This window comes from Culex pipiens, chromosome 2 (genome assembly GCF_016801865.2).
Source record: "Culex pipiens pallens isolate TS chromosome 2, TS_CPP_V2, whole genome shotgun sequence".
Taxonomy (NCBI): Eukaryota; Metazoa; Arthropoda; class Insecta; order Diptera; family Culicidae; genus Culex; species Culex pipiens.
The window spans coordinates 145,826,383-145,889,628 of record NC_068938.1 but is presented as its reverse complement, the minus strand read 5'-3'; the positions used below and the strand labels follow the sequence as shown (position 1 = coordinate 145,889,628).

The following is a 63,246-nucleotide window of genomic DNA, read 5'->3' as shown; positions in this document are numbered from 1 at the left end:
AATTGAATTATACAATGCTAAGCTTATAATATTATAATGGCTTACAGAAATTGTAAAATAAGTACAGGATACAATTTACGATGTCCCGTTCCACTATAAAAATCAGCCAAATTTACACACACCCCGAGTAAGTGTTCGGGCTCGCTGAGCATGTCCTCGTTGAGCTTGAGTTATCACGGCTTCATTATCGCGAAAGATGTCAACCTGTGCCATTCCGCGGGGGATCACAACCCGACTAAAGGCACCACACATTTTCTGTCCTACCAGCGGGGAGCGACGAAAAAAAATACAGAACAGAAGTCGGTGGAGAAAAAACATGCCACAAAATACCAAGTTTGACAGGCTGCTGTGCGACAAAAAAAACTGCTCCAGCAAATCGCGTTTCGACCTCTGAAAAAACGCGAAAAAGGTATAAAAGAAATAAAAACTTTGACACTTATTAATGTTTATATCGGGCTCATGCATAAAACATAGCGCAGAAGCATAGAGGTAGCAGCAGCATAAAAGAAGGTAGCATAATTTCCACACGCCACCGCCGCCGACTTCCGATGTTTTCTGGGGGGATTATTGGGGACTGCTAAACATATAAAAATTGAATCGAAAGTCACCAAAGAGCCGAGAATCAAGCAGGAGAAAAAAGATTCTTGATTTTTTTTTGTTCGGTGCTCCACATAGATACAGTGCAGGGGAACGATTTATTGGCTTCGATTTTGGGTTACCAGCTGGATTCACAAGTTAAAGGGTAATCGGCATTTTCGGAGATTGTCACTCTGTCGGTTTAGAATTTTCCGAGAATTATGCAACCAGTGATGCTAGTACTCCAACATAATCAAACATTTTTTGATACTCTTGAAACACTAGATAGAAGAAATCTTAAAAAAACGTAACTGAAGAATATGAAAAACACAAAATAAGCATAAAATGAAACGAGACTAAAGCATTTTTCCACAAAAAAAAAGAAATATGTAAGACAATAAAAATACATTTCGAAGAACAAAAACTTCTCGTAATAGTCCCCTAAACATGGTCAAAATAAAAAAAAAGTCGAAAGAATGGAACTAACTAACCACATACTATCCATAGAATTTAAGAAAGGGCGAAATTAATTTTCTTATTTCGTCAGTTTCTTTCGGAAATAAAATATCCAGCAAACTGGCACCTCCGGAAAATCCTACATTCAGCAGAAGATTTGCAATTTAAAAGCAACCGAAAACATTGCTGCCAAAACTGTCAGAATGAATTTTCGTAAAATTGAATTTCAATGCAAAAAAGCTAAGCAATCTTCTTGATAAAAAAAAGAACCCAAAAACCGTACGATCTGCATATTTACAGTGAAATAGCCCCAAAACAGAGAGGAAGAGCCGATTGAGCCGCTATCAAAAAATATAATCCTTTGCCCGGGTAAGCATAAGAGTTGAAATGAAAATCAAGAAATCGTGGCGGTCATGGTTTCTCGTTGCATTTGGGAAATTTCGATTTATTACAATTATAACGATGATTTCAAATATTCCAAATTGGTTCTTTGAATTTGATAACATTTTTAATTAAAACTTAAAAATTACCTAAGATGTCAAAACATGGTCTAAAATTACCAGCAGTATAAAAATCGGCGAAGAGAAAAATAAGGAAAAACACCCCGAGATGTCACATATCGATGCCGGTATGCTCTTTTGTACTAAGCTTGTTGGGATTCCTATCTAGATAGAACAAGAGAGCACACGGGCATCGATATAGTACGCGAGCGGCTTCTTTAGCATAACGAACGACCGCGTGGAATGCTCCCAGGAATCTGAACGGAGCTTTTTGATGCTGCTGCAGCGAGAGAACGAAACTCACAAGAAATTGGATCAGAACCGATATTTCAGGCGGGTTTCCTTTGAGAAAGTTTCGTGCTTGGTTATAGGATTGTTTATGGTTAGGTGACAGTTTGGTTAAGGTTGAATGAAATTTCATGTTGTTTATTAAGTTATATTCAATAATTGATTGAAACATTTATTAAAACTGATATAATCAAACATCGATTTTTTTATATTTTTTAGTTGGAAAAACAAACACTTTTTGTAACATTTTTTAACGCATTTTTAACTTTTCTTTAGACTTTTATCAGAGTCTACTTGTCTACTTTTACTTAACTTGGACCAAAATCGATGAGCGGCTGTTCATAACTTGTTTTAAAACACTTTCTTTAAACTAACATAGTGTCCCTGTTTGTCGATTTCTAAAAATAACTTAATAACTTAATAAACTATTTTTTATACAATAATGGCACATTTACAAATAGCCTACGTAGCTGTCATTTATAACCCTGTTAACTTTATTTTCAGAAATGGACAAAAACGACACCTATTTAAAAAATCAAAAATATTGCTATTTTTAGCATGATTAAGGTTAAAAATTGCAACAACTTCAAAATTCAGAGCCGTACTTTGGGTCGAAGCATCAATTTGACGCCCCTCCCAAATTAACTAGCAAACCGAGCAAAATTTACAAATACTGCCTCTAAAAATTACACTTTCCAAAAAAAAAATTACCTTTTTTTAAAGTGCGTTAAAAAAAATGGCGTAATTGAAATACGCAACTTTTGGTACCCAAAAATGTATAGGTTATCACTTAAATTATCAAGATATCGCAGTTTTAGAAAAAAAAAGATTTTTACGCGTTTTTGTCAATTTCCAGTTTTGCGCGCAATGCATCGAAAAACCCAGTGCCACAGTGTTCGGGATGGCAAAATTAAGTGGAATAAATTGATACAGTGGAGTGGACTCTCTGGCTGTCGATCTTCTCGATATCAATATTGCTCCAGCTGTCAATAACATTTTCAGTCCTTTCAAGAAGATTGCTTTGATTTTTCGTTCTATAATTTGATAACTCCCTCTCTCGACGGTCCCTTCAATATCGACAACGAGAGAGTCCACTGTAACTCCTTTATTTGACGTCCTAGCGAAGTGGTGTCTTGGGAAGAGTTGTTGTACTTGATAAGGGCTATCTTTTGAAGTTATTGACATACAGGGTGACAACCTTCCAGAGTGTCAACCAAAAACTAACTTTGTTGGATGACGTCGTAGGGCTTTAGTGTCTTGGGCAAAGTTGTAAAGGAGAAAATTTCATGAAAGTTTGTCAAAGGCGCTAAATTTGTAGCTCTTAATCTACTCGAGATATACGCCATTTTTGCAAAAATGGTCAAAAAATCACTTTTTTTGTGATAACTTAAAATGTCAGCATTTTAGCGGCCTACTATGTTCGGAAGAGTTGTTTATTACATAAAGTTACACATCTTTGCCGAAGACAGCATAATGTTTTGAGCCTTTATTGAGGAATTATAACCATTTTAAGTGATTTGAACCTATTTACTAGTTGCTATGTTTTCAAAATGGCGCATTTTGGCGCAAAACCAAACAATGCACCTGAAAGTACACACTTTCAACTACATTTCCTGAAAATATCTCCGTGTCTATCGGTGTCTATTTTTAGATATCTCAATTTGAATTTGACGGTTTTTACTCAATTTATTTATAATTTTTAAGCGGAATCATAATGAATACAAGGTAAAAATCGGTAAATTGAAGGGTAAGTTGATCAATTTTTATGGAAATTACTTACACAGAAAAAAAAATCAAGGAAATATTACATCTGGGAAGGAGTACATCTTTTATGTCAGAAAAAAGGTGTAATTTTACCTCTGGAAATGTGTAATTTTACCACTTTTCTGGTGTAATGCCACTTTTTCAGTCTAAATTGAGGTAAAATTATATCATAAAAGAGGTAATATTCAACATTCCAAAATTAAAGCTTCCAAATTTACATTATTTTTTTCTGTGTAGTCTATGAAAAAATACGACAACCTTTTTAAAGTGACCAAATATAAAAGGAAAAACTTAATTTTAAATACGAACAATTATTTAAAATGTTCACTTACATTATTTTTGGGCTAACATGTTTTTATTCATAATTTTAGAATGTGTGTCATAAATTTTAAGCATAAACATTGTATTTTCCATAAAAAATCGATCAATTTACCCTTCAATTTACAGATTATTTTTCAATAAGATTCCGCTTAAAAATTATAAATAAATTGAGTAAAAACCGTCAAATTCAAATTGAGATATCTTAAAATAGACACCTATAGACACGAAGATATTTTCAGGAAATGTAGTTGAAAGTGTGTACTTTCAGGTGCATTGTTCGGTTTTGCGCCAAAATGCGCAACTTTGAAAACATAGCAACTTAAAAATAGGTTCAAAATCACTTAAAACTGGTTGTAACTCCTCAATAAAAGCTCAAAACATTATGCTGTCTTCAGCAAAGATGTGTAACTTTATGTAATAAACAACTCTTCCGAACATAGTTGGCCGCTAAAATGCTGACATTTTAAGTTATCACCAAAAAAGTGATATTTTGACCATTTTTGTAAAAATGGCGTATATATCGAGGAGATTAAAAGCTACAAATTTGGCGCCTTCGACAAACTTTCATGAAATTTTCTCTTCTACAACTTTGCCCAAGACACCAAAGCCCTACAACGTCATCCAACAAAGTCAGTTTTTGGTTGACACTTTAAATAACTTTAAAAAATAGCCCTTATCAAGTACAACAACTCTTCCGAAGACACCATTTGGCTAGGACGTCAAATAAAGGATTTATCAATTTATTCCACTTAATTTTGCCATTCCGAACACTGTGCAGTGGGCGTGGGCGACATAAACTTTGAAAAATACTTGCAACGACCTAAATCTACAACATCAACAAAATTGTATATAAAACCTAATTATCAAAATGTCTTAGATTTAGGCATAATTTTCTTTCATAAATTTTGTACTTGGGCTTTTGTACTGGCATGGACATTTTGTTCAATCATCGATTTCGGCGCCCTTGGTGGTCGCAAACTGCGCCAACCCCTAGGTACGGTGTTGGCTGCATTGTATCAAAACATAAAAAAATTAAAATGCATTTCGATTGCAAATTTCATTTTACGTTAAAAACTGAAGTTAACATTTTTTGGGTAAACTTTCTATTTAAAAAACACTTTTTTTCAAAAAATCTCAATCTAGCGCCAACATTTTTGTTCGTACTCAAATAATTGGGGGTTTTGTCCCCGGTTTTGTGTCGAAAAAAAAAGATTTTAGGAATTGTAATTTTGCACAAAACACCAGCTCATTCCAGAAATTTGAGGAGATTTGCGCATTAGGATAGATGAACAATTATAAATAACACAATAATCAAATGTTAAAAAAAATCGTCAAAAACAATCAAACCATCCACATTCACGACCCCCAGGTTTTTTGTGGTCTCTATTGCAAGTTTCTGCTCGATCCTAGGAGTCCGAAGGCTTGAATGAGGAGGGCACCCAAACCTCTTTCTACTGCAAGGAACCTTCCACCCCAGTGTTTGAACTGACGATGTTTGGATTGCGAGTCCAACCGCCGCCAGCGATTCCACCGGAGCAGGTGAGTTACTTGTACTTATAGCAGGGAGACGACTCCCATACCTGGAATGACTTAACGGCCTAACAACAACCAAGGCCGGGATCGACGTTTTCCTTCCCCATCCGATGGAAGGTTGGAGCAGATGGGGAAAAAATTGTAAGATTTTTGACAGAACAAAACCAAACAAACAGAATTCGTTGTTACGGAGTTTCCAAAAAAATTTAAAACTTCGCCACTCTCTCCAAAATCTTAAGAAAGATTTCTGAACATAATTTCCTTCAAAAAGCTCTCTGCCACTTCAAACCAGTTCTGGTCATCAGGTTAAAAAAAAGTGCACGTGTTGATTAGCGCCACTTTTACTCCGAAACATCAACCGGCAACGACGGACCGGCGCTTGTGCATCAACGACACTGTCCCTCTGCCCTCTGGGACCTTCGCCCAAGGAGGTCCCCGGTAAGTACATAAGCTTGTAGCAGATTACCAGCGGGGCGCGTACACGTGTTATCGGTCTTTGGCGCGTTGATGCCGCCTCAAGCTCAAGCTGGACTTTCAAGTTTTGGCGCTCACTCAACCGGGCTTCCAAACAGCTTCCAGATTCCAAATTAAGAATTCCTCTTATCAATGAAGCTGCGCGCGTTCAACTCGCTTGGGGGGATGTTGACTTTACGCGGGATTTTTACTGTTGGTTGGTGGAGTTTTGGAACTTTTGGTTGGTATTGTTTGTGGCGATCGCCATTATGGCAAACTTGAAAATTTGGTTTTATAGCACCGCCATTATGGCATTTTTACAGTGGTCAACGTTGCCATTTTAAAACCTTCTTCACTTCAGTTAACACCACGTTACAGTTTCATTAAACTCACCCAATATGAAGCCATTATCAGTGGTTTACATCCCGTTTTCTTAAGGTTCGCACCACTCCAGTGCGTTCAAGGAAGAGCTAAACGAGACAAACATTCCGGCTGCTCACTCCCGAGATTCGATAAGCATACTTTCAATTAAAATTTCTGAACTCCACACCGTTAAGCTTTCATTTTTACACTTTTAGTTACTCGCAGTTGCTACAATTGATGCAAAATATCGAGATTTTCCACACCACGTTGACAGCCTGATCTATCTGCAGTGCAGAACGTGTATCAATCTGCATCAACCGCGGAGAAGGAGGAGAGAGATCAATCAAGATGGGAATAAATTAATCCCTCCATTCGTCGAGGGACAAATTAATCGAGCAGCATTCGCCGGTACGAGATCTGATGGCTGATCCATCCGATTGACGACGACGACGATGGTTGTAATTGTCTTGAATCTCGTTGTTGACTTCGTAGGTCTTCAAGAGATTGTAGCTTTAGCTAGTTTGTAGTTTATTAGGTATCGAGAGTCTCGTTGGTTGGTGCAGTTTAGCGAAGAATCGATGGCAATCGTAGTCCATGCCGGTCGATACCGAATGACAGCTATCAATCGTCGGTTTGTCAACACTGGCACCAAGTTGGATCAGGTCGATGCAAGTTGATCCACGACTGGATTGATGGTGTTGTTGTTGTGATTTCTTCAATTACTCCACATTTTAATCTTTTTGATTGAAAATCATTCCCCGCTATCCGCCATGCCGCTGGTTTTCCATAAAACAAAACCTCGCGCGCGACATTTGTCAAACCGCCATAATGGCCGCTAAGCCGATCGTTACTTATGGGTTTCGCCACCACCCCCAATTCCTCTCTGAGTGGACCATTTCCGACACCGCGAAAATAGAAACTCAACACGGCGTAACGAACTCTTCGGGCGGCGGGAGAACAATCGCTGCCATTTTTTAAACCATAGCCCAATTCACACGGATTTATTATTTTTTATTGCCTTATACCCAACCACGGCGGGCGGCCGAGAAGCGGAGCTAAAGAGCCGGCGGATGCAGTGCAGTGTGGTGGAGCGATATCTTTGGCGGTGCTTTTGCACCATCTACCTTATACTACAACGAGTACCGGTGTTGTTGTTGTTGTGGGGTGGTAGTTAGTAGCAGCTATGGCTTAAGCCTAAAACGGTCACTAAACGGATGTAGTGCGTTATGCATGGGACAGTTGGCGTGCAAGCTTTTTATCAACCAAAATATCTTAACTTGATCTGAACATTTGACTAGTCTGAACTTTTTTTCTACAACAATTGTCTATGGAAGTAAATAGTTTGAAGAAACATTTTTAATTTTTTAATAAAAACTAAATTAACGTGAAGACTTTCATCATTACCATGATTTTTCGTTCCAAGAAATAAATTTTGCGCCGCTATCAATATTTTGACAAAATTTCTTCTACAAGTTGTTTAGAATAGTGCCCTACACATGCTGATTCCTTTTGGTAACGATTATCCCATTCCTTGCAAAGTTATAGAAATCATCATTAATCAATGATTGCCAACTAGGACGTCAATGATTGTACCACACAATTATATAAATTTTGAAACACGTTTCATTTAGACCAAAAATTCTTTCAGTGGCTTCAAGAAGGCAACAACCGACACAAGCTGATTCATTTTGGTGCAGAAATTCGTTAAGAGCGAGTTTTTCACCAATGTGTAACAGGTCGTATCGAGGTGCTCCGATTTGGATGAAACTTTCAGCGTTTGTTTGTCTATACATGAGATGAACTCATGCCAAATATGAGCCCTCTACGACAAAAGGAAGTGGGGTAAAACGGGCTTGGAAGTTTGAGGTCGAAAAAACATTAAAAATCTTAAAACAGCTCGCATTTCCGTAAAACTTCATCAATTCCAACTCTCTTAGATGCATTCGAAAGGTCTTTTGAAGCACTTCAAAATGTGCCATAGACATCCAGGATTGGTTTGATTTTTTCTCATAGCTTTTGCAAATTACTGTTAAAAATGGATTTTTTTAAAACCTCAATATCTTTTTCTAACAGCCTCCAACACCCATACTCCCATAGGTCAAAAGATAGGTAATTTTATGGACTATAAGCCTTCGGAAATAACTTTTTGGCCAATCGCAGTTTTTCTCATAGTTTTTCGATTTTTCTATAACAAACATTTTACAACGTTAGTTTTTGCCCTGTAGGCCGCCATAGCGGCATTTTTTGGTCTCAATTTTGTCATATTCGGAATCCTCGGACAATTTCACGTAAGTTAGAAGTATTGGAGTTGTAAATTTGATTGGAAAAAATGCCATTTAAAATGAATTAAAACATTTTGTCGGATTAGGGGTAAAACAGATATTCGCCTGCTTAATACGGCATTTGACGTTTTGATCACAAGGTAAATAAGATCTATTTCTTTTTTTTTTTTTTTTTTTTTCGACCTCAAACTTCAAAGCCCGTTTTACCCCACTTCCCTTTGTCGTAGAGGGCTCATATTTGGCATGAGTTCATCTCATGTATAGACAAACAAACGCTGAAAGTTTCATCCAAATCGGAGCACCTCGATACGACCTCTAGAACAAACCGAGCAATATTTACAAATACTGCCTCTTAACTTGAGTTCAATACAGAGCATTTTGGAGTGATGATCAATTTTCTTCGAACATGATCATCGGCTTCACCTTAAGGGGTTACATACATGTAGAAAATCACAAAATTTCGTATCACAGAAAATTTATTAAATCTACTAATATATGATTTTCATTCACTCCTAAAGGTTTCATTAAGATACTTCATGATTAAAGCTCTGAAAGGCATCATTCCCGAGCGGCCATTTGGCGGCCATCTTTGTTTATAGAAAAACATTAAAATCTGGATTCTGAATGTTTCAATCAAAAAATGACTTTCGTTGTGTTGTTTGTTAAAGCATTTTTCAAATAGTGATTATTTTTTTCATTTCAATCTACTGTTTCTTGACCCTGAATTCAGAACCACCATTGACAGTCATTGCCCCTAGAGTAAGAGACACCTTCTACGACCATAAACTGAGTAAGAAACGATTTAAGGATCCACAGCAACGAACGAAGTCTTCTTATTCCAAAATTGTCAAACTTACGGACCCAATCCTGCAACAACGGGGTTGTAAAATTAGTCAAACTTTGTTGTAAATTACTTTGTGAACAGTACTTTATGGGATAGATAAAAAAAATATTTCGGTAGTACCCGTAATTTTAAAGATAATAAAATGTCTGAAATAAAAATCTGAATGCAAAAGCTCTAGTTCTGTTTTTTTAAATTTTGAAATTAAATATGTCTTTATTGAACATTCTTATAATAATTACATTTCTTTTACATGCTAAGTGATATGGCCTAATGCTCTTCATCTTTGTTGTACTTTTCGTTTAATTATTAACTGATCACATTTATTTTATTTACTTCAAATTGTTTTACATTATTGCATTGAAGCGAATACATTTGGGTAAAAAAGAAAAAAAAACACTTTAACAACTAATCCTAACTTACAACTAAAAAATAAAAAAAATCATTGAAATATTCAAAATCACTAGAACGAGTAAACTACGAACTGTATGCTCCAAGAGTTCTTACTTGTTCTTGGCGAGTTTTGCAACCGCGCAGTGTTGTTGTCAAAAGTTCTTGTGGTGAAAGCAGGTCACTACTGCCTTCATCCGTTGATGATGGTTGGTTTTCCCTCGGTTGCTGACTGAAGCCTGGAGGTGTTGTATTCTCTGCAACTCTTTGCCGCTGATTCAACGGCAATGGCTGCAGATTTGGTACCACTGGTGACGCCAAAGTAGGAAAATCCACGTCCGTGAATGCTGGTGGTGTTCTGCGACGATTTGGTTGGTGGCTCGTCGTCGCTTGCTGCCGATTTTTTACAAACTCAGCACGTTTTGGGCAGCTTCGATTCTTGGTTGAATGGTCACCGCCGCAATTGAAGCATTTGGCTTTAATGTTCTCGTTGATTGTATTGCAAGCTTGAGTTTTGTGCTCACCTCCGCAGGTTGCACAACGACACTTGATGACACAGTTCCTTCCACCACAGTTGATCACGATACTCGATGTCCTTGTTGTGTCTCGTCATCTTGAAGACTTCGATCACGTTCAACTTAAGAGTTTTGAGCTCTTCTTTCAGCACACTCACATCCATGTCGTACAGGCCTCGGAGGACCTGTTTCATGGGGCGTTTACCTGGATCGTCATGGCTGTAGTATTCAATCTTTGTGTTGTTCAGGAAATCCTGAACGTAGTTGTAATCCTTTCTGGTAGGTAGCAGAATTTTGAGTCCATCAGCACACAAGCGAATGGAAGCTCGTAAAGCACCAGATTTGATAAACCCGGTCAGCCACTTGCGCACCGAATCCGAAGACGATGTTTTCACATGGCGAACTGGTTTCCAGACGAATTTTGAGCGTCCTTGCTCAAACTGCCTGTCTTTGCAGGTAGCGCTTCGGCATTCTTTAGCTTCTTCAAATCTGCCGATCCTGCTGGTGAGGACCGCCTCTTTTTCTTGCCGTGAGGCATTTTTGCACTTTTTAAGCACTCCTCAGGAGCTAATATCCAGGAGTACCACACTGATTGGTGGTCCACAAAGGAATGATCTAGTTCTGTTTGTTTAAAGCATAAGCATAAGCATAAGCATAGGTGCCCACCCGCAGTTGCTACTCCGTTATTGACCAGGACCTCCAGAAGTTACATCCACGAGCCGTGGAAGATAAGTGGGTGCTATCTTTCCTCGCTTCGCAACTTCTCAAAGGCCCCTATCATGCTGATCAATACCGGCGCCGGCCACGACCAGTGGTAGGGTCACGGGGAAGTGGATGGGAATGTTAGTCCGATACTTGAGTGATAGAGACCGCCCAATCGACTGCTTCTCCGACAAAGTATCACATGAGTTTTGAGGGGGTTAGTAGATGGGTATGAGGTCAGGATTCACGAGTGGCAGTGATGTGACCATGAGCATTTTGTTTATCGGTTGAAATTTTTAAATCTTAGGCAGCCGGCTGCGGAAAGATAAATAATTGATTATTTAAAAAGTTTGTTTTAATCGAACGCGTGCCAACCGAGCGGTAGTGCTGGACTTATCAGTATATTTTTACTGTTGGTACAATTAAGATAACGCGAGCAAATGTCAAAAATAGTAGATGAGTTAATACTAAAGCTGCCAGTTGAAATAAATTATTACGATCAACGAATATAAACGAAAAGAAAACAGGACACCACGTAACCGATTGTAATGAAATTAAAACAATAACTTAAACGAACTTAACCGGCGGCGTGCCTTCCTATCAACGATGATAAAAGAAGGACTTATAAATTTAAAATATAAAAAGACTCCAAAAAACACGTTGCATAGTAACCGCGAAGTCCCGCTACTCACAATCGAATCCGAAAGATAGCTATCTAGAATTTTAAATATAGTATTAATTCGACCGCGATCCTCCAGAAATTCTTCGTCGGCGTGCCTTCCGATCAACGGTGATGTAAGAAGGGCTTTATTCATTAAAATGATTTTATATCATAAGCCTTAAAACATATTCGTCGGCGTGCCTTCCGATCATCGATGATATAGAAAGGACTTAATCCAGCAATACGACTTGCTTGTCTCGAAAAAAAAAAAGAATTCGGATCGTTTCTATCGAAAACTATGTAAAGAGAACAAAAATAAACTCATTGGCCAACGAACGCGCGAACTAAAAATAAAGAAAAAAGAAGAAGAAGAAGACCAATCACCCCATGCACACAAACAGCGACACAAAAGAGATGAAAACAACACGAATCAGAAGAAATCCAATCACCCCATGTACACAAATAGCGACACAAAAGAGATGGAAAATAACACGAAAAAAAAACAGGACTGCGCGTCCACACAGGCACCGCACTACTGATGCCATTATTTAATTATAATGACCAATCACCCCATGCACTCGAACAGCGACATAAAAGAGACGGAAAATAACACGAAAAAACAGGACTGAGCGTCCACACAGGCACCGCACTACTGATGCCATTATTTATTTATAATGACCAATCACCCCATGCACTCGAACAGCGACACATAAGAGACGGAAAATAACACGAAAAAACAGGACTGAGCGTCCACACAGGCACCGCACTACTGATGCCATTATTTAATTATAATGACCAATCACCCCATGCACTCGAACAGCGACACATAAGAGACGGAAAATAACACGAAAAAACAGGACTGAGCGTCCACACAGGCACCGCACTACTGATCAATGATCTAGTTCTGTTTGTTTTTCTCTAAACACCTAGTTGATTTACAGGTGCCAAGATATCTCGAGATGGGGTGGACCAAATAGGCTAAAATTCGGGGTTAACACAGTCAAGACATATCCCGTGTGCAGGACCGATTTTTAAATTGAGCTTTTTAAAAAAATGCAAACATCAAAAACTGACGATTTTTTTTATGAAAACACAACAATATTTTTTATCTCTTTTTTTAAATAAACTGTTTGAAAACGAACGGTTTAAGAAGCAGTATTTTTAGATTCTGCTCACTTTGTTCTAGAGGTCGTATCGAGGTGCTCCGATTTGGATGAAACTTTCAGCGTTTGTTTGTCTATACATGAGATGAACTCATGCCAAATATGAGCCTTCTACTACAAATGGAAGTGGGGTTAAAACGGGCATTGAAGTTTGAGGTCAATAAAACATATTTTTATATGTACATCCACGATTGGTTTGACTTTTTCTCATAGCTTTTGCAAATTACTGTTAAAAAATGAATTTATTAGTTTTTAACTTTTTATGAAATTATGCTATGGGAGTGTGAAATGTGATTGAAATTAAATAAAACGTCATAATACTTATGTGTCATGAATTCCATAATTTATTTAAATCATATCTTTGGAAACATTGTCCAAATTATAAGTAATCGTTAGTATTGACGGTCGAGATCGGTATGATTGTATAGAATAAATACAATTTTACACGGTTCAAAAAATTAAAACAAGAAAAAAAACAGATCAAAATTAAAGTCAAGTAAGGATAAAACCAATCCACATTTACAGAAATTTACTGTAGTCAAGTCTAAACCCGAGCCACGCCTTGTTCTCGTCAAAGCACCCGTACGGATCCTCCTCGCGCAACTCCTTGTTCACCTCCATCATCACCGTGTCGAAAAGCTTCCGCTTGGTCTGCAAACGTCCCCCTCCGGAGGCCGTCGTCACCACCGTTTCCGGGTGATTCTGCTTCTTGCCCGTCTTTTTAGTCGAGGTTGTCGCCGTTTCCGCCTCCTGGTCCGGGTTGGTGCTGTTGTTGTTGGGGGTGTTTTTGTTGGCGAAGAACTGAGTCCCGCCAGGTTTGGAGCGTTGCAGAAGCTGCTGCTGCTCGAGATCCCCCACCGATTTGTGGCGCTGGCGTTGGCGGTTGGCCGATTGGTTGCCCCCTGTGGTAGCGGCGTTGCTCGGTTTGTCAAAGTATTTGCCGTTGCTTGGCTTGCCGGCTGATCCGGGGACGGGGGAGTTGGCGTTGTTGGCGGTGCCCTTGTGTTTGTTCTTTTGCATCTTTTCCAGCCACTTTTTGAGCCGCTTGACGAAGGGGAGAATCATGAAGAACGAGTTACCGGTCATGCTGAGGTTGTCTTTGACAAAGTTTTCGTTCTTCGTCACCGGCAGCAGGTCGATCGGGAACCATTCGCAGCACTTGATCTCGTTGCGGGTTCGCGGGATGAAGATCGTCGACTGGGGCACTCCGGAAACAAGGTAGAGCCGCGTGTACTGATAGTTGATGACCAGCTCGATGTACTCGGTGGGGACGATCAGGTTCTTGATGTCGTACCCGGTCTCCTCGTAGACTTCGCGAATGGCACAATGCAGAGGTTCCTCGTTTTCGTTGATCTTTCCCTTCGGAAAGCCCCACGAAGACTTGGCCCAGTAGGACTGGACCAGCAGGACCTGCTTCAGATCCTCCGACAAAATGATTGCACCGTACGTCGGCACCGACAGCTTGTACTGCTTCCAATCCTCCAGGATTTTGTCCACATACATCAGATGAGGCTGTAGGAACGGAATGTGCTGCAAAACAAAACAAATCATCCAAAAGATCAACCAAACTTCTCAAACAAACCAAACCTGAAACAGCTGAAAAGCGAACTGCTTTATCCCGAACCGTTCCTTCTGCATCGAGCAGTAAAAGTCCAAGTAGAACCAGTGGGCCAGCTCGATTTGGAAGCAGATCCGGATCAGGTTGTTGCGCTCCTCGACCGGAACGTTGATTATAAACCGGCTGCCCAAATCGTCCAAAATGTCCGTGCCGATGGCGTGCGGCTGGTTGTTGCGTGGCGCTTTGCGATCCTGCTGGACCGCCGCGAGGTACGCCTCCGCTTGGAGGACGGTGGACATTTTGGGGTTTAGCGATGACTTGAACGGAGTTTTACACTAAAAATCTAGCAGCGGATGCTTTTGTTGTTTTGAAAAGCTGATGCGAAGTTTTCGAGACGAAACGAATGACGTTCGGGGGGTGATTCAATGGCTTGTTTACATCAGGGAAGTACTAGAATAAGAAGTTCAGGTAGATAACACGCTGAAATTTATTTGAAGATTTTTTGCTTTGTGTTAACTTTTTCGGAATAAAATAATATCTCTGAAGTTTTTTTTTTTTAAAGGTCCAATAAACCAAATTTCCAGTTTTTTGCTTTTTGGGTGTTTTTAGAACCGCCTTGAGTCAGGGGTATTGAAAAACACCCAAAAAGCAAAAACAGAAAATTTGGTTTATTGGTCCTTTTCAAAAAAAAACTCCAGATCTGGAGTTTTTTTTTGAAAAGGTCCAATAATAAACCAGATTTTCAGTTTTTGCTTTTTGGGTGTTTTTTAATAACCCTAAGACTTTGGCTGCCGATCCCTAAGTTGCTATGGGGTGCACGTTCGATTCCCGCCTTATACTCCTGGCCTTCTATCGGATGGGGAAGTAAAACGTCGGTCCATTTGCGTAAAAGAGGTTATGGGTGACTCACCACACATAACCTTCGGACGCTTAGAGATGAGCAGAAACTTGCAATAGAGACCATAAAAGACCCGGGGATCGTTAAAGTGAATTGCTTTGCTTTTTGTCTTCCTCACCACCTATGAAAATCACTCGAAAATGGAACTTCTTGAATACACCTCCTAGATATACCTTCACGTATACATATCGACTCAGAAATTCTGAGCAAATGTCTGTGGGGATGTGTGTAGAAATGATTTTGTTCCACACGATTATCTCGGAACTGACAGAACCGATTTTGGCCGAGTTAGCCTTTTTTGGTTCGTTTTGGGGTCCCATAAGACCCTATTAAAAATCATTCAGTTTAGTGAAGTATTGAAAATGCTATCGTATTAAAAAGTTTTTCGTGGATACAAAAATAGTGATTTTGCATCTTTTTGCTTACTCGCCAGAGCCGCACAGTATGCGTATCGCCCGGATGCCACATTGATTCAAATGAGAGTCTACCTTTTTTCTGGAAAAAGTCTGTATTAATTATGTCGCTGAATAATTTTGTCTCGATTTAAAAAACTTACACGAACATTAATGTGAAATATACAACTCAAAAGACAAAATTTACTAAAACTTAGTTAAATAAGGAGTTTTTGTTTTTCGCTGTATTTCCAACGAGTCTAAAACATTAAAGATCTGGCAACCCTGTCTCTAGTTCTGACCACTTAAGTGATATTTATGTACTTCTTTGTAGCCGGATCTCACTTAAATGTATATAAACAATGTCCGGATCCATCATCCAACCCATCGTTGGTAAGGTAATGGAAAGACCTTTCCAACGAATCTAAAACATTGAAGATCTGGCAACCCTGTCTCGAGTGCTGCCCACTTAAGTGATATTTATGTACTTCTTTGTAGCCGGATCTCACGAACTGTTTGAGCCTGTAAGTACCACTCACTGAGTGGTGAGCTTTGACAGCCACTTATCCGGAATTATAGATAATCTGGAAATTCTACCCAATTTAGGGTACTTTGTTATTTATTTTATTTTATGAAGTACAGGCTGTTTTCATTATATTGAGGCCTTTAAAAATAATTTCAAGTCTAATTTAAAAAATCTTACTCGCTATAATATTGAAGTCAAAAAATTTTATGTGTGTATGAGAGTGTGAATGAGTTTATTTGTTCTTTTTTCAGCCCAATAAATATTTAAAACCGCGTAAAATCTACAGAATCGGTCGATAGATCCAAATCATATCTCATTGAAAATAATCGTTATAGGATCATTATTAAATAATTAAGTACACGCGTTCTTGATCATTTTGCTGTCGTTTCGTTATTTTGTCAACTGTACCAGTAGATTGTTTTCGGAGCCTTTTATTTGATATTTAATTTTTCATAGGTCCTTCTTTTATCATCGTTGATTGGAAGGAACGCCGCCGGTTTAGTTCGCTTAAGTTATTGTTTTAATTTCATTACAATTGGTTACGTGGTGTCCTGTTTTCTTTACGTTTATTTGTTGTTCGTAAGGAACGTTCCAACAGGCAGTTTTAGTAATAACTCATCAAACTAGCGATTTTATGAAGAATAAAGCGTCATTTATTTACTATTTTTGAAATTTGCTCGCGTTATATAATTTGTGCAAACAGTAAAAATATAATGATAAGCCCATCCCATAGCACTACTGCTCGGTTGGCACGCGTTCGATTAAAAAAACTTTTTAAATAATCAATTATTTATCTTTCCGCAGCCGGCTGCCTAAGATTTAAAATTTCCAACCAATAAACAAAATGCTCATGGTCACATCACTGCCACTCGTGAATCCTGACCTCATACCCATCTACTAACCCCCTCAAAACTCATGTGATACTTTGTCGGAGAAGCAGTCGATTGGGCGGTCTCTATCACTCAAGTATCGGACTAACATTCCCATCCACTTCCCCGTGACCCTACCACTGGTCGTGGCCGGCGCCGGTATTGATCAGCATGATAGGGGCCTTTGAGAAGTTGCGAAGCGAGGAAAGATAGCATCCACTTATCTTCCACGGCTCGTGGATGTAACTTCTGGAGGTCCTGGTCAATAACGGAGTAGCAACTGCGGGTGGGCACCTATGCTTATGCTTATGCTTATGCTTTCTTTGTAGCCGGATCTCACTTAAATGTATGTAAACAATGTCCGGATCCATCATCCAACCCATCGTTGGTAAGGTAATCGAAAGACCTTTCCAACGAGTCTAAAACATTGAAGATCTGGCAACCCTGTCTCAAGCTATGACCACTTATGATGCCACTTATGAGCCCTTGAGTGATATGTGTGTTTTCAGCCATTCCACATCAAACAGGAAGTCTCCAAATCAAAAGTGCTCCGATTTGGCTCAAATTTTGAGTGAGGGTTCTTTGGCCCAAATAATTAGACCCGTTTTTTTTTTTGTCTGGCGATTAGGGTGGTCCTATCCGAAATAGGGTGGTTCATAATGTTGCGATATTCGTCGGTTTTCGCAAAAAAACACATTTTTCTGAACCAATTTTGGAGCACCACAATTCAAAAGAAAGGTTATTAGTTGAGCTTTTTAGGAAAAATATGTTGAGGTCCATAAAAGCTAGCTGAATATTTGAAAAGGTCCTATGAAAATTTCAATTGCCGATTCAAGGTCTCGGGACCAAAGAGCCCATGTCTGAAAATATTTTTCCGGGATTCCTTGTAATATTTTACATAACATATCAATAAATTGCGAATATCCATTAACACGTTTCGGAGATATGATTTTTTTTTAAACATAAAAACCGGGTTTTTCGGGAAAATGACGGAAACAGGTAAAAAGCCACTTTTTTCACTAAAACTGCGATAACTTGAAAATTTCAGCGATGACCTATACATGTTTGGGTACCAAAATTTTCGTAATTGAAAGACGCAACTTTTAGTACCCTGATATGTATAGGTCATCACTGAAATTTTCAAGTTATCGCAGTTTTAGTGAAAAAAGTTAATTTTTACTCGATTTCGTCATTTTTCCGTTTTTGCGTGCGGCGCGTCGAATACCCCAGTTTTTTTACTCTTTGATACTAGTCTTAAACTGGAAATTTGGTTTATTGGACCTTTTAAAAAAAACCTCAAGTATTATTATTCATGTTTTCTCATTTTTTTACCAACATTCTTGTGAACGTTTGCGTACATCTTAAACTACTAAGTCTTAGTCCTGAATATAGACCCTAAATAGGGAGACTGGTCTAAGCTTGCTAAATCGATCTGGCAACGTATGATTTGAGCTTGGCAACACTGATAAGTTTTGCTGGGCGTGAAGGCGAATGCTCGTTTGGATACGTCAAACTCGCGTCTGTTTGGGTACGTCAAATTCACTTCGTCCAGTCTCCCTATTTAGGATCTCTAGTCCTGAACTAGCATAGGGCCGTAGGTTATAAGGTTATTGCCTCGGTTATTGCCCAAAAAATCTTTATTTTTCACTGTGCACACTGCGTCGACCAAACCCACCAAAACATTCTAGTACTCCAACATATTCTGACAGCTCTCACTTCAAGTCGACGTTTAATCTGTGTCTGCACTTGTGTTTACGTCGGGAATCTTTTTTCCTCGCGAAAAAAGGAAGTTAATCGGCTCCGTTTCCGGCTGTGAAACCTCTAGCAGGTTGGAAAAGTGATAATAAAAAGGCTGAACAGAAAATCAAGTGTAACAATCTGCGTTTCGAAGACAACTTTCCAATTTTTCAACTTCAAATTGCTTTTTGCGTCATTGTTCATTTTTTCCTCTTTCGTGGACACCAGTCGACATTCGCTGCAAACGTCAAACTCGAAAGCCTCTTGTTGACAAACTCCGCCACACTTCAGCTGTGTGTGTTGTGGGTTGGTTGGTCCACAAAGCAAAGAGGTGGTCCAGAAGCAAGGAGGGAGTTTGGGGTGGAAAAGTGTAAAGTAATTTTTCTCTTTCGTGTGTGTTTTTTTTTTTCCTGGGTGCAAAATAATCCAGTTCTGCTGCTGCTGGCACACTAGTCTAGCCAGGCCCTGTCTCTTTCTCGCGTGGCCCCCTTGTTCCAACCTTAGTGTGTTTACCCATAAGAAACCAGAAGAGGAGGAAAAAACTCGGAGTGAATGATCTAAGATCTGCCGAATGGTTCAATAATTGATGCACCAGAACAAGCCTCCCGTGCTGCTGGATTGCTAGAGTGTTGCGAAATGTGCCTGTGAAGCAACAAGAAAATAAAGAACGGAAGAATCGGAAAGTCACGTAATTTCCTATCCGCTGCTGACTCTGCGACCAATACTGTCCTCGTCGTTTCACCTGTGGAGAGAGAGCGTTCATTTGCTTGCAGCAGCTGCCCGCGATAAAAGTGTGTCGATATGGCAGACAATAGGTGAGAAAAAAAATAAGTCTTCCTTTCTGCTGCGCGAATGTTTACTTACTCATAAGACCATCCCTCCCCCTCCCCATCGAGACTTGTTGATAACCGAATGCAACTTCTGTTTGTTCTGTTTCAGCTCCACTGCCGGGGACAAGAGCCCGGAGAAAGTGTCCAGCCCCACGGGAAGTACCAGCTCGGCCGGAGGCAGCTGGTGGGGCTCCTGGCTGGACACGGCCAAATCCAAGTCGGCCTCGGTGCTGGAAGCGGTCAAGAATGACCTCACCGAGCTCACGACGGTCGTCAAAACAGAAGCCACCAGTGCCACGGAAGCGCTCGGTCGTTCCCTGAGTCTCACCGAGCCGGACTCCACCGTGGGAGCGATGAAGAAGAGCTTCAGCAGCTTCCTCGGCCAGGTCACCGAAGCTCTCGTTCCATCGCTGGAGGAAGACGAAGAAGCGGAAGAGGTGCTCATCACCGAAGAGGGCGCAGAAACACTGACCGGATTCTATCGCCACCTAGCGGAGCTGCAGTCGATGGACACGACCTATCTGGAGGAGCCGGCGGACGAGCTGAGCGAAAAGTACAAACGCTGGATGGAGGTGGTGGAGCAGGAGCAGTTTACCGAGCCGCGATTGGCACGCCACCTGGCCAGCAGTACCATCCTGAACGAGCAGTACGTGGCGTTGGTGCCGGCCAAGGTTGCGCACATGGACTTTTGGAAGAGGTAAGATCGTGACATGTCTCTTGAAGTTCACATCCGTGTTAGGGAAGCGCTTTTTCGGTGGTTAATTTTATGCATCCTGTGTACTTGACATTCCCGTCCCGTAAAAATCATTGTTGAAATGGTGTAAAGTAAAAATTATGCCATTTCAATTCGTCTGAAGAAAGATATACGTAAGCGTTTGAAATCTTACACGTTATTTGCGACGCAGCCGTGTTTGATTTCGTGAAAAAAAAATTAAAAAAATGTATAAAAATTGAAATTACGAGGGTTCAACATTTGAATGAAAAAAGTGTTTAAAAATGCATTATACACCTGTCCATCAATAGTTTCCAAAATATCAAAGTATTGGCGAAAATTTTATTTTTTGCAAAAATATTTTTTTACGAGAATTTTATAATATTTCAAAACATTTTTAAACAAGCCCAAACATGCTAAATATGATTATCGTGCAGAAAAATGCATCCTCGTTTGTTTTTAGTTGATAAGACATATATTTTTATGAAAATGTTGGAAAAATATATTTTTGCCCCCTGATTTTTCAGACCAATTTTGAAGAGGAGAGGCGACGTAAACTTTGAAAAACTTAGAACTAGAAAAAAATAAATTCATTAAGATATTCAACATTATTAGAACGAGTTAACTACGAACTGCATTTTAAGATGAATGCTCCAAGGATTCTTACTTGTTTCTGGCGAGTTTTGCACCCACGCAGAGTTATTGTCATCTCGATGAAAATGTTGAAAAGTTCTTGTGGTGAAAACAGGTCAATACTGCCTTCACCCGTTGGTGTTGGTTGGTTTTCCCTCGGTTGCTGACTGAAGCCTGGAGGTTTTGTATTCTCTGCAACTTTTTGTCGCTGGTTCCACTGGTGACGCCAAAGCAGGAAAATCCACGTCCGTGAATGCTGGTGGTGTTTTACGACGATTTGGTTGGTGTCTCGTCGTCGCTTGCTGCTGAATTTTTACAAACTCAGCTCGTTTTGGGCAGCTCCGATTCTTGGTAGAATGGTCGCCTCCGCAATTGAAGCATTTGGCTTCGATGTTCTTTTTTTTTTTTCCTTGGATGGCCCACCTCTTACCCATACACAGTTTTTGTAGCATGGAAGGTTTACGAGCAGATATCTTTCGATAATTCGTCGTTCGTGTTTTGAGAGTGTCCTGTAATCTTGACTCTACTTCCGTGTATGCCCATCCATTTCTCTCGTGTCCTATCTCAAGGCGCTCTAACAAATCCTGTGTCGAGTCATTTTATCAATCAGATTGCAGTATTTTTATCCATTTAGGGTATTGGAACCATTTGCTATTCCACGCACATATGAGCCCAGAGGGTTAAACCGCGCCCAGATTCGCGTCACTTTTGAATAAATTTATCATATGCGGCCCAAAGTGATCCCATGCGATGTGTACCGATAATGAAGATGGCCGACCGTCATAACGTGCTCTTCGTCACAGTACCATCGTGGGTCAAACTCCAAACTACTTGCAGCTCCGTTTAAACTCGTTTATGTTGCTCGTCATCTTTGCTGCCTCTGGAAGCTGGTTGTATAGTTTAAAACCTTTGTAAAACAACGAGTTCTGCGTACACACCTTCCTCCAAATCTGCAATCTGATATCGTCAGCTCCTCTAGTGTCGTGCTCATGGATATCCCTTCCGCATACCATGGCTTCCGTCAAGTATTGTGGTGCCATCCTTTCCTTCACACGAAAAACAAAAACAAGTGTGTTGTATTCGATCCGTTGCTTCACCGACATCTACTGCAAACTTTCCAGCATGCTCCGTCTCGGTGTCAGTCTATCACATCTAAGGATGAGCCGCATGATTTTGCTCTGGAGAACTTGCATCCTCTTCATTTGCCGTTGTGTTGCGAAGAACAAGATCGATGAGCAGTAGTCGAAGTGCGGTGCGATCAGCGAGTTGTACAACTGAACCTTTGTCTCTGCTGTCAAGTAACGATTAATCCGACACAAGACGCCAAACTTTCGTCTCGACACGCTCCACGATTCCTCCATCCATCTGTACGCTCCTTCTGCAATCCTTGGTCTGCCGTGTTGTCACCAACATGCACTTTGTCTTCGTAATGTTCAGCTACAGTTTTTTTCCAATTTAACCATTCTGAGAACCCGCCCAGCTCTTCGTTCATTATATCAAAACACTCATCGAAGCTGTCACCAACAACAAGTAGTACCGTGTCATCGGCGAACAGGTTTACCTGTACTCTCTTCAGCGCCTGTTTGATGTCGTTTATGTAGAGGATAAATAATAGTGGCCCTACACAGAAAAAAATATGTAAATTTACACAGCACGTAATTACTGTTTCTTATGTAAACTCACTCAATGTAATGTTGAAATATGATGTAAAGAGTAAAAAGTCATGGAAATTACTCCAATGTAAATCTAAATCTAATGTAAATCATGAATCTAATGGAAACGTTGAGCATGGAAACTCAAATCTGATGAATTTCTACCCGTGTCCGGCTTCCTGTAAATTCCTATTTAATGTAAATCATATATCCAATGTATTTCTGCCAAACGTTGACTTCAAAACTACCCGAACTAAAAATAGTTATATTTGGTTCTCTTTCTATCGCTCTCATATTTCGCTTGTCCACTGCCTGAGCCTCGACCTGAACAAGTTGATGCTTTAGCCGCTCGTTTATAAAATGCGAAGATGGCTCAGTCGGCAGCGGGTAGCAGCAGTAACACCGAACATCCTACCCGTCGTCCGTTCGATTCCAGTCCAGCGTTATTCCACTTGGCCGTCGACGAGAAAGCGTCCCCTACCTGTGAAACAACTTTTTAAAATCCGAATTTCCTTTTGCTGCCCGCTTCAATCATTTTAAAATAGAACATAGGCCACACCCTTTTCCTACTGCGAACCAAGTCGAGCTTCTCATTCCCATTGGCCAATCAGAATTAGTTGATTTGAACTAATGTAAATTCCAAAAGTAATGTAAATTCCAAAACTAATGTAAATTTTCAAAACTAATGTAAATTTCCAATGAATCTAATGTAAATTTCCAATGAACCTAATGTAAATATACATCATTTATCATGATACCTTTTGGTACATGATAAATAATGTAAATTTACAGGAATATTTTTTTCTGTGTAGCACGCTTCCTTGTGGAACTCCAAGATCCACTGCTGTTTCCGCTGAGACTGCGTCGTTGTACCTCGTGACCTGCTTCCGGTTTTCTAGGTAACTGCAGAACCATTTCAAGACCGTTCCACGAATCCCGCCGAGGGGGACGTCACTTCCGCGCTAACCGAGCGATAAAGCTTCCTTTTCAAACCTTTGCAGCGTTCACTTTCTCCTTTCCGTTTTAACTTGCTTTAACGCGCTTTAACCGCGATAACTTGCTTTTTGGCTTATCTTTTCTTGCATTCTCGCATCACACTGCTCGATTTTTTTGACAGCGAGAACTGTCAAGAGCAAATGACAGTTCTCGTTGTCAAATTAGTCGAGCAGTTTGCTTTTCTGAATTTTTCTCCGTCACCCGGACGGATGGGGGGTAAAAAACGGTGGCGCCCGGAGTGGAGGAAGCATTCTTGCCGCGTTGTGCTGGTCAAAAGGGACACTAGCGGCCAGCTCTAGCGAGTTGGTAGCTTCCGGATGGACACTCATGAAAACGGGAGTGTTCCGGGTTGCACGATGGGACCGGCGTTGGGTGCAAAGGGTCTGCCAACGATGCTGTACGATTATGAATCTGCTGAGGGGGAAACTGGGGGGCGGCAAGGTCACACGAAAGGTGTTGAGGCCACTGATGGTGTGGGTTCTGGTCGATTCACACGGTGCCAAAAAATCCGTCTGAGCTGGATTAGTAGTAGCAATATCCAAACACGGGTCGGATGTCCTGTCAAAGCACCAACACAACCAAGCAGATACACCAGAAGATCCACGGTAGAGGAAGCGTCTGCATCGAGCTGCCGGAAGTGGTTTAACGTACGCTGGGATTGTCTTTACAGAGAAGAAAATTGTAACAAGCCGTGGCTTGGTTTTCGTTATCATTTTTTATTATTTCAAAATGGCTTTACATTCAATAAACTGCCGTTCTACGCATAATTGTCCCATGTCAGTTTTGGACGATTTTGACTTTATGACATTTTTAGGTTTAGTTTGATGGGTACTTTAAGAAAAACACATAAAATCTGGTACTTTGTTCGGAAACTCATTAAAAACAACACCAAGTCTGTTTGTCCCATCGTCAAACTTCTACGCATAATTGTCCCACCAAGTATTTTCTTACACGGAATCATTAGTTTTACTAAGCATTATGTCTTGTTTACCTGTTGTATAGCAAGAGAATCACAAATAAGGGTGATAAACTGCTAACGGGGGCGATTAGGGACACATAAGGCGAATAGGAACCCACGGGACAATTATGCGTAGAAACACAGAAATCGATCGAAAAATTTCAATCGCGTTTTTCTCAGTTCCACTTTTTTGAACATGGGACAATTATGCGTAGAACGGCAGTAAAGTATTCAAAACTATTCTAGTAGTCGTCATCTTTGCCCCCCAAGCGGCGGGCAGAAGCGGCGGCTTTTAACCGCAGCATTTAGACCTGCAAAGCTAATAAGCGTTGAAATAAAAAGTCCTCCGAAACTCCACCTAGAACTTTATTACTCTTCTTCTCGCCAAATGTGTCAAACTGTGGCGCATTTTCCATTTTCCTGAATTGACCTGTCCACTCCGACGGCACCGGTTTCCCTTATAGGTTACAGCAGAACTCGCCTATGTTGTGGTCCAGACAAGCCACACTCTAAGCCGCTCGTCGGCGTCATTTTTTAGGAGCTAGTTTGCTTAAACACCCGGAAAAAACATCAAACGGCACCGTCCACTGTGCCGTCGGTTTCGTTGGACACTTCTCCCTACAGCCGCCGCCTTAAACTCACGGTTCTCCTCTCGCAGCTCATTGTTGGAATTGGTTAGAAAATACACTTCCCGGGGAGTCGCACCAAAATGCCCAGATGTGGTGCTTTCCATCGATTGATTGCTAAGATCTGAAAAAACATCAAATTAAAACTCAAACTCACCCGCTGAAAAGAAAACTTACACTTGAACTTTTTCTCCCCAAGTTGCAGCTTGCCGGTCACTTTCGGGTCCAGTTGCTGCTTGTCTCGTTGTAGCAAAACGCCGGCGCCGGTCATCCCATCGGAGTAAAGTTTTCCGACCTTTGACCAAAAAAAATCGTGACCTGCTTTGTTTTTGTTTCCTTTCTGCGGAAACTGCTTGAAAACTTATCAAAACAAATACCGAGTTGCCAAACTTGATCGAAAAACTGCTCGAGCTATGACAGCAGGGATGCAAGATCGTTTTCGCTTTGTTCAAAGGTCGAGCAGACGATGACCGCTTTAACTCGCTTTAACGCGCGTTAACTTGCGATAACTTGCTCGGCACGATGAGTAGCGTTGATGCTTTTCGAGCTCGTTTTTGTGCGTTTTAGTGTGTTATCGCAGAGTGACGTCCCCCTCGAATCCCGCTTTTCTTCAGCACACGTATCAATTTAGTCCGGTCAATGGTCTCGAAGGCCCGCTTCAAATCTATGAAGACTGACAGAACAATATTTCCTTTTTCAATGCACTGTTTCCACTTCAGCAACAGGAGATTCAGCGCCGACTCGCACCCCTGAGAATGAAGAGAAGAGAAACCCCGTTGTGCGATGTTTCAGGTACATCCACAGCAGTTGACTCAACATACTGCGAATCAAAACAATACCGTCTACAATCACAAATTACTTCCCTTTCCCACATTGTCGCGCCCCTTTCTTTTAGCCGTCTCGACTCTGACCCGCGGTGGTCAAAGGTTTACGATCCGTTTCCACAGGCCACCAGTTAGGTCATCATGAAAACCAAGCCAACGTGGAGGTAAGAAAATAGGACACTCGCAAGGAATCAGAGCTATACTGTTCTGATCAAGATAATTCGGATGATCTAACAGAACTACGGATGTAGTTAGTTACGCTCCTTCCAGGATGTTCCTTACGCTTACGTGGACGTCAACCGAAGAGCACGCAACAAGGTCAATGCCATTGCATGCTCTTAGGTATCAATCCTTGGCCTGCTTTAAACGTTATCTTTGTAAACGTATAACATGTACCCTAAAACAAGTCGAAAACCCGAATATGAGCTTTTACGGTAAAAATTAAGTATTAAAAAAAACCGGTGCGTACCTTTGCCCCGTGCTTACTTTTGCTTCGTACTACTCTATATTGGATATCCCACAAATATAATTTGATTTCATCTCCACCTCAACAGATACCTGTTCAAGAAGGCCCTGCTAGAGGACGCCATCGCCAACGCCGAGCAGGCCGAACGGAAGGCCAAAGCGGCGGTCGCCTCCACCGAGACTGTGACCCCCGCTACCGTAATCGTCCAGACCGACCAGCCCAAGCGGACCATCGAGGAAGGTGGGGATGATCAGTAGATCTACTTAATTTGGGAATAAATTTTTATATTTTTTTATGATGAGAGATTTTCAAATTATTCAAGCTATCCGAGAGCGCTAACCCAAACCATTTTCAGAGCTCATCCCGGACGACATTGCCTGGGCCGAGGTGCCGGAGTTTGACGCCTCGAACATGGAGCTTTCCGAGGAGGAGCAGGCTCGCCTGCTCGAGGAGTACGAACAGGAAATTAAGGAACGCGAGAAGGCGATCGCATCCGGCCAGATGGACTCCGTTGACGAAGCCCTGCTCATCCAGTCGGACATCGAAAAGACTCCCCAGAAGACGCCGGTGGCCAAGGCCGCCACGAAGGCTGCCAAGGGTTCGCCCAGCTCGGCCGCAACAACGAAGAAATCATCGTCCACAAACCAACAACAACCACAAAGTGCTAGCAACAAAACCGCAAACCAAAAATCGTCCGCGCAGCAAAAGGGAGGAAATTCGGCGACGAAAAATGCCGGAAGTAGAACCGGAACGACCGCCACCGCCGCGACAAATTCCAAGCAAAAGACTCCTGCCAAAAAGCAGCAACCGCAAAATGAGTTAAAGATTGAGAAGAACCACTTCACCAAGGACGACGTGTCCTCGTCGAATTCGGACGAAAGCTGGGAGAAGGAGTTTGATCTGGAATGAGGTGGATGGAGCGCGGTTTCTTTCGGCATTCTCTAGAATTACGGCGCAGAATTGTGATCGATTCCTCTCTTTACAAACTGAACAGAACAGAAGCAAATCTATATATTTCGTAATGTACTAGCCGTTTTCCTGTTCACAACCCACACAGTCCTTTGAGCGCGCATTTTAACAAGAAAAAAAAAACGAAGAATCACAACTGCTCTAAATTTAACTAGAAACAAAAAAAACTCTTTCTCACTTTCGTTGTTGGAGGGCTGAGCAAAAGAAAAGCGAGTTTGGCAAGGAGAAAATGAGAGTCTTTACAAATAATTTTCCGTTTTGTAAATTTTAAAACACACGACAACAAAACAACAACAACAACAAACAATGAAAATATCTTAAATCCAATTTAAGCTGTTAATTATTCGTAGGCAAAAGTGTAATAACAACTATGCGTCTTTACTTTATCCTTTTTTGTTTTATACATATACGATTATAAATATATTCATATTATATTATATTTACTTTAACCTCCCCCGCGATAAAGCAAATAAAAAAGAAGAAAGAAAACAATAGAAAACAATTATAGAAACAGCATCGTTTTGAGGGTGTGACAAAAGAGAAGAAAAAAAGTCTCGGGATGATCTGCAGCACCTTTTACTGGTGAAGAAACGACGATGGACTTGGACTCGTGAGTGTTTTCGTCTGAGATAAATTATACTATACATAGTAGAGAATGATTTTAGTGTAAAATAAAACAGCAGCAGCAGCAACATAAAGCAGCGTTTTGCGTTTCGGTTCTTCTCACTGGGTAGCGAATGGATAGTGAAGAAACATAAAAACAAGGTTAAGATGAAGCACGGAAAAATGCAACAACAAAAAAAAACAAGGCAAAATTATCGCTGTCATTATACTATACTGTAAGCATAAAGAATAAACGATAATGAAAATTATTTTATTACTAATTCAATAAAAAGTGCAAGCTTGTTTTGTTCCTTCGAAACGCGCCGAATGACATTGTTACCAGGGTTGTTAAAACATCAAAATATCACCTCTCAGCAACTACAATTCTCTCGCCTGAATATTCATGCCTCAAATACAACTGCTCTTCTCTCTTCATTGAAACTCTCAGCGCCGAACATAGCCGAACACGTTTTTGTGTTTATCCACTCGCGATTGACATTTTCCTTTTCTCTCTCATTCTCGCTTCCACGATCATCCTACCGCAACAGCGTTGAACCACAAAAGCCGCCACAAAACCAATTTTGCAAACGCAGTTTGAAGGGGCGTCATGCGTGGTCGGCTCATAATCGCCATCTCGCGTTCTCTCATTGCATTTTTCGGAGAGGTTGAGAGACTCAGCGGTGAGAGCGCATAGTCGAGGAAAAGGGAAGGAGTGATAGAGAGAGAATGACATCGCTGGGAATCACGAGACACAAGAAGAGATCTCACAAGCTATAGTGACGGCCGCTATACTCTCGGATATTTTTGGAGCAGAGATAATCTATTGATAGCTTTTCTATCACTCTTTTGCAACACAATTTGTTACTAATGTGCGATCACGAACATTCAATATTAGACCCTTTTTAAAATGTTAGTCTTGGTTTAAAATTTTTGAAAATATTTTTTTTCGAAAAGATCGTAAAATTTTACGAATGTTTCATATTTTAACATTGTTAATCATCGGACCATTAGTTGCTGAGATATCGACATAAGAAAATCGTGGGTTGTTTGGGTGAGACTTAGAAAACATCAAATTTCCTGTTTTTTAACCTTTGCATGGCAATATCTTAGCAACTAAGGGCCGTATCAACAAAGTTCAAAAAAGCAAAATATAGAGAATTTTCTCAGCTTTTCAAAATATTTTTTTCGAAGGTGAGCAAACATGTGCACTTATTTAAAAAAAAAAAAATGAAAAACTGCGACTATTTTCAAAAAAATCTCCTAAAATGGATTTAACTTGAAAACGATGCACTTTATCAAAATTTCACTGAAGTACTTATTGATTGAAAATTTAATTTTACATCGAAAAATGAAGTTGAAAAATGTTTGCGACCAATATTTCGATTTTTTTTTTATCGATATCAGTATTAATTCAAAAATTCATAACTTGGTCAAAGATTTTTTTGCACAAACTGGAAATTTCTGAAAAGTTGGCATTTGGTGTCTTCTAAAAACATATCAAAAAATTTAAAAAATTGTGATTTTTTGCAAATCAAGTTTTAGTGACAAAAAGTTAAATGAAAAATCACATTTTTTTTACCATGTATCATTTTTTTTTCCACCCGTGTGGATCAATCGGACCGCGCACTGCACTCACAATCCAGAGGTCGCCGGTTCGAATCCCACGGCGGGCGCTCTAAAATTCTTTGTGTAAATATGGGTATTCGGCGCCGTCGCTCCGTGCCATACTTTCATACACTTAGGAGCCCAGGGCGGCGAAGTCCTTGTAGATAAAAAAGAAGACACTAGTGGTTGGTACTAGCAATGGTGGCCGACAGCTATAAAGTCAACTTCGTTTTTTTTTTTAATTTTTTTCCATTATTTATAGATTATATTGGTGTGTGGTGTGTAGGGGAATCGTTTGGGAAGGAATTGTTGTATTGTATAGTAAACAAGCCTTACCCGACAAACTTCGTTCTGCCTTTTTTTCGTTTGTTGACGTTTTTGATTTTTTGCTTATTCAGCCTCCTGTGATCAAAATATGATTTTACGTAACTTTCTTCATACAATTTGTCGATGCCCCGGAATCGGTTCCAGAGGGGCCAAAGTGCCAATCAGTTTGCGTAAGAACCTTCCTTGGGCTTATACGAACCCAACGCAACAAAAAGCTCCTCGATCCGACGCTCCGTATCGAACTGATTCGCGTTCGAACAAAACCGTCGAAATTTTATATATATATAGATGACCTTGTGACATTATTTCACCACTACGGATTAATAGGGGGATGGCGTCGCTATTTTTAGAACACGTTTTCCACTTTTTCGCATCGAAACCGACTACTTTATCGACTTCATTTTGCTGGGCGAGATAGGACGCCGTCTATTTTTAGACGATGACTCAGCACTTTTCCACTCTTGCGCTTAAAAAAACCAGGTGGCAGCACGATGTAACGCCACGTCCCTATGCACTCATGGGGTGTCAACCCCTCGGCGGTCGAATGGCTAGAGCATCCGACTTCCAATCCAAAGGTGTGAGTTCGAATCCCACCTGATTTCATGCGTATTTTGTTCATATTCAAAGTTCAATTATAGTCGAAAAATTTCAAGGAGACCGGTCGGAAATCGCGAACCCTGAACCTTCCGCTTATGAGGTGGGAGCCCAGGCCATTAAACCACGGGCCGGAAACTTTGCCGAAGACACCAAATTGATCAAAAAAAATTCCTTCAAAAGATACAGATTTTAAATTTTCATACATCATTTTTGTATGGACAGCTGCCAAATTTGTATGGAAAATTATATGGACAAACCAATGATGCAAAATGGTTTCTTTGGGCATACCGAAGGCACCAAAAAAGTTTCAGGTGAAGTTTTATTAACCCGATTTATTGTTTATTTTATACTAGATACATTCAATTTTGATACTTGTGAACCATATTTCAAGCTTTTTGTGAAGATATAGGCATTCGAATTACAAAAAAAAATTACCTGGATTTCTGGTGGGCGTACTGTGGTCAAATTTCAAATATGAGTTTGATTTTACGTAACAGAAGCTGGCTTTCCGCCATTGATTTTAGATGGGATTTAACCCGTACAAAGATTTTATTTTTTATGAATTTAAACATATTTGGGGAAAAAATAAAAAAGATCAAAGTATTCAAAACTGAAAGCTCCAACATTCGAAATTCCTAACTTTTGTTGATTTTTAGAAAAATTCAGATTATTAAATGTCCAAAAAAAAAGAATAAATTTTTAAATAAAAAAAAACTTATAAATTCTTTAATTTCTATATTCTTAAATTCTGAAATTCTTAGATTCTTAAATTGTCAAACTCCGACTGAACTTAAAAAAGGAATGTCCACGATCCATACAAAAAAGATTTTTTTTTTGTATGGACAATTGTCCACGAAGGGGGGGGGGGGGGGTTGTAACAGATTCTCAAAAAAGTTTCCACGTGGTTTATGAATGGTCCCATATTTGAATTTCAAACTATTTGAATTTTTTATGCCAAATTTATTGTTATGGCTCTTCCCTCTGGTTTACTTCATCCTATCAAAAATAAATTTGTTCGTATAATTTTCGGCGCTTCAACATTCGGAGGATTTAAATTGTATTTATTGAATAGAACATAATTTTAACGTTTGTGGTTTTTGCGTTCCTTCCGACGGAGCCCATAAACATAAAACGAATTTGATTATTGTTATAAATCAAATACTTTTTTTGTTATTTCGCAATTCGCAATTTTCAGTGTAAGAACGGGCCTTAACCGATCTTATGCACCAGGTTCTCGACGAACACGCACTGCCCTTACACCTACATCTCACCCTTGCTCTGAGTCAGTACGAGCAGCACGCTAGAACACGCTTTGAGTGTTCGTGCCAGGCATGCACACCTTCTTTTCCGGTTACGCATTTTAACTCGGCCGGGGGTGGTACATTACGTAGGGTTTGATGTAAGTATAAGCGCCTTACCATTTAATGTGTGCCTATCTACTGATCTTGTTGCGTGCTCTTCGGTTGACGTCCAGGTTAGGAACATCCTGGAAGGAGCGCAACTAACTACTTCCGTAGTTCTGTTAGATCATCCGATTCTTGGTTGGATGTCTTATGGCAAAACGTTCTTCCGGTGCAAAACGTTTTTTCTCAGTGATTAATGTAAATATTGGTTTCAATCTTGTTGAATCAGCTTAAGAGGCAGTATTTATAAATATTGCTCGGTTTGTTCTAGAGGTCGTATCGAGGTGATCCGATTTGGATGAAACTTTCAGCGTTTGTTTGTCTATACATGAGATGAACTCATGCCAAATATGAGCCCTCTACGACATAGGGAAGTGGGGTAAAACGGGCTTTGAAGTTTGAGGTCCAAAAAACCTAAAAAATCTTAAAATTGCTCGCATTTTCGTAAAGCTTCATCAATTCCAACTCTCTTAGATGCATTCGAAAGGTCTTTTGAAACACTTCAAAATGTGCCATAGACATCCAGGATTGGTTCGACTTTTTTTCTTAGCTTTTGCAAATTACTGTCAAAAATGGATTTTTTTAAAACCTTAATATCTTTTTGCAACAGCCTTCAACCCCCATACTCCCATAGGTCAAAAGATAGGTAATTACATGGACTATAAGCCTACGGTGTTAACTTTTTGGCCAATCGCAGTTTTTCTCATATTTTTTCGATTTTTCTAGAACAAACATTTTACAACGTTAGTTTTTGCCCTGTAGGCCGCCATAGCGGAATTTTTTGGTCTCAATTTTGTCATATTTGGAATCCTCGGACAATTTCACGTAAGTTAGAAGTATTGGAGTTGTAAATTTGATTTAAAAAAATAATTAAATAAAACATTTTTGAAAAAAAAATAGATTTTAATTACCCTGTGATCAATACGTCAAATGCTGTATCAAGTAGGCGAAAACCTAATGTACCCCTAATTAAATTAATTGTAAAAAAAATATTTTAATTCATTCTGAATGCCAATTTTTCCAATCAAATTTACAACTCCAATACTTCTAACTTACGTGAAATCGTCCGAGGATTTCGAATATGATAAAATTGATACCAAAAATTGCCGCTATGGCGGCCTACAGGACAAAAACTAACGTTGTAAAATGTTTGTTCTGGAAAAATCGAAAAACTATAAGAAATACTGCGATTGGCCAAAAAGTTAACACCGTAGGCTTATAGTCCATGTAATTACCTATCTTTTGACCTATAGGAGTTTGGGTGTTGGAGGCTGTTGCGAAAAGATATTAAGGTTTAAAAAAAATCAATTTTTGATAGTAATTTGCAAAAGCTAAGAGAAAAAGTCGAACCAATCCTGGATGTCTATGGCACATTTTGAAGTGCTTCAAAAGACCTTTCGAATGCATCTAAGAGAGTTGGAATTGATGAAGTTTTACGGAAATGCGAGCAATTTTAAGATTTTTTAGGTTTTTTGGAACTCAAACTTCAAAGCCCATTTTACCCCACTTCCCTATGTCGTAGAGGGCTCATATTTGGCATGAGTTTATCTCATGTATAGACAAACAAACGCTGAAAGTTTCATCCAAATCGGAGCACCTCGATACGACCTGTTACACATTGGTGAAAAACTCGCTCTTAAAACAACTTTGTACTAATGTACTTTATTTTAATGACTGCACTTTTCGGATACAACTAACAAAGTAATGATATTTCAATCATGAACAAGAATTAAACAGGAACAACGTCAAGGGAACATCAAACTTGACAAAAATATATCGAAGCCGTAGTGAAACCCGCAAGTTACTACTTACTATCAGCATGTGTTGTCATGTGCAGCTTCAACAAACCCTTGTGGGTAAACCCTTCATTGCACAACTCGCAATGGTACTTGATTTCGTGCGTTCTCTGGAGGAAACAACAGAATCATGGGATTAATTGGGAGTTCGAGTTCGATTCGCTACAGTTTACTCACCTCGTGTTGATACAGGGAGCCCCGATTGCTGTACCGTTTACCGCACTGCTCGCAACCGTACGGCTGCAGCCCGTTGTGGGTGTTCAGGTGGTCCGTCAACGAGCGGGGCCGGCAAAAGCTCCTTCCGCAAAGCTCGCACGCGTGCTTCTGAACGGCCGCGTGGACCACGTTCATGTGCTTGCCCAGGTGGATCACGCGCCGGCCACATTTGGTGCACTGCTTCTTGCGGTTGTCCTTGCCCTCGCGATCGTCGTCGTCGTCTTTGGGTTCGGTTTTGATCGTCACCTCCAGCGGGTTGTGCTGCGACGAGTCCGAAAGGCGTCGCTGCTTGGGTGGCTTCTTTGGGGAATCGGTTTTGCGGACTTGGTCGACCGAGTGACGACGTGCCGCCTTGTCATCGTGCTTCAAGCGTCGCAGGAGGTCGTGTTGTGCAACGGGTTTGGTTGGGACCTTGGCGGATGTGCCGGAATCGTCCGCGGTAAGTTCTCCGATTCCGGAGCTGAAAAGAGAGGGAATTTGCAGCTTTGAAGGAGTGTTTACTACTCTGACGGCTAACCTGGATGAATCAATGCTCAACCGTGGAACTTTGACGTCCTGCCGAACCGGCGGCGCCGCCACCACCAGCTTCCGAAACCTCCAGACCGATACGCGGCACTGGAGGACGAACTGATGACTGACCAGGACCTGCGAGCGGCAAAGTTCACAGATCAAGGACGGAATCCCGGTGATGTCTGCCAGCTAGATAGATTAAAACCGGTTAACCAGATTTCAAGGGACAACGCCACCAAGGATGCCACCTACCTCGAGCGACGAAATGTCGTAGATCTTTTCGGCCAGATCTGCGATTCCGCCGCCGAAAATTGGATGAAGTGGCCCCTCATCGGTGAGGCACAGCATACAAACATGGGTCGACCTGGCCGATGGAATCATTTGGGCCATTTTAAATACTGAAACGATCCGGAATCAGCAACGATTAACAGTAGTCCTTCCACGTTCGTCCTTGACTGACCGCCAAAACACAAAAGATCGAACAGAGTAGGGTTGCCAAATCGTACATTTTGGGAAACTTCTCGAAAAATCTACACGTTGGAAGTAGATTCCTCAGATTTGATTCTTTCGGTTCGTGATTTTCAAAAAGTTTAATGAAACTTCTTTCAGTGTGTACCTTATTCGAGCAGTTTCTCAACAACTTCGATTTGGCAACTCTGCTCGATCCTTTTGTGTTTTGGCGGCGGTCAAGGACGAACGTATTTCTGTTTACGTTGTTGGTTCCGGATCGTTCTGGCAAAATGTCCCCAAAGATTCGATCGGCCGAATCGACCCGCTTTTGTAGGCTGTGCCTCACAAGCAAGGGGCAACTTGATCGGATTTTCGGCGGTGAAATCACAGATTTGGCGGAAAAGATTTACGACATTACGGCCCTCGAGGTAGGTGGCAACGTTGTTGGCGTTGTCCGTTGGAATCTGTTTAACCCGATTTGATCCTTCAAGCTTGCCGACATCAACGGGATGCCGTCTTTGATCTGTGATCTGTGCCGCTCGCAGGTTCTGGTCAGCCATCAGTTCGTCCTGCAGTGCCGCGTATCCGATTGGAAGATCCAGAAGCTGGCGCTGGGAACGCCGCCGGTTCGGCAGGACGTCAAAGTTCCACGCTTGAGCGTTGATTCATCCAGGTTAGCCGTCCGAGTAGTAAACGCTCCTTCAACGCTGAAAATTCCCTCTCTTTTCAGCTCCGGAATCGGAGAACTTACCGCGGACGATTCCGGCACATCCGCCAAAGTCCCAACCAAAACGGTTGCAGCGATTTCCCCCAAACACGACCTTCTGCGACGCTTGAAGAACGATGACAAGGCCGCACATCGTCACCACTCGGTCGACCACAAGTCCAAACCCAAGAAATCGTCCAAGAAGCGGCGCCTTTCGGACTCTTCGCAGCATGATAAGGCGATGGTCAAGGTTAGGCACGGTGTCGACGAGGACAACCGGAAGCAAAAGTGCCCAACCTGTGGTGTGCGCGTGATTCACCTGAATAATCACATCGCTAACGTTCACAAGAAAGCAGCGAAGCTGGAATGCGGAATCTGCGGAAAGACCTTCAAGCATCAATCGATTTTCAGCTGCCACATGAACTCGCACAATGGCATCCGCCCGTACAAGTGCAAGCTATGCGACAAAAGCTACAGCTACGCAACATCGCTGTTTGATCACGTGGTAAGTCAACACTGGGCGCTGGGAGTTTTAAATTTGTGCTTATTTAATTTTACGACCGATTTTTTTTTATTTCAGAAATCCCACCAAGAACGATACCACTGCACTGTGTGCCAGGCGGGCTTCACCCACAAGAGGGTGATGTGGAAGCACATGCTGACGCACTGAACGGAGTCCAGTTGCATCCAGAATTACCTGTAGAATGGAAAAATATAATTTTTCGAAAATAAAAGGTGAAGAACTTTGCACAAAACTTTCGTAATAAAATCTTTTATTATTCTTGGGAGTCTTGCGGGAGCCTCACAGAGGGAGAGCGAAAGAAAAGACGTGCGTGTCGTTTCGAGTCAACGTTAAGAATGATATTTATTAAGCTATGTTTTTGACAGGTGGTAGGGCTGTCATTTCTCTCTGTGTGTAAGTGATGTTGAACTGCAGGGCTGTGCCCATTTGAACACTCCTCCTCAACTTCACTACACTTCCCTTAACTTAAAAAAAAACTGTACTGTACTGTCGTTCGATTGAATTCTTCAACATGACCTCACGTTCCTACTGCACCGGACTTCCCCCGAACATTTTCTCCTACAACATCATTTATCATTTATCTCCTCCTAAATCGTCACTGATTTCTGAGATCCTCGCCAAAAAAAAACACTTATTACTTCGAACCACTCAACCGTACAAGCACCTCCTCGGGCGGAGAATCCAACCGTTTCATCGAAGCGGTCGATCCTGCTGATCTTCTTGGGCTCTGCTTCTGGTTGCTGAACGGCAGCCGATGCTTCTGCCCTGCACAAACATCGCGCCTGCCTCTGATCTTACCGAGCCGATACAGACCGCTGATTCTTGCCGCGCTAGCAATCACCCTATCGCCGTACGTCAGCTCACAAGTTCCACCGTTGAAGGTCGTCATAACTCCTTTGGTCGACAGCTTTCCGACTGAGATCAAACTTCCTTGCAGCTCCGGCACAAACATCACATCGGTCAGCGTAATATTCACCGTTTTCCCACGATCATCGATGCTCTCGATCGGACAATCTCCGATGCCTGCGGTGCGCAATTTTCGACCGTCAGCAGTTGTTATCACTGAACGCACACTTCCGTCAAATCTTACAAACGCATTCCTATCACTTGTCATGTGTGATGATGCACCTGAATCGACAATCCACGACTTGGAGTCGATTCCTCCGCTGGCCACAAGAAGAGTGATTTCTACATCAGATCTGGTTTCGGTTGCCTTCAAAGCCTTCTGTGTGTGCTTCTTCCCTCTGTCCTCTTCCTCATCTTCCGTTGAATATTCCTCACAATCTACCTTCCGATGGCCCGGTTTGCCGCAGTGGTAACAAATCAACACTTTCCGGCGAGCGACACGCACCTTCAGCGCCTTCTCCTCCGCTTCGCAAGTTGACTTGTAGTTAGCCGCTTCGTCGATCAACTTCTCCTTAACCAAAGCGAGCTTAAGGTCCTTCTCGTCGCGCGCACCGAGTGCCATGATCAACGGCCGGAAAGTTGACGGAAGTCCACGCAGCATCAGCGCCACCTTGACGCACTCATCCATCTTTATTCCAGCATTGTCCAGCCGGCCGTACAACTTCTCGAACTCCCCGATGTACGTCTCCATGTTGTCGCCGTCCTGGAAGCTCTGGTTGGCGATCTGGATGATGGTGGTGACCTTCTGCTCAAGAGACAGTTTGCTGTGATGCCCCTTGAGTGCATCCCACGTCTCCTTCGCCGTCAGCTTATCTTCGATGACAGAACGTTGGTTTTTCTCCACCAGCAACTGGATCGTGGTAAGGGCCTTTTCGTCTCCAGCCGTCCACGCATCCGACACCGGATTTGGGGCTTCTCCCGGATCCACGTATTTCCACAGTTTCTCGCGTCGCAAAAAAGCCTTCACTTCAAACGCCCAATCCTTGTAGTTCGAACTACCGAGCTTTTCAATCCGTGCAAACTCCATCGCGATCTCTAGCAACACTTTTCACGAGCAAAAAACTTTGCCTCCACGCGATTCTACGTTCAAACTTTCCGCGAAAAACGATCACCACCGAAATTCTAACCTCAATTCCGCTCGGGGGCTCGGCCTGGGCCCATAACCTCTTGGGAGTCTTGCGGGAGCCTCACAGAGGGAGAGCGAAAGAAAAGACGTGCGTGTCGTTTCGAGTCAACGTTAAGAATGATATTTATTAAGCTATGTTTTTGACAGGTGGTAGGGCTGTCATTTCTCTCTGTGTGTAAGTGATGTTGAACTGCAGGGCTGTGCCCATTTGAACAATTATGAAATTAATTTTCAATTCAATTCGGTTTTATTTGTGAATAATCAATTTACAATGAGTTCATTTAGGTACACAACAGAGTTTTGGTGTTCCTTTCAGATGTGATTTACATCGTAATTTAATCGAAAAATTATTACTTATAACTATGGAATAGACAAGAGTAAGAAAAAGTTTTCAAAAAACTTACAGAAAGTGCAATGGGAAAAGGATAGATAGAGAGAATGCTTAAAACTAGATCACAGACAAAAATAATATCAATTATAGATGTGCTTGATCATCAGCTCTCCGAGGGCCAGAAATTGCTCCGCCTTGTTACGGCAGCTCCGAAACCGCGTCATCATCTCCCCCGCGAGAGCAAAGAACTCCGGCAGGGTAAAGAGATCTTCCCCGGTGACTCCTTGCTGGGCCGCATCGCAGCTACCGGCAGCGACCACGCTGGCAAATGAACGCCCCCATCCAGGAGGGATCGTTGGGTTGTCCGCTGGAACCGTACGCTGCCCAGCTGCAGGAACGGCTGCGCTCGTACTTCGTTGAGAAGGGTGGGATGCTGCTGCTTTCTTCTTCCTCTTTTCCTGCTCCTCGAGGTAGGACTTTCGCGCGACGCATCCGCGGTAATTACCGGTATGGTTACCGCCACAGTTCGATACTGATTTAAAAAAAATAGAAATATTGGTCGCAAACATTTTTCAATATAATTTTTCGATTTAAAATCAAATTTGCAATCAAAAAGTAGGTAATTTGTGTACATGTCCTTAGTTTTAAGCACACCATTTGGGCATGGGTGCCTGTTGGTGTTAAACAAATAAACAACAATAAACAACAATTCCAACTTTTTTATTGTGCCAGAAATATCGAAACCACATTATTTTTGTGAAATTATATCAGGTAATTCAGGGGGCAATCAGTCCAACTCAAAATGCGTTCACCAAGCTTCGGTTTCTTTGCTTCCGCCCATTTAATTGATCTATCCGTGGACTTTATAATTGTGCTGGCTCAACTGCTTCCTGTTATTGAGAAGAGAATCGAATCAGATCAACGCGTCTTACTGGCTTTCTATCCATTCCACTTACCGAGTGAAGTAAGCCCTTCCGCAAGTTTCGCACGGATGCTTCCGATCGGGATGGTTGGTGCGCATGTGCTCCTCGATCAGCTGCCGGTGCTTGAACACGCTGGTGCACCCGTTGCAGCTGTATCGATAGCTTTTGGAGCGTTTATGGATTTTGCCACATTCGCGGTTGAGTTTCTGAAATTCAGGGAAATATAAAATAAACTTCCACCTCTCCGAGTATGTACCAGTAACCCACCCGGTGGGCCCAGAGTTTAGACGGACAGGTAAACCTTAGGCCACACGCACGGCACCGGTACGGTTTTTCTCCCGTGTGCAAGTTCATGTGATACTTCAAATTACAGCGCTTGGTCAACGATTTGTTGCAGATTTCGCAAAGATACTTGGTAATGGTCGAGTGGAGATCCAGGTGCTTCTGCAGATTCAGCACCAACTGTCCACACTTTGGGCACTTTTGGCGGCCGGCCTCGGTCTTCGGGACAATGTCGGTTGACAGCGCTTCCTCAATTTTGGCCGCCGCAAGCTCAATCGAGGCAATCGAAATGTGCGATTCTTCCGAAAGGCGCCTCTTGACCTCTCGTTTCGGCTTAACTATTCGGTCCTCGTTGATCGAATGGCGCCGCCGGAGTTGGTCATCATTTGTCAAACGCTGCAAAAGGTAGTGCTTCGCCGGAACGGCTTTGTTAGCCACACTCTTGGTAGGGACCGCCTTCGGTAAAGCCAACTGCTTGTCACCGCCACCGACCCGCCTAACGTCCTGCGTCACAGATCTAGCGCTGAAACCATCAACGCTCATCCGGATGTGCTGCCGGACCAGCGCACCAAACACCCGGTGGAACTTCCGGTTCGCGTTCTGGCAACTCACGATGAAATGATGATTAATAATGATTTTGGACCGGCATTGTTGGCAAATCAGGGCGTCCGCGTTGCTGATCTGCAAAAAGAAAGAAAGTAACTAGAAACAGTCCCCGGCAGACCACAGAGTAAGGAACCTACCTCTACCGTTGTGCAGTCGTAGATCTTTTCGGCTAGATCGGCTGTACCATCGCCGAAGATCGGACACAGCTCGAACTGGGCGGTCGCGCACAATCGGCACAGACGCTGCTTGCCGGACGTCAATCCGTTGACCATCGCGGAACCGATTTTGATGGCGAACTCCCAGAAAACAAGTCCAAAACATGAAACGCCCACGCGGAAGATGAATCACTGGTGGACAGTGTTGCCGATTTGTAAACAAAGCCAAACTTCTCGAAAAAAAAAACAAGTGCACTCTGAACTATTTCGCTTCGCACAAATCCAAATGACAGATTGAAAAAGGGTAAATTTTACACATTCCCACTCACGAAATATTCTAGCAGAGCTGGTTCTGTCAGAATCCTGCTAGAACGGTGGAACCACGGGTGGAACATTTCTGCTAGAATGCTGTAAGAATATCCAGCTCTGTAAGAACTCTGTTAGAATACTGCTAGAACGTCGTGACTGGGTTATATCGTTTGTTAGGGTTAACTTGTTTTTAAACACGCACATCTGGATTTTATCTTTAGTAAGTCAAATATAGAAGTTTATGCAACAAGTTGCAAAAAGAGGATTTTTTCAGCACGAGTCGTACATTTATCCAACGAGGTTCACCGAGTTGGATAAATACGAAGAGTGCTGAAAAAATCAAGTTTTGCAACTAGTTCCATACAACTTTTTTTGCAATTCCAAAAAACACACACTGAGTGAAATTTTATGTCAAATTTTCATGTATTTTGTCAATAAATCGTTTAAATCAAAAAAATGTTGAAAAGTGTTACTTTTCAAAATAAGTGCTGAAAAGTTCAACTTTTCAGCACCCATTTGAGTGCTGAAAAGTAGAACTTTTCAGCATTTGTTTTGAAAAGTGTTACTATTCGATTCTGTTATTTTTGGTACAGAAAAGTAGGCTATTTCGTCGTTCAAGAATGACAGGAAAAGTAAGTAGTTTCACGACGGAATTGCAAAAAATCATTTTTTGTTGAATCAATGGGAAACGACAAACCATTTTTGCCATCCTCACCTCACTGAGGCAAGGCTATAAAATCACTCGAAAAATGAACTTCTTAAATACGACTCCTAGATATACCTTCACGTATCGACTCAGAATCAAATTCTGAACAAATGTCTGTGGGGATGTGTGTAGACATGATTTTTTTTCCACACGATTATCTCAGAACTGGCCGTACCGATTTTGGCCGGATCCGCCTTATTCTGTTCGTTTTGGGGTCCCCTAAGACCTTTTTACTGAAATATATTACTCATGAGACTTTTCATCTTTATTTTGAAGAGTTTGTAAAAAAAAAAGAATTGAAAATTGCTGTTCAAGTAAAATCAATAATTAAAAAAAAACAAATGAAAAAAAAATTTAAAAAAAACTCTTAAATCAATTTGTAAATACCACCTAAAATACAACATGAATGCGAGGAAGGCACCAACCACCTTAAGGTGGATTAAGTAACGTTTTCATTGCAGGAAATACTTTTGTCGAGTTGAGATGAATCAAGTTTGAGTTTAAACACTTTGTTGAATCAAACCTCGTACAGGCTGCAGCTACAGCTGCAGATCGTACAAAATATTTATCTGACTTGCTTTCGCTACCGCTGCTGCCCATTTGAAATTTTTCTTGACCGATTACTTCCGAAGTGCGTACCTTACATATAGCGGTCTACGCACTTCGGAAGGAACCGGTAAAAAATCCAAATGGGCAGAAATCGTTTCCTCTCCTTTGTTCTGCTGTTCGTAAAGCCATTTCTTGGGAGGTGCGTATAGGCCCTAAAGTGGAAATTGTGGCACATGGCTGAAGTTTGGAATTTTACAACTTATATTAATTTATGCTAAATTTCAACATTTAAACACGAATCTACAGCAAACGAACAATGTATGTCTGATGTAAAGATCCTTCAAAAGATGCGTCGACGGTTGGTGAGTGCCTCGAAATATTTACTTGTCAAAATTGAGAGACCCGATTGCAAAGACTTCTATGTCGTAAAAATCCTAATGTCTTATTGGTTGGGATAGAGTTATCTAAGCCCGAGCTCACGCACACTAGCACCCCATTTGTTTTGCTGACGGGTACAAAATTTAACCTCAATCTTTTTCGTATACATACACGCAATACATGCGCACGTAGATAACTCTATAACTCTAAATACCAATCGGGTATTTCATTCACCCAAATCTACGTTAAAATCACTTAAACGAGACCTACCCAATCCTGAGCAACAAAAGTCCAATAAAAACAAAAGCTGAGTGATTTGAGATATGAGTGTATGTAAGCAGTTTTTACGGTTTCCCGCGTGGGCGTCATCGTTGCCGAAGGTCGCTGCCGCAGCTTTTGGAAGGCCGAGTTACGTAGAATCGCAGGAATCCAGGCGCCAAGACCGATTTCGTGATGTCCAACGGGTTGCTTTCCGAAAGGCAGCGCCTGTGCCGGTTGTGTCTCACCAACCAGGGCGAGATGTTCCCGATTTTTGGCGGCGAAATACCCGATTTGGCCGAGAAGATTTACGACTGCACTACGGTAGAGGTAGGTTCCCAGGGGGGTTCTGGGGACGTTGAGAATGGTTGAGGAGGATTGTTTTTTATTTGCAGGTCTACAACATTGACGGTCTTCCGGCCCTAATTTGTCAGCAGTGCCAGGCAAAGATCGTCATTTGCAACAGTTTCTTGCGGAGTTGTCAGAAAGTGGACCGACTGTTTGGACCAAAGTTCCGGCAGCACGAGCAGCCAAAGGTCCCCGGCAAGGTTGTGGCCAACGGAGCCGTTGTTCCGGCCAAGAGTCCCGTCTTGGATCGCTTGAAAAATGATGACAAACTTCGGCGCCAATCGGTCAACGAAGACCGGAAGGATGACATCAAACGCGTGATCAAGAAACGCCTGTCGGAGGAATCACACGTGGCCAACACTTCGATGGAGCTGTTGGCGGTCAAAATTGAACAATCGATCAAGAACGAGCTTGACCAGCAGATCGAGGTGGACGGGAGGCAGAAGTGCTCCAAGTGTGGGCTCTTGGTGCATAATCTCCGCCAGCACAAGCAACTTCACGCGACGGTTGGCAAGCACGTTTGTGGAATCTGTAACAAGACGTTCCCGAAGCGATTTCTGCTGAAATATCACGCCAACTCGCACACGGGAGAGAAGCCCTACGAGTGCACGGAGTGTGGCCAACGATTTTCCTCCCCGACAAATCTCTACAGGCACAAGGTGAAGATTCATAAATTGCAAATAAATCGTTGAAACTAAACTACCAGAAAAACTTTTCAGCAAATTCACAGCGGTTCCGGCACCTATCACCGCAGCGAGGAGGACCAGCGGTTCCACTGCAACGTTTGCCACTGCGTGTTCAAGCACCGGAATCTGATTTTTTCACACATGCGCGCCATCCATCGCGAGCGGAAGTTCCCGTGCGACACCTGCGGAAAAGCGTACTTCACGCGGTAACACTTTGAATTGGAGAGGAAGTCTTTGGGAAAATTTTATCTAATCTGTTTTTCTTTTCATTTCAGCGAGTACTTGAATAAGCACTTGAGATTGGTTCACCGTTCTTCGGATAAGTAGAGATTACGACCGCTTTGCAAGAATTTGTCAAACTTACCGCAATTCTAGATAAGCGACGCGACTGAAATATCAAATGAATTCTCTGTTTATATCTTAAGTTGATAGATTTTGATTTGTCAAACTTCGCTATCGAGATTGGAATTTGTTGAATAATACTAAACCGACACAAAATTTGAAAAATAAATTTCGACAAAATGAATATATATCATGGTTTGAGCGACGGTGCGTGCACAGGGTTCTTGGGAGAAAAAAAAAACGAAAAGATTAAAATATTTTAAAAAATCAAATGCTGAAATAAAATAAAACACAAATTTAAAAATTGATTAATATCCAAAAACAACATTCTGAATAAACAAATCTAATATTTTAAAATTCCGAGTCAAATCCTTAAAATTTAGAGTTCTGTAATTAAATTTTAAAATTTACAAATCTGGAGTTTTTTTTTGAAAAGGACCAATAAACCAAATTTCCAGTTTTTTGCTTTTTGGGTGTTTTTAAAACCGCCTTGAGTCAGGGGTATTGAAAAACACCCAAAAAGCAAAAACTGGAAATTTGGTTTATTGGTCCTTTTCAAAAAAAACTCCAGAATGCCTTAACGGTGCCAGAGCTTTTGCACCCAGATTTTTGTTACAGACATTTTAGTATCTTCACAAGAATTTTGGAATTTAGGGTCTGAAGAAAAAGTTAATTTTGTGTTTAAGCCGTCGGGAAGTGAAGCGGTTTTCTCACATCCGGCCTGGATGGATCGCGGTGCTGGAGGAGGACGGTTCAATCAAGGACGTGTGCTCGTTCCAGGGCGGCCGTCAAAAAACCCGGTAGGCCAGGGTGGTGATGGGTTCGACCGGAACCGGAAGCATGCGAGACCTGGCGTGAGTTTGAGAGCGCAGACAGTTAGGTAGCCCTCGGTCACAGCATGAACGGTCCCCGTTGGGGCACGGATTAGTGCGCCGGCAGCGTTTTTCGTGGCAAGTTCCCTAAGAGATGGAAAAGGAGGACGACGGAGGCAAGCAGAAGCAGCCCAAGCGGTAACTGGCATATTTCGCCGCGTGCTTACCATAGCAAATCTGGTGTCCGCTGTTGTTACAAGCCCCCTGAAGACGTTTGAAGAGAAGTTAACTGGTGAGCTCGTTCTATTTATGAGACAACCATTCTTTCATATATTCTGACATACACACACGACATTCAAGACAACCACACCAAATTATTTCTATAAAGGTGCGGCCGTGGCTGACTGGTTACGTCGTTCGCTTTGTAAGCGAATGGTCATGGGTTTGATTCCCATCTGCTCCCAACGAGAAATTTAAGGAAATATAAATTCTTGAAGCTCTGAACATGAACGAAAATTCAAAGTTGCTCGAGTCGGGGTTCGATTCCCCGTCGTTTGGGTTGGTAAGCAAAAATGCTAACCACTACGGCTTGGTGAGCTATGACTGGAATAAGAATATTGTTACTACCGAGGTTACTACCAACTAAATACGTGCTGGGTCTTTGTCCATTTGACAAGGGTCCGATTGATGCAAACGTTCTTCAGGGCGGGGCTTGTCGATTCAAGCTGAGGTACCTCGCGCTCGGCTAGCCAGCGTAGAAATGGGTCACCGAAGCTCGGCAGAGCTAACACCATCTAAATGCCTATGCGAGTTATTTGCATGTATAGAATGTAAATCTAAAATACATGGAATCAACTCAATTTGTAAGAAGCGACCGCGTGGTCCCGTTTGGTTGGTTGCACACACACACACACACAGACATTTTAGTATCTTCACAACTACGGAAACTATCGAAATATTCATCTCCTAAAGTACTGTCCACAAAGTTTGCCCCACACAAAAGTTTTCGCGAAAAAACTGGATTTCCTCCTGATTTCTAGAACAAAGTACTGGATGTTGTAGGTTATTCTGAAAGATCACACGATTTTGAACCAAACTCAATAAGTTTAAAGCGAGGTTTAAAGCGATGAAAATGTATATGCGACATTTTTGCGATCAGGGGCAGTTAAGGACCCTATTGCTGATAAAAATGTCAAATCGAATTGGCTAAAACCGATGTATATAACTATATATCTGACGGAACATTAAACGTTTAAAATGCAAAAAAAAAAAAAAAGTTTGGCAAGAAAGACGTTATTCAACTTGAAAATGATACTTTCTGTCCAGAAGAGATGCAATCCGTTTTTTTCTCAAAAATAATTTCCAAACGGTTTAAACATTTTGTGCTTGTAGTGTCCTGTCAAAAACTGCGTAAAAAATACTCCCTACTTTAAATTCACAGTGTTTACACTGTAACTGAAAATCGCACTTTGCTGAGAGAGCTATCTAAGCCCGATCTCACACACACCAGCACACCATTTGTTTTGCTGGCTGGTACAAATTTTAACCTCACTTTTTTTGTGTACGTACACGCAATACATGCGCACGTAGATAACTCTAGTTCGTTTTCGCACTTTTTCATACGATTTTTTCAGTTCGATTGCGATAACACAAAAAAGTGTAATCGTAGTTGAACTGAAAAAGGTGCAGGTGGTTATGTTACACATGACCAGTATGACAAAGAACTTTGCAAGATGATTGTTGAAATTTTCGATTAGAATGTCCGGTCCAAATTCCCCCCTTATAATAACCGTCCTATCGAACTAAGGGGACGGAAATTGCAAGTGGAGCTGAAATAGAAATCGAAGTGAAATCAATTTACTTTCCTTCACCACTCGAAAGTTACCAAGATGCGGGAATGTTTTTGCAAGGCTGTTGCAAGCAATCGGCGGCAGTAAAGGAAATTTGAACAGCAGACATTAAAAACTACCCTTTACAGGGCTCTTAATGATTACGAGATAGTTATTCTAAATTTCCAGAAACAGATTTTCACAGTGGCACAAAAAAATGTGCATTGCAGTAGTCTATTTATTACTTCCTGCCTAATAAGCAATATATTTTAACTGCTTAGCATTAGCATATTTTAACTGCTTAATTTCAGATAATGGCCAAATGCAACTTTTTATGTCCAGTATCAAAAATCATTAAGTTTGATACCCATATTGCCCCAACTCTTACGGTCCGGCAAATGTCCCCTCATCGGAACATCCCCGGGGCCTCCGGCCACTTCGGATTGTGGCCACTACTGCCAAAATGTCAAATTTCATGTCCGGTATCAAAAACCATTAGGTTTGATACCCATATTGCCCCAACTCTTACGGTCCAGCAATTGTCCCCCATCGGAACATCCGCGGGGCCTCCGGCCCCTCCGGATTGTGGCCACTACTGCCGAAATGTAAAATTTCATGTCCAGTATCAAAATCCTTAAAGTTTGATACCCATATTCCCCCAACTCTTACGGTTCGGCAAATGTCCCCCCATCGGAACATCCGCGGGGTCTCCGGCCACTCCGGATTGTGGCCACTACTGCCAAAATGTCAAATTTAATGTCCGGTATCAAAAACCATAAAGTTTGATACCCATATTGCCCCAACTCTTACGGTCCGGCAAATGTCCCCCCATCGGAACATCCGCGGGGCCTCCGGCCACTCCGGATTGTGGCCACTACTGCCGAAATGTCAAATTTCATGTTCAGTATCAAATACCATAAAGTTTGATACCCATATTGCCCCAACTCTTACGGTTCGGCAAATGTCCCCCCATCGGAACATCCGCGGGGCCTCCGGCCACTCCGGATTGTGGCCACTACTGCCGAAATGTAAAATTTCATGCCCAGTATCAAAAACCATAAAGTTTGATACCCATATTGCCCCAACTCTTACGGTCCGGCAAATGTCCCCCCATCGGAACATCCGCGGGGCCTCCGGCCACTCCGGATTGTGGCCACTACTGCCAAAATGTCAAATTTCATGTCCGGTATCAAAAACCATAAAGTTTGATACCCATATTGCCCCAACTCTTACGGTCCAGAAAATGTCCCCCCATCGGAACATCTGCGAGGCCTCCGGCCACTCCGGATTGTGGCCACTACTGCCGAAATGTAAAATTTCATGCCCAGTATCAAAAACCATAAAGTTTGATACCCATATTGCCCCAACTCTTACGGTCCGGCAAATGTCCCCCCATCGGAACATCCGCGGGGCCTCCGGCCACTCCGAATTGTGGCCACTATTGCCGAAATGTAAAATTTCATGCCCAGTATCAAAAACCATAAAGTTTGATACCCTTATTGCCCCAACTCTTACGGTCCGGCAAATGTCCCCTTATCGGAACATCCCCGGGGCCTCCGGCCACTCCAGGTGGTGGCCACTACTGCCAAAATGTCAAATTTCATGTCCAGTATCAAAATCCCTAAAGTTTGATACCCATATTGCCCCAACTCTTACGGTCCGGCAAATGTCCCCCCATCGGAACATCCGCGGGGCCTCCGGCCACTCCGGATTGTGACCACTACTGCCGAAATGTAAAATTTCATGCCCAGTATCAAAAACCATAAAGTTTGATACCCATATTGCCCCAACTCTTATGGTTCCGCAAATGTCCCCTTATCGGAACATCCGCGGGGCCTCCGGCCACTCCAGGTGGTGGCCAGTTCCAATGATCGACTCACGCGACCGGCATGTCTTAGCTGGTCCTTGCCTCCAAGCCATCTGCTCCCGGACCTCCACAGGCCGTCTGCTACCGGGCCACCAGGCCGTCTGCTACCGGGCCACCAGGCCATCTGCTTCTGATGTGTCCTCGTCGTCGTCCAGCAATAGAATGAATTTTTGGGATTTTTTTTTTTGCATTAAATCAAATTTAGTTTTATTTCGTCGGTTTAAAATCCAGGGGTTTACAGAGTAAGGGATTCAGCACAACTGCTTTTCAAGCTTAGTTATTATGGTGTTCAAGTGAACTGCAATTTTAAACTAATTCTTAAGTCTACATCGCGCATTTCAGGCTGCTGTTTTTTGAATTATTAAAATATCCTACCTAGCTTAATCAGAAAGCACGCTGCCTTAAAACTAACACACTCTCAAACACTCAATCAGACTCACTCAGGGGTACAATCCGCGGATTGACCCGTGCTCCGACACCAACGCCCTGTTCCGATGCTTCTCGGCCAGTGAAGCCAGCCTCGCGTCGACAGGTTCGATGCTAGCGAGCCGATGGAGGTCAGAGGACCTTGTTCTCCAGGGCTGGTTCAGAATCAGTCGCAGGAACTTGTTCTGGATCACCTGCAGCTTCTTCCGGTGGGTCATGGCACACCCCTGCCAGACCGGGGAACCGTACAGCAGCATCGGAGCCACCACCATCTTGTAGACTGCCAGCTTGTTCTTCAGCGATGCTTTCGACCGACGGTTAATGATCGGGTACAGCTTCTTGAGCATCGCGATGCCCTTGATGATCCTGTCGTCGAGGTGGTACCGAAACAGCAGCTTGGAGTCGATCAGCAGTCCGAGATACCGAACGACCTGCGACCAGTCCACCTCCGTTCCAAGCACCTTCAGCTTTGTAGTTGGTTTGAGCCGATCCGTGTTGCGGTGGGGAAACACGATTGCTTGCGTTTTCGCCGCGTTCACGCAAATCTTCCAGTCGGAGAGATACCGCGTGTAGACATCCAGGCCATTCTGGAGTTTGGTGACGAGATGTCGGATGTTCCGCCCCTCGTAGCTGATGGCCGAATCATCGGCGAAAAGGGAAAGCGTGCCGCCGCCGGGCAGAGGTGGAATGTCGGAAGTGTCCAGGTTGTAGAGCAGCGGGCCCAGGATGCTGCCTTGAGGAACTCCAGCTGGGCAATCGTACGGGTCCGATACAGAGCTTCCGATGTTGACTTGGGCGGTTCTCCTATCCAGGTAGTCGGAGATCACCTGCACCAGGTAGGTGGGAACGTTGAACTGAATCAGCTTGTGTACCAGACCGTCGTGCCACACGTTGTCGAACGCCTTCTCTATGTCCATCAGCGCCATTACGGTGGTTTTCGAAACGGACTTGGCGCGATGGATCATTTTGGTGACTCTCTGCAGCTGGTGGACTGTCGAATGGCCCCGGCGGAAGCCGAACTGCTCGTCCAGCAGGATGTTGTTTTCCTCGACGTGGGCAAGGAGGCGGCGGTAGATCAGCTTCTCAAACAGCTTGCTTAGGGAAGACAACAAGCTGATGGGCCGATAGCTGGTCGGGCTGGACGGATCCTTGCCGGGCTTGAGTATTGGGACTACTTTGGCCCGCTTCCAGGCAGTCGGGAAGTATCCCAGCTCCAGGCAGCGGTTGAAGATGGTCACAAGAAGGGTTCGCGCTTTTTCCCCCAGGTGTTTCAGTACGATGTTGAAGATCCCATCGAAGCCCGGTGCCTTCATGTTCTTCAGTCCCTTCAGCCAGCCGGAGAGTTCCTCCAGCGTGATCTTTTGGTCGTCCGGCAGCACCCACGGCGTGTGGGCAAGTTGGTGGATGCTCTCAAGCACGGGACCCTCCATTGGGCTTACGATGTCACGTCCCAGGTTATGCGAGGTCAGGAAGTGACCCGCGATAAGGTTGGCTTTTTCAACGGGCGTGACGGCAAGGTCATCGGATTTCAGGGGCGGGATTGGTTTGGGTTTTGTTTTCAAGATCTTAGTTAGGCGCCAGAAGGGCTTAGAGTAGGGTGGGATGGACTTGAGGTGTTTTGAAAACTGCCGGTTCCTGAACTTTTCTACCCTGACCGAGACGATCTTATTCAACTTCTTGAAAAGAGCCTTCCTACCTGGGTTCCCAGTTCTTTGGTACTGCCTCCTAACCGCGTTTCTGAGGGACATGATTCTCTTGGTTTCAGGGTCAATGTTCACAAACTTACTTGAAACCTCGGTCGTAGGGATGAACAGGTCCTTGGCCTCGTTCAAGGAGTCCTCGAGAACTAGCAGGGCACGGTCGATGGCTTCCTTCGAGTCTAGCACCGGGTTCTCCTCCACCCGGTCGTCGACAAACTGCTTGAATCGAATCCAGTTGGCGCGATGATAGTTGTGCCTCCTCAGACGCTGCCTCTCGTTGACCCTGGCCTCCAGGTTGAAGATCACCGGTAGATGATCCGAGGAGAGTTCGGTAAGAGCTTGGAGTGGTGTGCAAAACTCCGACAAGTTCGTCAGGGCGATGTCCAGAGTTGAACCGACGCCAGCGTGAGAGAAGAACGTCGGGCTCTCCGGATGCAGGACGACGTAATGGCCAGCTTGAAGATCCTCCGCAAGAACGTTCCCGTTCCTGTTGTTGCTTGGATTGCCCCAGAGCGAGTGCCGGGCGTTGAGGTCGCCGGCGATGATGAATCGTGGAAAGCGACGCGTCAGCTTGAGTAGGTCGTTCTTGTAGTCGGCCAGCGATCCGTCAACGATCCGACATTGCTTGGGGCAGTAGACAGCCACGACTGCGACTGGGCCCGTCGAGGTGTCGACCTCAACGCCGACCGCCTCAATGAACTTGGTCTGTAGACTGGGTAGGATCCGGAAGTGTACCAAGTGATGCACCAGGACAGCGACGCCGCCCTTTTTGCAACGCGTTCTCTCGAGTGTAACCGGAACGTAGTCTGGCACCCAGACTTTATCCCCCGGCTTAAGGTGCGTTTCCGAAATGGCAGCGACTTCAATGTTGTTTGATCGAAGAAAGTCGCTTAGTTCCAATGTTTTCCTGCCAATAGAGCAGGAGTTCCAGATGAGGATGCGGGTTGGGGTGTAATTATCCATAAACGATTTGATAGGTGAACTCGAGGACCGCCATACTCTGTTCCTCGACTGTTTGGCATTGCATGAGCTTGGCATACATGATCTTGAAGGTGTTGAGGAGCTCAGCCGCGGTGAGCAGTTTGGTTCTCGGTCTGGGGCCATCGCCGGGCGGGTTGGGCTTGACTCCTGGAGTTGGGTCAAATCTCTGGAAGCCGGGGGGAACCGGATTCGGAGCTGGCTTAGGCCGCAGGCCCGGAAGCGGAATTGGCTCGAGATTCGGAACTCTGTTGCGGTTGGGAAGAGCTGGAAAGCTCTCCTGGTTGATTGGGGTTGGCTTCGGACGACCGTTGTTCTTCCGGGCAGCCACGTTCTTCCGGAACTGAATAAATTCAGCACGCTTGGGGCAGGCACGATCGGTCGACGGATGATCACCACCGCAGTTGCAACACTTGGCCACCAGGATTTCAGCGGCACACTGGGCTTGGTCGTGGTTTTCACCACAGTTCGGACAGCGCGAGGCGAGAAAGCAGTTTCGGCCGCCATGGCCGAAGTTCAGGCACTTCCAGCACTGCGTAACATCCCGATGGACCGGGCGATACTGCTCCCACTCGACCACCACGTTTGCGACGGCCTTGATTTGCTTGAGGTCCTTCAGCGTCGTGCTCCCCTTCTCCAGGTGGAGGAGGTAGAGTTGGTCGCGGAACTTGGTGTTGGTCTCCTTTCGGCGGATCTTGTGGACCGCGACCACCTTCAGGCCACAGTCGGAGAGGTAGTCGGTGAGTTCTCCTTCCTGCATCTCGTAGAGGCCCCTCAGGACCACTTTGAACGGCTTGTCCGCCGGGATGTCATGCGTGAAGAACGCAGCTTTCTTCTGCCGGAGGTACTCCAACACCGCGTTGAAGTGGGGCTTCGACGGCACGATGATTTTGAACCCATCCGTGCACAGCTTCATGGTGGCCTTGAGGCCACGTTTGATCAACGCGTCGAGGTCGGCCTTGAGGTTGCCCTCAATCGACCTCACAAAAAAAGGCGGGAGCTTCTCCTTCCGCGGAACGGTTGCCGGCGGTGCCGGTCCAGGGTTGGCGAGCGGCGCGAACGGATTTTTCGCCAGCAGGGGGTCACCCGGCGGGCCGGGAAGGGGGCTGCCCCTCCTCTTCTTCGTCATCGTAACTGACTTCTACTCCTTATCCTCCTAAACTTTTTGTGTTATCAACGAGCTCTTTCCACGTCAGCGTCTAGAGACTGAATGATGAGAATTTTCGGGACCGACCGAGCCGAGTTTTGTTGGCTCGTCGACGATCCGAAAATTATGAGGTGGAGTGGGGGAGATTTTAGATACATCAATCTCACGTCTCTCGATCGACTGATTGGGAAACGTTCGTTCATCCAACCAGCGTGCACCAAAAAGAGGGGAAATTTGCCGAGAGGGGAATTCGTCACGTAACGTTTTCGCTTCGCGAAAATTTTGGATTGACACCACGTATAGAAACCTTAGGACAAAGTTCTTTGTCAAAAAATAATTACAGTGTACGGTTGCAGTTTTGACACATGTCACGCGAATCCACGCACACACCTTTGACACGTACCTACATGGTAAATAAAAATAAAACCGTGACTCAATCGCGCTTTCAATCATTCCCTCTCGTTCCGTTCAACTGCAAGCAAACTAGAAAAAGGTGCAACTCCTCCGTGAACAGTTTCGTCGTCATCGTTTGTCAGATTTTTGTCGCGAAAGTGCACCAAAATCTTCGCGATTTCCCGGGCTGCAATTTCATCATAAATCTGTGACGAGTTTCGCGTTGTGATTTTTTCTTTATCTTCGAATTCGATTGGAGTGAGTATTTAAGCTGGTTCCGGAAAGGAAGAAGGTTTATTTGAGCGAAAACAAGCCGGCAGGCATTTTGTCTAAAATAAGCCATTTTTGTGTTATTTTTAGAAACTTGCTTTGAAAACAGTGATATTAATCGAATTTAACCTTTTTCGCCGGAACGCAGAACCGTTTTCGCCAGCCAACATGAGTCTGGTGTGGAGTTTGATCGCGTCCTTCCTGTACGTGGAGATCTTCATCGTGCTGATGCTGGTCCTTCCGGTGGCCTCGCCCCAGCGATGGCAGCGGTTCTTCAAGTCGCGCTTCCTGGCCATGTTGAGCAGGCAGGCACAGACCTATTTTTACCTGCTGCTGTTCGTGCTGGTCCTGTTCCTGCTGGAGGCCATCCGGGAGATGCGCAAGTACTCGCATAATGGTAAGTTTTAGTAATTTTAATAATAAGCTCAAAATGATGCTAAATCAAACACTTGATAAGCCATCTGCTCCTCAAATCAATTATCGTCTTCCGTTCTTCCTACAAAACATAATCAAATACCACGTCAGTTTGTGTGCGAAAAAAAAGTGGAAAAGGTGTACAAAGCTCTGCTATTTCGTCATGCCCCAAAGCCGCCGCAAACCGGTTGTGATTCATCGGCATTGGGATCTCGTCAACACTTACCAGACTTTGAGTTTGCCTTTGAGCTGCCTCAGCATGGATTCATTAGCTGATTGCAGCTCAGCTGTACAAATAAAATTGGAATAAAGAGATTCTTCGAATATTTTTTTTTACTGGAGCATACACAAACATTGTTTGCATTCCAGAACATATTAAAATTGTGATTAAGTTGCATCTACAAACAAATTTACGTTGGTTGATATGCAAGTAATTATTCCAAATTCAAAATTAAAACAGATTGGTCAAACCAATGTTAACGGATCATAACGGTAAGGACCTCGCATGTACATTTTGAATCAAATTTTATGCTGAAATGCAGGTATTTTTTCCAAATACATTTACCATCATTTGGTTCCCTCGTACAGATTCCGTAAATACACTCCAACCCCGATGGTTTGACACCAACTGTTGTCAAACGAACGGGGTCACTTTTTAGTTTGACACCCCTTTTACACGGAGTTCACACACACACACACACACACACTACAAAACGTTTGTTTTGATTGTGTGCGTGAGCGCCGTATAAACTAAATAAGTGTCAAACGAAAAAGTGACCAACCACCGGGGGTTGAATGTATTTGTGGGCTGTCTTTTCAAGAGTGCTACCAAAATATTCAAAAATCTTTATTCTGAGAAGTGGTTAACTGAACCGGTCAAGCCAGGAATTTATATATTTTGTCCCGGTTTTCTCAAGATTTGTAATTATAGATTTTCACATTTTATTATTGAGCAATTCCAGCCCAAAACAGGAAAAAACTCGACCCTTTCCGATGTCAATATAAATTTGTATACGTGTTATCCTGAGCTAAAATAAGCCATTGAATCGATGCCTCTGTGCCTCTCAAACAACTTAACTAATGATTTCTCTCTTGTACTAAGCTTGCCGGGCATCGGTACCTATATGGATCCAGTTGCACTCGAGAATGAAATGCAAAATGCTGCCAACGACAAAGCTCCAAAAATACTATTTAGGCTATAAACTTACCAACAACAAGCACACTCATTTATGCCACTTACTGGCCAAACAGATCAAATTTAATGCACTTTTGATCATAATTTCTATTTTGCGAGACCCAGGGCTCCGGCGATGGCCTGATATGAGCTACCGAACAACATTGGCATTATGGCGTCGTTTGTTTACCAACATGAGTTTGTTTGTGGACGAACCGAAACATTTACTTTTTTTTTTATAAATTTCTATAACCGTTGTATACTATTTTCAAAACCTTTCATAATATTTAAAATTTCGTTAAATTGTAGAACAGAAAAAATATACTTAAATTTCTCAATTTAAACCGCTTTTATCGCGATTTCAAGCAAGATTATGCAGCAAACCATCGTACCTTTAGTTTATCTTTGATTTTCAAACTGGTTTGCTGTAGATTCTGGTTTAAATTTTGAAATTTAGCATAAATTAAGATAAGTTGCCAAATTGCCAACTTCAGCCATGTGCAACAATTTCCACTCCACCCATGCGGGAAACCGATAATGTGGTAATTCTCGGTTCCAGACTGTCAAAATTCCAAAACGTCATTGCCAATCTTCGGTTCTCTGCTTTTGTGCGTGTTTGAAGTTTCGGGCCGAGACTCTGGCGAGACCATTTTTCATCATTTTGTTGGCACACATATCCACACGCAGGATGAGTGCTTAACTGCTTAACAATGGCTTAACGAAAATCGCCATCAATATCTTTTCACTTGCGCTAACGTTTTCAAAGCGCTTAAGATACAAAATTGCTTCCCTAGTCACCCACTTGAAAAATAATCCCGAAACATGAAAATAATTAGCAAGCGCCATCAAAATAACAAACGCGTCAAGTCTTTTGACGTTTGACTTTTGACGACCCATTCCAATCGAAGGCTGAAGAAAACCGAGCGAGAAGCGAAGGCAAATGAAGAACAAAGGCTGGTCACCAACACCACCAGCAGCGCCTGCTGGAGTGAGCCAGTGATGCCAGGAAACTTTCACCATAAATGCTACTTTTCGTGAGTGTTAGATTTAAAATTTCATCAATTTTTTCAGCACTAAGCAGACCCAAAAGAGCCCTGGGCCTTGTAAAGTCAAGGAGCATGATTTGATCCTAGTGCATTAGTTAAAATTTGGGTATACATTATTTTTATAAGCACTATGGACACCACTTCATGCTACGAGAACTCGCTTTGTCGCAGCCCCAGGGCTTAAGCGTTGACCGATAAGCTGTCTTCGTGAACTAGGTAGTTCTCCGATAGTGAAAATATCACAATTGCACAAGACACCGCTGCTTCTGTGACTTTTTCACTATCACAATGTGGGATTTAGGTTGGGACTTCAGGATAGCACAATTGTGTAGTTGCTTAGCATTAGCATTTAACATAAATCTGTATTCTTTCAAAATTTATTTATAGTCAAAGTTAGTTGCAATTGTTAAGTAGGAGTAATGCTGTCAATAAATTTTGATTGATGTAGAATACTATAGTCTATAGGCATTCTTTTATGTCAAATTGTCCATAGAGTCTCGATCAATCAATAATGTAATGATATCGAACAAAATTCGTTGATCTGTTGAACTAACGGTTTTTGGATTATGGTTGTATTGACCATTGTTGCGAATCGAGGAACTACGGATCTTTTGACGTAAATAGTAATTTGTTTGTAAAATCGCGATTTCTATCCTATATGTATATCAGTTCACGAATTTTTATTGTTTTTTTTTTATATAGAAGTAGTACTGCAACAGTTAAAGGAACGTTTAGTTTTGAACATTAAGTTTAGAGGATTTTAGATTAAAATTTAGATTTTCAATCCAAAGTAGTTAGCAAATGAATATTTGGACTTAAATGAATAATTGAATAAGTCGGACTTATGAATAACACACAACTGTGCATTTATTCTAGAGTCAGATCCATACAGCGTCAGTGTTTATTTGGTCGAAGTGTACTAATTCATTGGCAGATCTGATTCTAGTTGTATAATGTACGACAAGACTACTGACGGACGTGACAGGACGAGGGCCCAGTTTAGAGGTTTCAACATCAACGATGTGCGGCTGGACCACTCTCCAAAAAAAAAAAAAATTCTTGTTCGTGAAATCTGTTAGGAACAGGTTTAAAACCGTTTGATATTAGGGAGGAATAGTTAGTTTTTTTTGTAACTCTTCTAGGTTGTTTAATACTTCCAGACTCCAGTTATGTGTAAGCCAGTTTAGTAATGCTATCAGAATCTCTGATTTCAATTCAAGTGATATACTAACCATTCTGAATTGTCAAAAAATCCATAGAGTCTCGATCAATCAATAATGAAACGATATCGGACAAAATTCGTTAATCTGTTGAACTAACGGTTTTTGGATTATGGTTGTATCGACCATTGTTGCGAATCGAGGATCTACTGGAGTTTTGACGATCAAACAGAGCCTAACATTTCAAAAGGACACACAGATGTGAACAGGATTGTGTCTCTTTCACTCAAATGATAGTTTACATAAGGTATGATAGGGATACACTTTTGTTTGCAAAGCTTGTGTGCCCTAATGAAATAGAAGGCACGAAATAGTCGTATTAACAAAGAGTGTTCAACTTGTAAAATATAAACGTTTCATTAATGTTTATTGTTTTTGGAAGCAGCAAGACAGGTTTAACAAATAGGTAAAGGAATGTTTGGCTTTGTAATTAAAATTTCGGAGATTTAAGATTCAAATTACTTTCAGACAGCTTAGTTGAGGTTGTTGATTCAAGTTGTTTTTTTTTTTAAATGAATAAGGCTGGTACAAATATTTTTAAAAGTTTTTGCCACCCCCCCCTTCAAAATTGGCCCGAAAAATCAGGGGGCAAAAAAAATATTTTTACAATAAACTTCAAAATTTCAATGAAAATTCAAGTGCAACCAGCTGAAATCAAATTAAAATACATTCTCCTGCGTTTAATAGTAGTTTATGCAACAAGTTGCAAAAAGAGGATTTTTTCAGCACGAGTCGTACATTTATCTAACGAGGTTTACCGAGTTAGATAAATACGACGAGTGATGAAAAATCAAGTTTTGCAACGAGTTCCATACAACGTTTTTTGCAATTCCGAAAAACACCCTTTGGACAGAATTATATGACAAATGTCCATGCATTGAGTCAATGAATCGATCAAATCAAAAAAATGTTGAAAAGTATAACTTTTCCTAACAAGTGCTGAAAAGTTCAACTTTTCAGCATCCATTTCAGTGCTGAAAAGTAGAACTTTTCAGCATTTGTTTTGAAATGGTTTACTATTCGATTCTGTTATTTTTGGTACAGAAAAGTAGGCTGTTTCGTCGTTCAAGAATGACAGGAAAAGTAAGTAGTTTCACGACGGAATTGCAAAAAATCATTTTTAGCATGTTTGGGTTTATTAAAAAATATTAAAAATTTTTGAAAATTTTCGATGCAAAATCTTTTTTTTCGATACAATTTTTGTTTTTGTCAGATCTTAGATTTTTTGAAAACTAATGATTGCAAAACAACTGAACTAGTGTAAAATGCATTTTAAAACACTTTTTTCATTTAAATGTGAAGACTATGGCTTGTTATTTAAAATTTTATATTTTTTTATTTTTTTGCCCCCCCCTTGACCTCGGCCAAGGCCGAGGGACAAAAACTTTTTTAAATATTTGCATCGGCCTAATTGGACATAAATGATCAGTTCAATTAAAGTTAGTTGCAATGTACGACAAGACAACTGACGGACGCGACAGGACGAAGCCCAGAAAAAATGCCCTTGACAAGTTAGTTTTCATCTTTCATTTTCCAGTAAATTTATTTGATTTCCTTTAAAATTGAAATACATCATAGGTTCCCTTTGTATAAATCTCATATTAGTTCGCAATTCGCAATTTTCAGTGTAAGAACGGGCCTTGACCGATCTTATGCACCAGGTTCCCGACGAACACGCACTGCCCTTACACCTACATCTCACCCTTGCTCTGAGTCAGTACGAGCAGCACGCTAGAACACGCTTTGAGTGTTCGTGCCAGGCATGCACACCTTCTTTTCCGGTTACGCATTTTAACTCGGCCGGGGGTGGTACATTACATAGGGTTTGATGTAAGTATAAGCGCCTAACCGTTTAAAGTGTGCCTATCAACTTTCATCAAAGCAAGAACTGTTTTATTTTTAGTTTGAATTCAAAAACTAATTGTTATTTACTGTGTTTTGTTTTCTCCTGAAATCTTTCCTAGTGTTGAGTCGTGTTTATATGTTGCTATTTCTTTTGTCGCGGTGTTTTGTTACAATTTTTGGTCCTAAGCATTTTATAAAAGTTTTTCAAAAGTACAATAGTAATATTTGTGTTAATTCTTTGATCATTCCAAAAATTGAGTAAGGGCTCGAACCTCATTTGTTTGAAGAAAAGGGTGAAGATTAAAAAAAACAATGGACAGTGAAAGAAATATACTATTTTAAGAATCAATAGTAAAAGAAAGATAGTAATTTAATAAGGAGATAATGAAATTAACAATAGTTAATAAAAAGAGGTAACAAACAAGCTTAGATTGTGTTAAATGCAATTTATAGGGCAGATGAAAAATTATTCAAATAGATAAATAAAGATAAACAAAATTGACATCGCTGCCAAATTAAGGAAAAACAGACAGTTTGTTACAGCAGCATCAATTGGTAAAATAGAGTGGAAAAGCGTTGAGAAATAAGAGAATCAAATGAGTAAAATCGAAATCAAATGGAGTAAACAGAAGTAAACAGAAGCCGCGTTAGAAAATCAGTGAAACAAAATAAACAGAAGATAGGTGGTAGATGAAAGGAATGAAGAGAAACCCCGTTGTGCGATGTTTTAGGTACATCCACAGCAGTTGACTCAACATACTGCGAATCAAAACAATACCGTCTACAATCACAAATTACATCCCTTTCCCACATTGTCGCGCCCCTTTCTTTTAGCCGTCTCGACTTTGACCCGCGGTGGTCAAAGGTTTACGATCCGTTTCCACAGGCCACCAGCTAGGTCATCATGAAAACCAAGCCAACGTGGAGGTAAGAAAATAGGACACTTGCAAGGAACCAGAGCTATACTGTCTTGATCAAGAAATGATCTAACAGGACTACGGACGTAGTCAGTGACGCTCCTTCCAGGATGTTCCTCGCCTGAGCGTCAACTGAAGAGGTATCATCAGAATCTTTCGCACTTGGCCTGCTAAATCTCATATTAGTTTTAGATTAAATCATAACTTCAGATTCCTTTATTCAGTTTTAAAGTTAGATTAACGTAACTGCTTAAGTCATCCAAGTTCTTACTACTCACACCTACACTAATTTTCTTTCACCTTCCCCCTCCCGATCCTCTATATCTTCCGGTGGTGTTCATTTGGTATGCAATACTAGTTTGGCCACTACCCTTTTTTCAACAAGAAACCGGACTTGGACTGACTTGAGGCCGCGTCCCCCACCTTGCTCCGTAAAACGAAAACGAAAACGAAACGAAACTAAGCAGACCAAAAAGAGCGCTGGAAGAAAAAAACAACTAAGCTGAAAATAGAAAAATGGGCGTGGCCCAATGCATTCTCGTTTGATTAGAATACATTTTGGAAATATTTTTTTTCAAATGCTTGTAAAAGGAATAGAATAACTTTTAGTAAAAGTGAAAATAAACAGAAATATTTACAAATAGTTGCTTTACTCGTTGGTGTACTTGGTTTTAGTAAATTTCAAGGAACACTCCAGATTGTCCAGCATCATTCAAACACGACCGCTTATTAGGCCTAAAATGGGTTTATTTCCCTACATAGTTTTTTTGCCATGTTTCCTCTCCTCTCACTTTTGTGGGTGAAAGATGTTTAGTAGCGAAACACGAGATTTATTCTCAATCTCAGTATAGTAATATGTTTAGTCTCTATACTTTTTGTTTTTGTACGCAAAAAAAAATCGTATCTTTTTTCTGTTAAAAAAACTCCTCTCCTCCAGCAGAACCCACCGCCGAGCAGCACCTGAACGTCGGAATGCAGCACAGCATGCGGCTGTTCCGGGCCCAGCGCAACTTTTACATCTCCGGCTTCGCCATCTTCCTGTGCATGGTCATCCGCCGGCTCGTTTCGCTCATCACGACCCAGGCCCAGCTGCTCGCCCAGTCCGAGGCCTCGATGAAGCAGGCCCAGAGTGCCACCGCGGCCGCTCGCAGCCTGATGACCCAGCAGAAGGACGGCGACGACAAGCCCAAGGACGGTGACAAGCCGAAACCGTCGGCACCGTCCGCCGACGAGGTGAAGGTAAGGGTGAATCGCAACATTTTTTTTTGTTATCTTTTGTTAATTTGAAGAAAAGATATATTAAACCGTGCTGTTATCGTTATCGTGCAGGTTGATGAGCTGAAGCAGCGCATTGCCGAGCTGGAGGGAGAGCTGACCCGCGAGCGCAAAGACAAGGAAGCGATGAAGTCCCAGTCGGAGAGCTTGAACCGCGAGTACGACCGGCTGACCGAGGAGTACAGCAAGCTGCAGAAGCGAATCGCCATCACCAGCAACGACAAGAGCGATTAAGTTTGAGCAGCTTGGCGCCAGACCAAATTTTGTTAAACTTAAGTTTTTGCTACTGGTCTTTTGTTTCGAAAATGGTTGAAAATCTTAATTCATCATTCATCCAATAGTTTGGGAACATCCTCTTGATGTAAAGCAACTCAATGCACGCGTGAAAGTGCGCGAAATTAAAAACAAATTAAGCACGCACTCACCTTAAAATCGACTCTTATGACTGTTTAGAGAAGCTGTGCTGTGTTTGTAGGGAAACAAAAAAAAATATAATTCGAGTGGACAAGACACAGAACTATTTAGCCACACGATCTAAACAATACGACACACATCCCAAATAGATTACAAATTTGGTGGGGATTAACGGGAATGTTAAAAATGGTAAGAGAACTCTGTAATTTAACACATGATGGAATAAACCTCTTAATTTAACTAATCTGTTTTTTTTTTTCATTTTGAAGGACGATTGAACTTCGAAAATTATTTTTACTAGGTAGGTATGTACCTTTATTTGAATCTGTTATTTTACCCTTTCGTTTTACAATTATCAATCATCAATCATCGCGTCAATACTTCAAATATGTACAGTAGTTGTTCGGTAACTGGGCCGAGAACGTAGCCCAGTCACCGAATGATGCTCGCTAACTGAGCTGAACGAAAAATAACGAGGGGACCACCGACGCATAATATTTTCCTGATGAAATATAAAAATATAAATTTCTTCAAATTAATTTACAATGCTTACTTTTCATATTTCTTTAATTGTGATTTGAAATTAAATAAATGTTTGAAAACAGTTTTTTTATTTGTTCAACAGGCTCTTGGCATCCATTAACCCCTCGGTCATTTCGGTTTGTTTTGTTTTTTTGACGTTTGTCTGCTTTTTAAGTGGGCTACAGCCCAGTTATCGAGCGCCTAGTTAAAAAGCAGCCCAGTTAAACAACGCCCAGTTACCCAGTACTTCGAATCCTCATCGAATTCTAGTTGAATTCCAACAAGTTCGGATTGAGCTGCATTGTAAATGAGTTAAGCCCTCGGTTAAACCCGAGGTTAAACCTTTATCCACACAGTCTTTTTTAGTGTCTCCAAAGTTATCCCATAAAAATGAAACGATTTAATACTTGCTGCAAGACATCACACTGGCTAACTGAAAATTGGCCTGATGTTGAGCCATCACAAGGTTATGCACTCCGAGATTTTGGGGTCTATCGATTCCTTACACCATAGCGCATCTCTGTGCAAAAAATAAAAACATTCGCTGATGTAGTTTTCGAGATACAGCCCTTTTAAGATGTTACATCCGATTTTTAATAAGAAAACCAAAACAATCAATACAATTTCAGCACATTAAAGAATATGCATTTCGAGATAATGATGTTTTTTGCTTCATATGACTGTCAAGTATCTCTGGGCCAAGTTTCAGAAGGTTTGCTGATGTTGTTCTCGAGATACAGCCATTTTAAAATGTTATTTCCGATTTTTTCAAAAAAAAATCATAAAATCAATACAATTTCAGCACTTTAAAGAATATGCACTATATGTAAAATGCATCTATAAACAACGCAAAGAAATCCATTTCTTGATTGAAACATTCTGAATCAAGATTTGAATGTTTT

General features: G+C 42.1%; 7 protein-coding genes across 8 annotated transcripts; 4 read left to right on the top strand and 3 right to left on the bottom strand.

The window, feature by feature from the left end:
- Positions 1–13,129: 13,129 nt before the first annotated feature.
- On the bottom strand, positions 13,130–14,753 carry LOC120420398 (m7GpppN-mRNA hydrolase). The gene is made up of 2 exons (XM_039583408.2): positions 14,396–14,753; positions 13,130–14,338 (listed from the first exon to the last, which is right to left on the bottom strand). Exons 1-2 carry the CDS (start codon positions 14,663–14,665, stop codon positions 13,328–13,330), a joined length of 1,281 nt encoding a protein of 426 aa, XP_039439342.1. The 5' UTR covers positions 14,666–14,753; the 3' UTR covers positions 13,130–13,327.
- A 4,048-nt stretch (positions 14,754–18,801) lies between these two features.
- LOC120420381 (BSD domain-containing protein 1-A-like) lies at positions 18,802–28,131 on the top strand. The gene is made up of 4 exons (XM_039583395.2): positions 18,802–19,603; positions 19,728–20,315; positions 26,574–26,725; positions 26,841–28,131. The coding sequence occupies exons 1-4, from the start codon at positions 19,590–19,592 to the stop codon at positions 27,392–27,394; spliced, it is 1,308 nt and encodes a 435-aa protein (XP_039439329.1). The 5' UTR covers positions 18,802–19,589; the 3' UTR covers positions 27,395–28,131.
- Positions 28,132–33,686: 5,555 nt separating this feature from the next.
- Positions 33,687–34,956, bottom strand: LOC120420384 (zinc finger protein 90-like). The gene is made up of 4 exons (XM_039583398.2): positions 34,764–34,956; positions 34,519–34,700; positions 33,963–34,461; positions 33,687–33,895 (listed from the first exon to the last, which is right to left on the bottom strand). The coding sequence occupies exons 1-4, from the start codon at positions 34,899–34,901 to the stop codon at positions 33,794–33,796; spliced, it is 921 nt and encodes a 306-aa protein (XP_039439332.1). The 5' UTR covers positions 34,902–34,956; the 3' UTR covers positions 33,687–33,793.
- Positions 34,957–35,166: 210 nt separating this feature from the next.
- LOC120420382 (zinc finger protein 572-like) lies at positions 35,167–36,385 on the top strand. Its single transcript, XM_039583396.2, has 4 exons — positions 35,167–35,389; positions 35,453–35,634; positions 35,692–36,172; positions 36,248–36,385. The coding sequence occupies exons 1-4, from the start codon at positions 35,252–35,254 to the stop codon at positions 36,335–36,337; spliced, it is 891 nt and encodes a 296-aa protein (XP_039439330.1). The 5' UTR covers positions 35,167–35,251; the 3' UTR covers positions 36,338–36,385.
- Positions 36,386–39,267: 2,882 nt separating this feature from the next.
- Positions 39,268–40,740, bottom strand: LOC120420380 (zinc finger protein 665-like). Its single transcript, XM_039583394.2, has 4 exons — positions 40,502–40,740; positions 39,744–40,439; positions 39,510–39,682; positions 39,268–39,443 (listed from the first exon to the last, which is right to left on the bottom strand). Exons 1-4 carry the CDS (start codon positions 40,634–40,636, stop codon positions 39,404–39,406), a joined length of 1,044 nt encoding a protein of 347 aa, XP_039439328.1. The 5' UTR covers positions 40,637–40,740; the 3' UTR covers positions 39,268–39,403.
- A 2,060-nt stretch (positions 40,741–42,800) lies between these two features.
- Positions 42,801–44,177, top strand: LOC120420383 (zinc finger protein 311-like). Its single transcript, XM_039583397.1, has 4 exons — positions 42,801–43,049; positions 43,115–43,726; positions 43,787–43,959; positions 44,029–44,177. The coding sequence occupies exons 1-4, from the start codon at positions 42,915–42,917 to the stop codon at positions 44,078–44,080; spliced, it is 972 nt and encodes a 323-aa protein (XP_039439331.1). The 5' UTR covers positions 42,801–42,914; the 3' UTR covers positions 44,081–44,177.
- A 9,125-nt stretch (positions 44,178–53,302) lies between these two features.
- LOC120420393 (B-cell receptor-associated protein 31) lies at positions 53,303–62,066 on the top strand. Of its 2 annotated transcripts, none has more exons than XM_039583406.2 (4): positions 53,303–53,505; positions 53,666–53,914; positions 61,074–61,372; positions 61,463–62,066. In XM_039583406.2, exons 2-4 carry the CDS (start codon positions 53,686–53,688, stop codon positions 61,640–61,642), a joined length of 708 nt encoding a protein of 235 aa, XP_039439340.1. In that variant the 5' UTR covers positions 53,303–53,505; positions 53,666–53,685; the 3' UTR covers positions 61,643–62,066. The 2 variants fall into 2 exon arrangements, with proteins under 2 accessions (XP_039439340.1, XP_039439339.1); XM_039583405.2 differs by having other exon boundaries at positions 53,304–53,505; positions 61,071–61,372.
- Positions 62,067–63,246: the final 1,180 nt, after the last annotated feature.

Coding starts and splice junctions, on each gene's coding strand:
- LOC120420383 (XM_039583397.1), top strand. CDS start 42,915: ATGTCCAACGGGTTGCTTTCCGAAAGGCAGCGCCTGTGCCGGTTGTGT. Junction 43,727..43,786: donor CAAATCTCTACAGGCACAAG/GTGAAGATTCAT, acceptor AAAACTTTTCAG/CAAATTCACAGCGGTTCCGG. Junction 43,960..44,028: donor GGAAAAGCGTACTTCACGCG/GTAACACTTTGA, acceptor TTTTCATTTCAG/CGAGTACTTGAATAAGCACT.
- LOC120420381 (XM_039583395.2), top strand. Junction 20,316..26,573: donor CACATGGACTTTTGGAAGAG/GTAAGATCGTGA, acceptor CCACCTCAACAG/ATACCTGTTCAAGAAGGCCC. Junction 26,726..26,840: donor CAAGCGGACCATCGAGGAAG/GTGGGGATGATC, acceptor AACCATTTTCAG/AGCTCATCCCGGACGACATT.
- LOC120420398 (XM_039583408.2), bottom strand. CDS start 14,665: ATGTCCACCGTCCTCCAAGCGGAGGCGTACCTCGCGGCGGTCCAGCAG. Junction 14,339..14,395: donor TCGCTTTTCAGCTGTTTCAG/GTTTGGTTTGTT, acceptor TTTGTTTTGCAG/CACATTCCGTTCCTACAGCC.
- LOC120420393 (XM_039583405.2), top strand. CDS start 53,686: ATGAGTCTGGTGTGGAGTTTGATCGCGTCCTTCCTGTACGTGGAGATC. Junction 53,915..61,070: donor GCGCAAGTACTCGCATAATG/GTAAGTTTTAGT, acceptor CCTCTCCTCCAG/CAGAACCCACCGCCGAGCAG. Junction 61,373..61,462: donor CGTCCGCCGACGAGGTGAAG/GTAAGGGTGAAT, acceptor GTTATCGTGCAG/GTTGATGAGCTGAAGCAGCG.
- LOC120420384 (XM_039583398.2), bottom strand. CDS start 34,901: ATGGCCCAAATGATTCCATCGGCCAGGTCGACCCATGTTTGTATGCTG. Junction 34,701..34,763: donor ACGACATTTCGTCGCTCGAG/GTAGGTGGCATC, acceptor TAATCTATCTAG/CTGGCAGACATCACCGGGAT. Junction 34,462..34,518: donor TTGAGCATTGATTCATCCAG/GTTAGCCGTCAG, acceptor CTCTCTTTTCAG/CTCCGGAATCGGAGAACTTA.
- LOC120420382 (XM_039583396.2), top strand. CDS start 35,252: ATGTCCCCAAAGATTCGATCGGCCGAATCGACCCGCTTTTGTAGGCTG. Junction 35,390..35,452: donor ACGACATTACGGCCCTCGAG/GTAGGTGGCAAC, acceptor TGATCCTTCAAG/CTTGCCGACATCAACGGGAT. Junction 35,635..35,691: donor TTGAGCGTTGATTCATCCAG/GTTAGCCGTCCG, acceptor CTCTCTTTTCAG/CTCCGGAATCGGAGAACTTA.
- LOC120420380 (XM_039583394.2), bottom strand. CDS start 40,636: ATGGTCAACGGATTGACGTCCGGCAAGCAGCGTCTGTGCCGATTGTGC. Junction 40,440..40,501: donor ACGACTGCACAACGGTAGAG/GTAGGTTCCTTA, acceptor TTCTTTTTGCAG/ATCAGCAACGCGGACGCCCT. Junction 39,444..39,509: donor GGAAGGGCTTACTTCACTCG/GTAAGTGGAATG, acceptor TCTCAATAACAG/GAAGCAGTTGAGCCAGCACA.